At 39.5% G+C, this 60,948-nt stretch overlaps 5 protein-coding genes and 1 pseudogene across 7 annotated transcripts; 5 read left to right on the top strand and 1 right to left on the bottom strand.

The window, feature by feature from the left end:
* The first annotated feature begins 4,406 nt into the window (after positions 1–4,406).
* Positions 4,407–7,769, top strand: LOC146665956 (plasminogen receptor (KT)-like). Of its 2 annotated transcripts, none has more exons than XM_085411251.1 (5): positions 4,407–4,545; positions 4,637–4,733; positions 6,110–6,240; positions 6,357–6,466; positions 7,360–7,769. In XM_085411251.1, the coding sequence occupies exons 2-5, from the start codon at positions 4,653–4,655 to the stop codon at positions 7,485–7,487; spliced, it is 450 nt and encodes a 149-aa protein (XP_085267377.1). In that variant the 5' UTR covers positions 4,407–4,545; positions 4,637–4,652; the 3' UTR covers positions 7,488–7,769. The 2 variants fall into 2 exon arrangements, with proteins under 2 accessions (XP_085267377.1, XP_085267378.1); XM_085411252.1 differs by having other exon boundaries at positions 4,490–4,509.
* A 2,870-nt stretch (positions 7,770–10,639) lies between these two features.
* On the top strand, positions 10,640–13,454 carry LOC146665957 (sterile alpha motif domain-containing protein 3-like; annotated as a pseudogene).
* A 5,538-nt stretch (positions 13,455–18,992) lies between these two features.
* Positions 18,993–22,123, top strand: LOC146665958 (plasminogen receptor (KT)-like). The gene is made up of 4 exons (XM_085411253.1): positions 18,993–19,089; positions 20,464–20,594; positions 20,711–20,820; positions 21,714–22,123. The coding sequence occupies exons 1-4, from the start codon at positions 19,009–19,011 to the stop codon at positions 21,839–21,841; spliced, it is 450 nt and encodes a 149-aa protein (XP_085267379.1). The 5' UTR covers positions 18,993–19,008; the 3' UTR covers positions 21,842–22,123.
* Positions 22,124–25,856: 3,733 nt separating this feature from the next.
* On the top strand, positions 25,857–26,824 carry LOC146665959 (sterile alpha motif domain-containing protein 3-like; the record flags this gene model as incomplete). Its single annotated transcript, XM_085410963.1, has 4 exons — positions 25,857–25,946; positions 26,037–26,201; positions 26,490–26,696; positions 26,819–26,824. Coding segments are annotated over 4 exons (468 nt in total), but the record flags the coding sequence as incomplete, so codon positions are not given.
* Positions 26,825–33,071: 6,247 nt separating this feature from the next.
* Positions 33,072–39,729, bottom strand: LOC146665960 (plasminogen receptor (KT)-like). Of its 2 annotated transcripts, none has more exons than XM_085413764.1 (5): positions 39,635–39,729; positions 39,226–39,322; positions 36,194–36,324; positions 35,968–36,077; positions 33,072–35,028 (listed from the first exon to the last, which is right to left on the bottom strand). In XM_085413764.1, exons 2-5 carry the CDS (start codon positions 39,304–39,306, stop codon positions 34,901–34,903), a joined length of 450 nt encoding a protein of 149 aa, XP_085269890.1. In that variant the 5' UTR covers positions 39,307–39,322; positions 39,635–39,729; the 3' UTR covers positions 33,072–34,900. The 2 variants fall into 2 exon arrangements, with proteins under 2 accessions (XP_085269890.1, XP_085269891.1); XM_085413765.1 differs by lacking the exon at positions 39,635–39,729 and adding an exon at positions 39,414–39,608.
* Positions 39,730–43,814: 4,085 nt separating this feature from the next.
* On the top strand, positions 43,815–52,550 carry LOC146665961 (coxsackievirus and adenovirus receptor homolog). The gene is made up of 10 exons (XM_085413766.1): positions 43,815–43,893; positions 44,778–44,838; positions 45,023–45,279; positions 45,641–45,737; positions 46,009–46,275; positions 47,485–47,595; positions 49,023–49,091; positions 49,240–49,293; positions 49,427–49,553; positions 50,979–52,550. The coding sequence occupies exons 2-10, from the start codon at positions 44,784–44,786 to the stop codon at positions 51,463–51,465; spliced, it is 1,524 nt and encodes a 507-aa protein (XP_085269892.1). The 5' UTR covers positions 43,815–43,893; positions 44,778–44,783; the 3' UTR covers positions 51,466–52,550.
* Positions 52,551–60,948: the final 8,398 nt, after the last annotated feature.

Here is a 60,948-nt window from a genome sequence, read left to right on the forward strand (position 1 = left end):
ATGTTTTTTTACTGGTGCACAAAATGAGCCGTACATGAACATCACCTTGTTCAAAGAACAAAACCAACACAATGCATGAACTTACAACAAATTACATACCTGCAAATCAGTGTGACTTCTGCTGTTGCCTTTGAGAGACCAGTTCAGATATGCGTGGCTTCACCTTGGCAAGTGCCAGTCTCATGTCATTTTCACAGAAAAGTCTGTTCCTTTTCTTCGTTTTTATGTCCAGCATCGTCGAAAAGGATTGCTCGCAAAGATATGTTGTAACAAATGATATAAAAAAATCCAGGGCTTTCTTAGCAATAATTGGATACTTGTCCATTTGTCGACACCAAAACGTTGAGAGTGTTGTTGTTCTGAAGAGTTGCTGTTGAACCTGGCTCTGCTGAATTTCAATGATTTCGTCAAGGTATTCATCATTGACATCTGCTGTCTCAACAGCAAACGTGAACGGCTGTCTCACCCATGCTGGATATGACTCTCTTGTAGGGAAATATCTGTCGAGAGACTTTGCAAGCTCATCTAAGTGCGTTGCAATTGTTTGCTTCAGTTCCGTGGATACAGAAACATCTCCGATTCCAGACACATCTTCGACCTTACTTACACAGTTGTCCAGAAGGGGGAAGTTTGCAAAGTTGTTGTTCTCTGTTCGTCGTTTCCATAACGTTAGCTTTTTTTTGAAAAGCCTTCAGGTGTTCTTCCGCTTCTATGATATTGACTCCACCACCCTGCATCTGCTGATTGAGATGATTGAGAGCTGCGAATATATCAGCCATGTACGCTAAAATGAGAATGAACTCGTCCTTTGAGTGCGCAGTCGCCTTTGTTATATAGCAAGGTATTTAAAATGAATAAATAAATATCCCGTTCATTTCAATGCGCATGATCTGAGCATGCGCGGAATGACACGGAGCTATTCTTTGATCTTCTCAAAGGGGAGACTGTGACGTGACGGTCGACCGCACGTCACAGTCTCCCGTGACGGTTGACGTCACCATCTCTGCCACATGAGTCTATAAATAGAGGTGCTTCAACACAGTTTACCTTTAGGACGGTCGCACGTAGAAAACAATTTTCATTAATCTTGCGCGTGTAGTTAGCAAATATATCTGTAAACATGTCAAACTCCGTTTGGGGCGCGATTTGCACTGTGGGCACTTATGCTCACAAAATTATGAGAAAAACGTTGGGATTTGATGACCAACGTTCACCCACTGCTGACCAAACTGTATGCGAGGCACCTGAAGTTCGCTGTGGTAACCAAATTTTACACGCGGAACATGAGGTACCATTGCCAGATCAGCATATACCTGAACCCCGCTTCAGCAGCTGCAGAGGACAGCATAATCAGAATAGCGGTTTAAACCAAGTGTGTGAAATTCTTCACCCTGAACATATACAGCAGCAGCCTTCTGTGATTCAAAGACATCAGCTATGGGAAAATTCAAATCGAGATGCATCAGACCCTGCTGAATCCACGATCCCAGACCTAAGACCTAGTCCCTTGGAAGGGAGAGAAGAACATAATGGGATTCTTCATAGAGGGGTTTCTATCATCAGGAGAGGAACTGGATTTTTAGGACAATCCATTACCACAGTGTCTAACATGTGCAAGTTAGCAATTGTGGCTATTCATCACATGTTCTGGAAAATGGTCCAAGAGGTCAGACATTATGTGGCACACCTGATGTCACGTGCTGTAGGATGTATTTGCGTTTGCCTTTACATTTTATTGTTCTTGGTCAACAAAATTCGAGCTATATTAATTTATTTACTTTCATTTTTAGCACAATACCTTTAATTTTCCTCTATGGAAATGGAAAAGGTGAAGACAACCTAATGTCAGTGCCAACTTTATTTGGCTCTAACTGGACTATGACGATTTTAATAGGGAAATAACTAATAATTGGGGTATAATGGGGTTAATTAGGCTCTTACCATCTCAGTCATGCAAACAACAGTTGAGAACCCAGCCAGTCACGGCAGAAGGCTGCTCCTTCCTGAGCCTGGTTCTGCTGGAGGTTTCTTCCCAACGGGGAGTTTTTCCTCCCCACAGTTGCCAAGTGCTTGCTCATAGGGGATCATCAGATTGCTGGCCTGTCTCTAATACTGTAGGGACTACCTTACAGTATTAGAGACAGGCAGCTGTTGTTTGCATTCAAAGCCACATAAATAAATTTGAATTCTCAATGAAATGAATGGATTTGATTTGATTCCTTTACCTTCACAGAATCCTTTTACTTCAGTTTTGTCTTCTGCTTCTTGGTAGCAATAATTAAGCTTCTTGCCCCATTCATCCTTATGCTCTCCTGTTTTTTCCTAACTGGCATGTCTGACCCGTGGGAGTGCAGACACCACACAGAGAAAGCCTCAGACTTTAAAGCCGGAAACATTTTCAGTGACGTCACAGAACAACGCACCTGCAGTCCACACAGTAGGTGACGTATCATTTAGTTAATCTTATGATTGCCGATCAGGTATGCTTTTAGACTTGTGCTATGTTTGAAATGATAAATGTTACAAGGTCAACAGTAGTAACATTGCTAGCTCCAGTTTTTTTTAAATGAAAGTGACAGATCTTAATGTGTGAAAAGCTTTAACCTTCCCATTGTGATGAATTGACCTGATTTCAAGTTTTAAAATGTAAAAAGAAAATTGTTAAAAGGACCTTTCTTATACAAAATTTCTGCTTGGATTAAAAAGTGTAACCAGCATATAAAATGAAAATGGTTTGACCTGGCAGCCAAAGTGGAGGCTGAAAGGGTCTAAAACTACATCTGTCTTTGCAACTGTGAGAGATATTTCCCCAACACACACACACACACACACACACACACACACACACACACACGCACACACACACACACACACACACTCCGTATTCTATTGACCTGACGTGTAAAGTGCAAGAACGCAGGTGTTGTGAACTGTCCTGTTCCTGTGGGCAGTAATGGAGTTGATAATAAGATATCAGCAAAGTTTACTGGAAGTTTTTGGGTTCTGACACTTCTGGATGGCTAAACAAACTGACTCAGGGATATCCTTGCTGTACCACAGAAACAACACAACAGGAGGGTTAAAAACTGAGACCACAGTGAAATTAAGCATTCTTTGGTCAACACTGCCACCTACTGGACTCTACATTAAGGCCTAAGATTTTCAACTTTGGTTTAAATCATCTAACCACGCAATGTGAGGAAAAGTTCACTCCAAACACAGTGAGGTTCATTCAAAGGAACTTTTATGTAGATGATGGACTTGTACGTGTTATATCAGAAGCTGAAGCAATAAAACTAGTGAAAGAGGCAAGAGAATTGTGTAGCAAGGGTAAACTAAGATTAGACAAAGTTCATACCAAACTGTGAAAATCTGATAAAGTCACTGTCGGGAGAAGAGAGTGCTGAAAGTATTAAGGACTTAGATCTATTGATGGAAAGACCACTTGGTGTTCAGTGGTGCATTTCTTCTGATGAGTTTTAGTTCAGAGTAACTGTAAAAGAGCGCCCAATGACAAGAAGAGGAATTCTGTGCACAATAGCATCAGTGTACGACCCACTGGGATTTGTGGCACCCTTCATCCTAAGAGGAAAACAAATCCTGCAACAGTTATGCCAAGAGAAAGTAGAATGGGACGAGCCACTCTCAGATCAACACTGTCACTGTGGGAATCCTAGATCTTCAAAACTTGTCAAAGGTGAAAGTTCAAAGACGTGTCTTACCTGCAAACACAGGCAGTGTGAACTACACCATTTTTCAGACGCTGGTGTGACAGGCTACGGAAAATGTAGTAATTTAAGAACAGAACAGAACAAAGAAATCAAGGACTTGACTCGAGGGAAGGACATTCAACTGAAGGATAAGACACACAAGCTCTACAGCCTAAGTCCATTTGTTGATGAGCAGGGAGTACTTAGGGTGGGAGGACAAGAGCAACTCTACACCCATATATCAAACATCCTGCCATTATCCCCAAATCAAGTCATGTTGTGTTTACTTATTAAACAGTACCACGAAAAGGTGCAGCATCAAGGAAGAGGAATAACTGTCACTGAGCTGCGCTCCAATAGAGTATGCATTACAGGATGCAGCAATTCAGTTGCTTCTCACATCTACAATTGATATAGACATAGATATGATTGTTTATATAATGGTAATTATATTTTATGTAAAAAGGATGGGGAGAGGAAGGAAGGGAAGGGGAAAAAGAGGGGAGGGAAAGGGAAAAGGGGAAAAAAGGAAAAAAAAACTGTCAATGTAAATGAGATATATACTTTGTTGCTTGATTTGAATAAAGAAAAGAAAAGAAAAATCCTGAATTGGTGTAAAAGTAAAAAAACAACAACACTTTCCCCTCTTTTTCTCTGGTAAAACCTTTTGGTGGGCTGCAAATACTTCCTCTGTGTAGACAGTAGTCGTGTTGTTATTCGCTAACTTAACGGGAAAGCTTAAAATGAGTTGAGGCTTAAAGCTAAAGCTGAAGTGAAGAGACACTGAAGGACTGAAGAGGTCACTACATGCTGAAACAAATCCAGTTTGAAGCAGGTGGCTTTTCTAAGCCCAACTCTGGAATTTTGTTTGCTGCTGTGATGAGAGCAGAGCAGCATGTTTGAATGACTGCGTGTTTAATTCACAGAAACGCCAACGCAGCCATGGGTGTCCTGCTGTCCAAATCCATGGATGACAATTTAAAAAAGCAACAAGAATTCATGCTAACGAATGCACGGCTGCAGGTGAGTGAAAGTGCACCCACTCGCACATCACCTCTGACCTCTGCTGTGACATCTTTCACCATCTAGTGAAAGATGGGGAACACTCATGATTCATTTGGCATCAGCACAAAAATGAGAGGGAGATGGGCAGAATATTGAAGGAGCAGAGGCAGTGAAAGTGGATGAGTTCAAATAGCATCCAACCATCCAAAGTAACAGTGGGTGGAGACGAGTGTCAGCGGTAATTTGTGATGGATAGTTGCAGACTGAAAGGAAAGGTTTTCAAGATGCTATGATGTGTGGTTTGGAAAACTGGAGGTGACAGAGTTGAAGATGTTAAGATTTTTTTGTTTGGAGTGACCATGAAGGACATGATTAGGAATGAGTACATCAGAGGGCCATTTCAGGTTGAGCGCTTTGGAGACAAACTAACTAATAATGTGAAACTGGTGGCTGAGCAAAGATGTGCAGTGATCTTTACTTATGTTACGTATTTGTGTATATGGGCATATTGAACTGCTTCATTTTTATAAGATGGAGACCCTGCAGCATCTATGTACTTAGATGCTGGAGTGAGTTTCAGGATAGTTTATTCAAATTTAACATCCTCTATCTTCCATTTACTTCCTTTTTTGTGACCCAGATGAAGCCGTCATGAAAGCTGACCTTTCAGCGAACGTGTCACCCCATTTCCCGTTCCTGCAGCTCATACACATGGTGTGGAGGAGCGGGAAATGCTTTCTTTTCATAATTGCATTCTTCACTCATTCACAACATGGGCCGTTAAAGGGGGACACCCTTAAGTGTGCTCAGACTACTCACTAGTTTGTTTCAGCGGATGCTGGCTTTAAAAGAACAAACACTGTCAATTACAGAAGTCATTCCTGTAATTTCCATTGAACCTAAAGAGCGTACAGCCAAGAGTCGATGTCAGGAGTACGAAACACCCAGATTGTGGAGATGAAAAGTTTGTCACTTCCTCCTTCCCTAGAGCGTAGTGTTTGTAGTTGGCATGTTTACAGCAGTGGATTCCAGGGTTTAGTTTCATGACTTAAAAAAAATTCCAAAGAAACTTCTCAAGCATACATAGAAGTTCAGTCTGTGCTCCCAACTAATCACATCTCTGTTCACGTAATGTACACTTCCTACAAGTTTTTAGGGGCTTTTTTTTAAAAAGTACTAAGCCTTTGGTGCTTATGGAGATCTCTTTAAACTGTCTGTACTCTCATAAAACAATTAACTGATGAATCAGATGATTATTACAGCTCTGATCAACAGTAATTGACTGAAATTGATTATAACTGAAAATGAAATCTTACCAAGCAGGGAAAATTTTATTTCATCATTTCTTCTTAATTTATTTTTGTGTGTCTGTGTGCGCGCGTGCATGTGCCCAGATGGAGCGCCAGATTCTGATGCAGAACCAGATGAGAGAGCGGCAGATGGCGATGCAGATCGCCTGGTCCAGAGAGTTTCTGAAATACTTTGGCAGTTTCTTTGCGGTGGCCACAGTGGGACTAACTGCAGGGTGAGATTCTAACACCTCACAAAGATCTGACACAAACACACACAGACTCATCTCTGTGTTGTGCTTTTATCTATGCAGTTAAATATTGTCTTCTGTTTATCATCATTTTTCTTTAGAGCTATTAAAAGAAAGAACCCAGGAATGCTGGCTCCCATCATACCTCTCAGTTTCATATTTGCCTACCAGATGGACAGCGCCTATGGAACGCTTATTAATCGTATGAGAGGTAAAGCTACACACTTACAGGCATCATCATCTTAAGGAAACCTGTTTAACATTTAAAAAGAGGGTGCACAGACGGGTAAATAAATCCTTATCAAGCATTATATAGTGATTCTTTGCTTTGGTTTTAGAGGATTATTTTACTTTGAACAGCAGAACACAGACTCACTATATCCAGAAAACACAGGCTCTAATATACAGTTAGGTCCATATATATATTTGAATACATGAATAGTGTCTGTTTACCAAAACAATTTCCACTTTCCGCTATGATGGGCATCTATATAATGTGTAGACGCCCAGCTTTCATATGAGAAAATCCACATTCAAATCGGATGAAGGTTTTGGAGTTCCGGCCCCTTAACGTGTGCCCCCCGCTTTTTAAAGGGACAAAAAGTAATTGGACATTTGACTGAAAGGCTATTTCATGGGCAGGTGTGGGCACTTCCTTTGTTATGTCATTATCAATTAAGCAGATAGAAGCCCTGGAGTTGATTTGAGGTGTGGCGCTTGCATTAGCACGATTCAAATGAATACATTTTATTTTATTTGTCCAGTTACTTTTGATGTCCTGAAATGATGGGATTGCATTTTAGTTCTCACATTTTTGTGCAATCTTTTTGTTCAACCCACTGAATTAAGGCTGACAGTCGGCAGTTCAACTGGATCTGAGTTAATTATATTTAAAGTTGTTATATTTAAAATTAATTGTGGTAATGAACAGAACCAAAATGCTAAAAAAGAAAAAGTCTCTGTCCAAATGGACCTTACTGTTTACCAAATAATGCATCTAAATGTTTAACAAATATTGTGTTTAGTTATTCATTAATGACATTTTTAAAAAAGATTGCAGTCACTAATTATACCCATTAAATGTGTTTTTCATGATGTCTTTAGGGGAAGCTGAGAATATCATGGAGACTGAAAATGACCGTCTACAGTTACCTCAAGGGACTCCAACCTTTGAGAGCATAGAGAAGGCCCGCCGTGCTAAAAGCAGCCTCAGCGCCTTCTTGGAGAAATAATGTAATTAGTTATTGTCTAACAGCGTGGTTCCAGAGAGGAGCTGCAGCCACTGTACATTTCGTTTTCAACAAACCACAAAGACGGGGAAGTGGCTCACAAAGAAACCTCAGGTTTAGCTGTCCAAAACATACCCACTCCCTAAACGATACACAACTATACTTTATGTAGCATTAAGGTAAAAGCGGCCTCAGCTCCTTCTTGGAGAAATAATGTAATAATTTATAGAACAAACGTCCTCTATCATGGAAAATTTTAAGGCTCTGCTATTTCTCTCTGTCAGGTTGACCTTATTGAACGAAAGGCTCCTGACTCTTTGGGCTTAAATTGTTAGAAGTTAATGTGTAAAGTTATGTCCTCTTTCATATTTTCCACAGCCATTCAGTGGACTGGAGTGGAGCATATTTCACAGTTTGAGTGTGAGAGGATTCCCCAACAGAGAAACAGTGAAACTAGCAGAGCCAGAGCTCAGCAAAGGCCAGAAATATTAAAGATCCTACTTTGTGCATCCTCAAAACACGCTGGCACTCCATCTTCTTGTGAGCCCTTGAGGGTCAGCCTCTGTTTCCTCCCAAAGTTGTGGGGGCCTGCTGCATCCTCCACATAATATCTGTGTGGCAACACTTGATGTCTACCAAGAAGAAGGAGAGGAGGCGGCACAAGCAGGACAAGCCGAAACAGTTGAAGGCACAGGTGCAGACGGGGAGCTTTCAGGAACCTGTGTCTGAGCCAGGCTTGCTGCACAAGTGTCTCCTGAACAGCTACCTGCACGATGTAGTGCTGCAACTGAGACCCGCCGTTTGCCTTTTCTGGTCGGCGAGTGGAGAATCGCACAAGCTGGTCTGCAAAGAGAGCTTTAGGATGCTTCCTCCCACTGTCCACTGCATCGTCCATCCACAGGGTTTGCAGGGCTGGCTCAACCCATGGCTGCCACACCACTAAGATGTTTTCAGAAATATGCAAGCATGCAACAATCATGTTTTACAGTCCTGTGGTCTCAGCCTCAGATGCTTATTAAATCACACAAAGCTCATGTAGAAACAAACGAACAAAATATGTTCTCCTTAATTTCTGTCAACCACACGTTTCCAGCTATCATGGTTGCTAGGCAACCTGGGCAGCGCGACGGAGGCTAGACCGTCCCATTTCACAAGCCTCGCACTTCCGGCCTTAGCGGTCTTTGAGTACACGGCCCTTGAGGACCATTGAGGCTGCGTACTTTAAGGCTGCAGACCCTGAATTGGGATACAGCCATAAAAACCATGAAAAAAAATATTGCCGTAATATGAAGCGATAGACTTTTTCATATCGTCATCCATATGTGTCGTTATATCGAACAGCCCTATTTTGAACTCTCCTCGTCCTTTGAGTGCGCAGTCGCCTTTGTTATATAGCAAGGTATCTAGAATGAATAAATATATATCCCGTTCATTTCAATGCGCATGATCTGAGCATGCGCGGAATGACACGGAGCTATTCTTTGATCCTTTGATCTTCTCAAAAGGGGAGACTGTGACGTGACGGTCGACCGCACGTCACAGTCTCCCGTGACGGTTGACGTCACCATCTCTGCCACATGAGTCCTTAAATAGAGGTGCTTTAACACAGTTTACCTTTAGGACGGCCGCACGTAGAAAACAGTTTTCATTAATCTTGCGCGTGTAGTTAGCAAATATAAATTAATCACGTCTTTCAATCGTACAATACTGCAAGAATTAAGGAAAGCAATAGAGAACTCCTCATCTGTAAACATGTCAAACTCCGTTTGGGGCGCAATTTGCACTGTGGGCACTTATGCTCACAAAATTATGAGAAAAACGTTGGGATTTGATGACCAACGTTCACCCACTGCTGACCAAACTGTATGCGAGGCACCTGAAGTTCGCTGTGGTAACCAAATTTTACACGCGGAACATGAGGTACCATTGCCAGATCAGCATATACCTGAACCCCGCTTCAGCAGCTGCAGAGGACAGCATAATCAGAATAGCGGTTTAAACCAAGTGTGTGAAATTCTTCACCCTGAACATATACAGCAGCAGCCTTCTGTGATTCAAAGACATCAGCTATGGGAAAATTCAAATCGAGATGCAGCAGACCCTGCTGAATCCAGGATCTCAGACCTAAGACCTAGTCAAAGAGTCTCAGAACACCATGATGAAATTGTGAACAGAGACAGGCCTCCTTTGGAAGGGAGAGAAGAACATAATGGGATTCTTCATAGAGGGGTTTCTATCATCAGGAGAGGAACTGGATTTTTAGGACAATCCATTACCACAGTGTCTAACATGTGCAAGTCAGCAATTGTGGCTATTTGTCCCAATAGAGGTACGAGAGAAGAACATTTTTGTACCTATAGGTAAATTTTTTTTTAAATGTTCCCTTAAAAGTACAATACTGGTCTTTAAAAGTCCAGAAATGCCCCTTTAAAGGTTCAATTTGAAATAAAGTACAAATCTGTACCATTTTGACCTGTACTGCAGTGACAGGGGCAGAATGTGGTTATGGGTCAGCATGGGAAAATCTGGATGGGCCTGGTTAATTGTAAAATTCATATGAGATGTGAGTGTGCTCATAAAAGCTACATGTTATAATCAAATCTGTTGGTCCTCTCCTCTGTACGTAAATTATCCTATGATGCAAAGAATATCTGTAACCTACCTTTGTGTAAGTTATGTTAAATTATATTAAAAAACACACACACACAATGACATGCAGGCACAACCAAATGATGTTAAAAAAAACTGGTCCATTTCCATTTTATTAAGTTCCAGTTATAATTTTTTAATGTTTTAAATCTTTCAAAAACGTGAAATCATTTTACTGTTATGTTTGGCCATTTACTTTTGTGCTTTTACTACATCCTAGAATTGTTCATTAATTGTGAGGTTTTTATGGAATTTGCAACATCAAGTTAAACCGAGGTTCTTTGGAAGTTAAAATGTCAAGCAGATTTTTATGTTACGGTGACTACATTTTGTAAGTTACAAATATAGTTCGCCAAGACAGCATAACGGTTTCTAAACAACTGCGCATTAATACCACAATGTTGTATTTTCATGTGTCAAGTTCGCAACGCGCATTAATCCCAAAGGCCGAAAAGGCAGCAGCGATGAGTGCTCCGCCTCCGCGCTGACTAGCGTTGACGCAGAAAATGACTCTCAGGGGGTTATCCACGGAGGAGCTCCTTAAAAGGTTGATGGAAGAAGGCATTGACGTGTCAGACGATGAGGCGCAAAGATTTACAGTAGAGTTAGCAAAAGTCCGAAGAGGTAGATTTAACATGGGCGAAAGCTAGCAGTTAGCGAAGTTTTAAACAAAGAAAGGTACAAATGTGGACTATTTAGACTGTTGGTGGAATGTTCAACGTCTGTCTGCCCGCCGTATTCGAGTGTTTTATCAATAAATAGTGACGAACCCTGTACAACAATGTAAAAAAATCAATAATTTCTCAAAACATGCTAGTATGTAAATATAGCTATTAACAAAATCGTTTTCTAAGCAAAATTTATAGCATCTAACTTGTTTCCCGCTCAAAGGGATTTTAAACAATGGAAGGCACACATTTGTACCATTCCACCTACTTAGTGGGATTTTCGAATATGAGAGCTGTAAGCTCTGCGCAGGGACACTTACTTACATTTTTATATTACCAGTTAATTTATATTAACAATTAATCAAGAGAATTAATTGTAACTTCCTTTTGGGGAATATAGACAGATTCACAATGATAGCTTATTATTATTATTATTATTGACCATAATGTCACTTTAAAACTAAATTTGAAAATGGTTTTATTTTTATTTCATACTGTACTTTATATTTCAGATAACGATGTAGATGGATTGACGGTAGACTGTGGACTCACTGAGACCATGGTTGCATATCTTTTTGACAAGTCTTTCAAAAAGCAGCTGAAGTTCAGAGACTTCACAAACCGCTACAAGGAAGTCATCATCACTTTACAACCGGTCGACCCATTTGAAGGTACAGTTGAAGGTCCAGTGTCCCAAGCAAACCAGAGGTAAGTTGCGATAAATGTCTAAATTTGCATATGCATTTAAGTGCTTGCAAAATGGCTAGTTAATGCTGTTTTCCTACTGTATTGCAGTTCTATACCTTCTTGCCGTAGACTGCCTGCAGTTATTTCCATTCCAAAATTCCCACAAGATGTCCAGAGTCGCTTGGATCTCAAAGAACCAGTCTAGAAAGAACAGAAGTACTGAAACAAAATAATTGGGACTCTTTATGAAATGCTGTCATAGTACACAATGTAAGGGTTCCTTTCTGAATAATTACATTAATTTCTTAATATTAATATTGCTGTTGTAAGAGAGGCAGAGAACAAATGCTTAGCCCATCTGCCTCCCAATCTGGAGACCAGCGTTCGAGTCTGGCGTGACACACGGTTCCAATGAACTGGCAATAGTGGTAAAACCATACATCCTGTGTCTCCAGACCTTGTCTGGACTATGATATCCAAAGTGTTCATTTTCGAATTTGCTCAAGAGTAAATTAATAATTCAGGACTGCAGTCAATTAATTAATGAAGTTTGGGAGAGGTGTGGCTGTTTGTCCACGCCCATTTTTAAAAAATTAAAATCAACTTTAGCTACATTGATTTGACATTGGTCTACAACATACTATTTACGGTAATAACAATATGATTAGAAGAATTGAAGAACAGAAAAGCCCCCAGGAAAGGATAAGAGTAATCAGTGTACTGTCGGTTGTTTTTCTTATGTTTGAAACAGGTACCCAACCCACTCAGACTACATCCAGGTCATCAAAGCCCTGATTGTGAAGTATCCTTTCTTAAGAGATGTACACGGAAATGGTTATGTGAGTACCTCTCCTTTTTTGTTTCTTTTATAGATTATATTAATATAAAGTAAGCATAATTAACTACTTATATACATTTGAAACAACTAGGACACCTGGCACAGCCAACTCAAGAGAAAGTTCAAAGCAGAACGGGCTCCCCTAATCAGCAACGAAGAAGTGAACCGGGTTAAAGAAAAGTTTGTATGCACGCAGAAACATCGGACCACAGAGGAATCGAGCAGCTCCTGTCTGAAGAGACTGAAGCCCTCTCTCGTAAGTCCTCACACCCTCAGCCTCTAAGAGCTAAGGTAACATATAGTCTTATTATGTTCACTGTAAAGCTAAAAGTAAACATTAATTGAAAGAAACATGTTAACAGATAACATTAACATAGAAAAAGGAACTTCACAGTTGATTTAACAAAAGTCAGCTCAACTTGCAATTCCTATTCAACATTTTTGCATTTTTTTCAAAGCATTTGGTGTACAAATTACCGCATTTCGAGTAACATTAACTTATCAGATTTTACTTACGATAATACTGATATCTGCTTTGACAAAGGATTCGTGCTTTGTGGGGGAAGATGCAGCCTCCGTTGATGCTCATATCAAGGTGCTAAATGATCAGCACAAGAAGCTACATCCTGACACAGCACTGGTGAAAGACCGCATGACAAAAAACTTTGCATGGAGACGTCGAGAGGTAGCTGAAGGAATGTGTACTGTGGACCTATTAAAGAGCGATCCATTCCTGGGGACATCTGCAGGGGTAAGAATTGTTAAGATGATTGGGGAAACAGCTAATGATTTTTTTGTCTCTAAATCTGATTATTATTTTCTGTACTAACTGATTAATCAATCTGTTCATTATCTTTAGAATTTTTGTTCAAGGGTTAAAGCACTTTACATTTATCTCCAGTCTGTGTCTTTAAACATGTCAAAAGTTTAAATCCTCAATGTAAAATGTCATTCTTTTGTCTATTCTGCTCTTTTCATTTCCAGTTGTGTGATGAGGTTGATTTAATGCATCCCTGCCAAGACAACATCTGTCGCCGCTTTAGCGAAAACTTCACTGCTGTTCTTCAAAATGTTCTTGCAATAATCATGTTTTACAGTCCTGTGGTCTCAGCCTCAGATGCTTATTAAATCACACAAAGCTCATGTAGAAACAAACAAACGAACAAAATATGTTCTCCTTAATTTCTGTCAACCACACGTTTCCAGCTATCATGGTTGCTAGGCAACCTGGGCAGCGCAACGGAGGCTAGACCGTCCCATTTCACAAGCCTCGCACTTCCGGCCTTAGCGGTCTTTGAGTACACGGCCCTTGAGGACCATTGAGGCTGCGTACTTTAAGGCTGCAGACCCTGAATTGGGATACAGCCATAAAAACCATGAAAAAAAATATTGCCGTAATATGAAGCGATAGACTTTTTCATATCGTCATCCATATGTGTCGTTATATCGAACAGCCCTATTTTGAACTCTCCTCGTCCTTTGAGTGCACAGTCGCCTTTGTTATATAGCAAGGTATCTAGAATGAATAAATATATATCCCGTTCATTTCAATGCGCATGATCTGAGCATGCGCGAAATGACACGGAGCTATTCTTTGATCCTTTGATCTTCTCAAAGGGGATACTGTGACGTGCAGTCTCCCGTGACGGTTGACGTCACCATCTCTGCCACATGAGTCTATAAATAGAGGTGCTTCAACACAGTTTACCTTTAGGACGGTCGCACGTAGAAAACAGTTTTCATTAATCTTGCGCGTGTAGTTAGCAAATATATCTGTAAACATGTCAAACTCCGTTTGGGGCGCGATTTGCACTGTGGGCACTTATGCTCACAAAATTATGAGAAAAACGTTGGGATTTGATGACCAACGTTCACCCACTGCTGACCAAACTGTATGCGAGGCACCTGAAGTTCGCTGTGGTAACCAAATTTTACACGCGGAACATGAGGTACCATTGCCAGATCAGCATATACCTGAACCCCGCTTCAGCAGCTGCAGAGGACAGCATAATCAGAATAGCGGTTTAAACCAAGTGTGTGAAATTCTTCACCCTGAACATATACAGCAGCAGCCTTCTGTGATTCAAAGACATCAGCTATGGGAAAATTCAAATCGAGATGCATCAGACCCTGCTGAATCCACGATCCCAGACCTAAGACCTAGTCCCTTGGAAGGGAGAGAAGAACATAATGGGATTCTTCATAGAGGGGTTTCTATCATCAGGAGAGGAACTGGATTTTTAGGACAATCCATTACCACAGTGTCTAACATGTGCAAGTTAGCAATTGTGGCTATTCATCACATGTTCTGGAAAATGGTCCAAGAGGTCAGAAATTATGTGGCACACCTGATGTCACATGCTGTAGGATGTATTTGCGTTTGCCTTTGCATTTTATTGTTCTTGGTCAACAAAATTCGAGCTATATAAATTTATTTACTTTCATTTTTAGCACAATACCTTTAATTTTCCTCTATGGAAATGGAAAAGGTGAAGACAAACCTAATGTCAGTGCCAACTTTATTTGGCTCTAACTGGACTATGACAATTTTAATAGGGAAATAACTAATAATTGGGGTATAATGGGGTTAATTAGGCTCTTACCATCTCAGTCATGCAAACAACAGTTGAGAACCCAGCCAGTCACGGCAGAAGGCTGCTCCTTCCTGAGCCTGGTTCTGCTGGAGGTTTCTTCCCAACGGGGAGTTTTTCCTCCCCACAGTTGCCAAGTGCTTGCTCATAGGGGATCATCAGATTGCTGGCCTTGTCTCTAATACTGTAGGGACTACCTTACAGTATTAGAGACAGGCAGCTGTTGTTTGCATTCAAAGCCACATAAATAAATTTGAATTGTCAATTAAATGAATGGATTTCATTTGATTCCTTTACCTTCACAGAATCCTTTTACTTCAGTTTTGTCTTCTGCTTCTTGGTAGCAATAATAGTTTTGTCAATTAAGCTTTCTTTCCCCACCTGCAGCATGCACATAGATAGCTATTTTCCACTTTTCCGGATTTGACAGCACTAATTAGAGCATCTGAGTGCTCACCCATCATTTGGTTCAGTCCAAGCCATAGCTAATTGTTTGCTGGTGGTTTGAATTGGTTGTCAGTCCACGCAGGAGTCTGATTGCTCCGTAAGGTGAGAAACATCATTTCATTTTATTTTAAAATTTCATCAAAATACTAAATTCATTAGTTCACTTTGGCAGCCCCCAGTTTTATCCAAACCACAGAAGCCACAGGTGTGCTTAGTCATTGCATTAAGCCTGTACATAATTCAGACAGTTTTAGAATATTGGACCTAGGGCTGGGCGATATATCGAGTTTTTTAAAAATATCGATATATTTTCATACGAGATATAAGATGTGACAATATCGTTTATATCGATATAATCTATGTTACGTTATAATTATACTTGTGGAGCCGCAGGTTTGCCTCTCTTTCGTCCACTTTTGTCTCTACGCAACGTTACTCGGCCTCGCCTCTCCTGCACTGAACACAACTCCCCCATAGCTTCACCTGCAGGCAATGACAAGATGAAAGCGGAAAATCTCCGTTAGCGAGTTACCGTGCGTGGGGCTGGATGGCGTCAACGTGTTAGCGAGTAGTGATGGGATTTCCGGCTCTTTTTAGAGACCCGGCTCTTTCGGTTCGGCTCACTAAAAAGAGCCGGCTCTTTCGGCTCCGAACCGGCTCTTCAGGTTGTTTTGTTGCTTTAATTAATTTATTATTAACAATAATATAAAATTATGCACAAAAGGAATTACTAACGTAAAAACAAGTGGTTTTATTTATATATGTTTATATATAAATATATGCGGTGGCCCCTAGAGACAAAACACGTACAAACTCCAAAACACATTTCTAGCATGAACTGAACTTCCAAAGCAGAGCTACTAGATCACTTAAATTACACAATTGAAAGCATGTGTGTATTGTTTGTGTATTTATACACAGGCACTCATATATATATTCAAATAATTTAAAAAAAAGTTCATTTACCTGTTACTACCACACACCAAATCCGGTCGTTGGTACTTGCTGGCTTGTGTAGCCACAAGATAACAAAGGCTCAACACTGCGCCCAGCATCCTGGAGCACTTCTGTTGTCTTTTGTACGTGTTTTGAGTTTTTATGTGCTTCTGAGTTTTTACGTGCTTCGGAGTTTGTACGTGTTTTTACGTGTTTTGGAGTTTGTACGTGTTTTTACGTGTTTTGGAGTTTGTACATGCTTCAGAGTTCGTACGTGATTTGAAGTTTGTATGTGCTTTGTCTCTAGGGGCCACCGTAAATATACTTTTATTTATTCACTCCACATAAAATGTAATAAATAAATCATATAATACAAAAATCAACTATTCACATTTCAAGTTTTAACTATTTAAATTTTCAGCTTTTTCCTTTCACAAATTTAAAGTGAAAAGAACACAAAACACTGCAAACCACAACACAATTAAATATAAATTATAATATGAAAACAAAAAGAACATGCATATTCTCTGTCATATGGACCTGCATGAATAAACTTTCTCCATCCTTTATCATCTGCAACCGAAAATAGTTGTGGATGATTACTATACCTTTCTAATGTTGTTGTCCCTGCCTCTCTTTCTCTCTCTCTGGCTCTGTTCCTGTGCTACTGAGTGTAACTACCGCCCCTCCCCCCTCTGCCCAGCGTAAAGCACAAGGCTCGCGTGCAGAGTGAAGCGGAAAAAAAGTGCGAGAGAGAGGCTGAGAGAAAGAAAGAAAAAAAAAAAAACCACGTGACGGCTCGCGATAAGGAGCCGGCTCGCATCGTTCACGTCAAAGAGTCGGCTCCAAGAGCCATTTCGTTCGCGAACGACCCATCACTATTAGCGAGCTAACCACGCTAACGACATGCAGCCCAGAGGGGCTGCACGGCCTAAAATCCTTTCCTTTTCTCAAAAATCGACAGTGCGCCTTATGTATGAATTCTGGTTGTGCTTACTGACCGCGAACCGATTTTATGTGGTACACAGCGCTCAGCAATCTGTCAAAAAATGTTTTAATATGACTTTGCTAAGCTACGGAGCTGCACCGCTTGATGGATTGTCGGAGAATTACGGCTACAGAGGAGGAGCCTCGCGGAGTGATACGTACAGTGTGTGTATAAGGACCACAAATGGCACCTGTTCAGAGACGTGGAGCAGCTGTGAAATCTGTCTCTTTGTTATTATGCTCAGCGTCTTTTAGTTTACATTTTGACTGCACAATTGTGAGCTTTTTGTTATGCACAAAAACAACATTATTTTCTTTTATTTATGGACCATGATTATTTAATATATGCTGATAATTTATTTTTGAGTAATATCTACGCTGTATGTAAATAAAAGTGCCCGTGTGACATCTGGGACACAGTGTGACTAAGAACTCTCTTTTTGTTCTTAACTTATGGCTTTAAAAAGAAAAATCGAGATATATATCTTATATCGCCATCCAGCTAAAAAATATCGAGATATGAATTTTGGGTCATATCGCCCAGCCCTAATTGGACCTCCTTTTTAATCATAAATTTAAAAACAAATCCTTCAAAATCTGTCTCATCATAATAAATATACATTCAAGTGAACATTAAATTCTCTTACTTTAGGCTTAATTACGCAGAACGTTTGATCAGGAGGACATCAGGTGTTTTAGGAAAGTGATTTGGAGGTATTCATGCCATTTAGGGTCCAGTAGGTGGCAACATTGACCAAAAATTCTCGTCGCAGTCTCACAATTTTTAATCTCCTTTTCACACATTTTTCACACATATCCTGTTAGTCAGACAGCATCTCTGTATGCATGAAGCTGCACCCATGTATCACCTTCATTTAAAAAAAAAAAGGAGCCAGCTATTTTATTACTGTTGACCTTGTAACATTTATCACTTTAAACATAGCACAAGTCTAAAAGCATACCTGATCGGCAATCATAAGATAAAGCTCGTAAGCACTTACCTGTGGAAGTGCTTCAGTATTTATTGCATTTGGCAGTAACTGTGGTTCTAGCTGAAGCATTTACAGTATTTTTGAAGGAGGCGAATTCATCGTCTTATCTGGCAAACATCAATGCCTTTTCCTGTTATTTGTGACCATTTTGTAAACAAATATGCTTCTTAGAGTTGACATTATTAAAAATCGTGAATTGATATAGACATAGATATGATTGTTTATATAATGGTAATTATATTTTATGTAAAAAGGATGGGGAGAGGAAGGAAGGGAAGGGGAAAAAGAGGGGAGGGAAAGGGAAAAGGGGAAAAAAGGAAAAAAAAACTGTCAATGTAAATGAGATATATACTTTGTTGCTTGATTTGAATAAAGAAAAGAAAAAAAAATCCTGAATTGGTGTAAAAGTAAAAAAACAACAACACTTTCCCCTCTTTTTCTCTGGTAAAACCTTTTGGTGGGCTGCAAATACTTCCTCTGTGTAGACAGTAGTCGTGTTGTTATTCGCTAACTTAACGGGAAAGCTTAAAATGAGTTGAGGCTTAAAGCTAAAGCTGAAGTGAAGAGACACTGAAGGCCTGAAGAGGTCACTACATGCTGAAACAAATCCAGTTTGAAGCAGGTGGCTTTTCTAAGCCCGACTCTGGAATTTTGTTTGCTGCTGTGATGAGAGCAGAGCAGCACGTTTGAATGACTGCGTGTTTAATTCACAGAAACGCCAACGCAGCCATGGGTGTCCTGCTGTCCAAATCCATGGATGACAATTTAAAAAAGCAACAAGAATTCATGCTAACGAATGCACGGCTGCAGGTGAGTGAAAGTGCACCCACTCGCACATCACCTCTGACCTCTGCTGTGACATCTTTCACCATCTAGTGAAAGATGGGGAACACTCATGATTCATTTGGCATCAGCACAAAAATGAGAGGGAGATGGGCAGAATATTGAAGGAGCAGAGGCAGTGAAAGTGGATGAGTTCAAATAGCATCCAACCATCCAAAGTAACAGTGGGTGGAGACGAGTGTCAGCGGTAATTTGTGATGGATAGTTGCAGACTGAAAGGAAAGGTTTTCAAGATGCTATGATGTGTGGTTTGGAAAACTGGAGGTGACAGAGTTGAAGATGTTAAGATTTTTTTGTTTGGAGTGACCATGAAGGACATGATTAGGAATGAGTACATCAGAGGGCCATTTCAGGTTGAGCGCTTTGGAGACAAACTAACTAATAATGTGAAACTGGTGGCTGAGCAAAGATGTGCAGTGATCTTTACTTATGTTACGTATTTGTGTATATGGGCATATTGAACTGCTTCATTTTTATAAGATGGAGACCCTGCAGCATCTATGTACTTAGATGCTGGAGTGAGTTTCAGGATAGTTTATTCAAATTTAACATCCTCTATCTTCCATTTACTTCCTTTTTTGTGACCCAGATGAAGCCGTCATGAAAGCTGACCTTTCAGCGAACGTGTCACCCCATTTCCCGTTCCTGCAGCTCATACACATGGTGTGGAGGAGCGGGAAATGCTTTCTTTTCATAAATGCATTCTTCACTCATTCACAACATGGGCCGTTAAAGGGGGACACCCTTAAGTGTGCTCAGACTACTCACTAGTTTGTTTCAGCGGATGCTGGCTTTAAAAGAACAAACACTGTCAATTACAGAAGTCATTCCTGTAATTTCCATTGAACCTAAAGAGTGTACAGCCAAGAGTCGATGTCAGGAGTACGAAACACCCAGATTGTGGAGATGAAAAGTTTGTCACTTCCTCCTTCCCTAGAGCGTAGTGTTTGTAGTTGGCATGTTTACAGCAGTGGATTCCAGGGTTTAGTTTCATGACTTAAAAAAAATTCCAAAGAAACTTCTCAAGCATACATAGAAGTTCAGTCTGTGCTCCCAACTAATCACATCTCTGTTCACGTAATGTACACTTCCTACAAGTTTTTAGGGGCTTTTTTAAAAAGTACTAAGCCTTTGGTGCTTATGGAGATCTCTTTAAACTGTCTGTACTCTCATAAAACAATTAACTGATGAATCAGATGATTATTACAGCTCTGATCAACAGTAATTGACTGAAATTGATTATAACTGAAAATGAAATCTTACCAGGCAGGGAAAATTTTATTTCATCATTTCTTCTTAATTTATTTTTGTGTGTCTGTGTGCGCGCGTGCATGTGCCCAGATGGAGCGCCAGATTCTGATGCAGAACCAGATGAGAGAGCGGCAGATGGCGATGCAGATCGCCTGGTCCAGAGAGTTTCTGAAATACTTTGGCAGTTTCTTTGCGGTGGCCACAGTGGGACTAACTGCAGGGTGAGATTCTAACACCTCACAAAGATCTGACACAAACACACACAGACTCATCTCTGTGTTGTGCTTTTATCTTTGCAGTTAAATATTGTCTTCTGTTTATCATCATTTTTCTTTAGAGCTATTAAAAGAAAGAACCCAGGCATGCTGGCTCCCATCATACCTCTCAGTTTCATATTTGCCTACCAGATGGACAGCGCCTATGGAACGCTTATTAATCGTATGAGAGGTAAAGCTACACACTTACAGGCATCATCATCTTAAGGAAACCTGTTTAACATTTAAAAAGAGGGTGCACAGACGGGTAAATAAATCCTTATCAAGCATTATATAGTGATTCTTTGCTTTGGTTTTAGAGGATTATTTTACTTTGAACAGCAAAACACAGACTCACTATATCCAGAAAACACAGGCTCTAATATACAGTTAGGTCCATATATATATTTGAATACATGAATAGTGTCTGTTTACCAAAACAATTTCCACTTTCCGCTATGATGGGCATCTATATAATGTGTAGACGCCCAGCTTTCATATGAGAAAATCCACATTCAAATCGGATGAAGGTTTTGGAGTTCCGGCCCCTTAACGTGTGCCCCCCGCTTTTTAAAGGGACAAAAAGTAATTGGACATTTGACTGAAAGGCTATTTCATGGGCAGGTGTGGGCACTTCCTTTGTTATGTCATTATCAATTAAGCAGATAGAAGCCCTGGAGTTGATTTGAGGTGTGGCGCTTGCATTAGCACGATTCAAATGAATACATTTTATTTTATTTGTCCAGTTACTTTTGATGTCCTGAAATGATGGGATTGCATTTTAGTTCTCACATTTTTGTGCAATCTTTTTGTTCAACCCACTGAATTAAGGCTGACAGTCGGCAGTTCAACTGGATCTGAGTTAATTATATTTAAAGTTGTTATATTTAAAATTAATTGTGGTAATGAACAGAACCAAAATGCTAAAAAAGAAAAAGTCTCTGTCCAAATGGACCTTACTGTTTACCAAATAATGCATCTAAATGTTTAACAAATATTGTGTTTAGTTATTCATTAATGACATTTTTAAAAAAGATTGCAGTCACTAATTATACCCATTAAATGTGTTTTTCATGATGTCTTTAGGGGAAGCTGAGAATATCATGGAGACTGAAAATGACCGTCTACAGTTACCTCAAGGGACTCCAACCTTTGAGAGCATAGAGAAGGCCCGCCGTGCTAAAAGCAGCCTCAGCGCCTTCTTGGAGAAATAATGTAATTAGTTATTGTCTAACAGCGTGGTTCCAGAGAGGAGCTGCAGCCACTGTACATTTCGTTTTCAACAAACCACAAAGACGGGGAAGTGGCTCACAAAGAAACCTCAGGTTTAGCTGTCCAAAACATACCCACTCCCTAAACGATACACAACTATACTTTATGTAGCATTAAGGTAAAAGCGGCCTCAGCTCCTTCTTGGAGAAATAATGTAATAATTTATAGAACAAACGTCCTCTATCATGGAAAATTTTAAGGCTCTGCTATTTCTCTCTGTCAGGTTGACCTTATTGAACGAAAGGCTCCTGACTCTTTGGGCTTAAATTGTTAGAAGTTAATGTGTAAAGTTATGTCCTCTTTCATATTTTCCACAGCCATTCAGTGGACTGGAGTGGAGCATATTTCACAGTTTGAGTGTGAGAGGATTCCCCAACAGAGAAACAGTGAAACTAGCAGAGCCAGAGCTCAGCAAAGGCCAGAAATATTAAAGATCCTACTTTGTGCATCCTCAAAACACGCTGGCACTCCATCTTCTTGTGAGCCCTTGAGGGTCAGCCTCTGTTTCCTCCCAAAGTTGTGGGGGCCTGCTGCATCCTCCACATAATATCTGTGTGGCAACACTTGATGTCTACCAAGAAGAAGGAGAGGAGGCGGCACAAGCAGGACAAGCCGAAACAGTTGAAGGCACAGGTGCAGACGGGGAGCTTTCAGGAACCTGTGTCTGAGCCAGGCTTGCTGCACAAGTGTCTCCTGAACAGCTACCTGCACGATGTAGTGCTGCAACTGAGACCCGCCGTTTGCCTTTTCTGGTCGGCGAGTGGAGAATCGCACAAGCTGGTCTGCAAAGAGAGCTTTAGGATGCTTCCTCCCACTGTCCACTGCATCGTCCATCCACAGGGTTTGCAGGGCTGGCTCAACCCATGGCTGCCACACCACTAAGATGTTTTCAGAAATATGCAAGCATGCAACAATCATGTTTTACAGTCCTGTGGTCTCAGCCTCAGATGCTTATTAAATCACACAAAGCTCATGTAGAAACAAACAAACGAACAAAATATGTTCTCCTTAATTTCTGTCAACCACACGTTTCCAGCTATCATGGTTGCTAGGCAACCTGGGCAGCGCGACGGAGGCTAGACCGTCCCAACGTTCACCCACTGCTGACCAAACTGTATGCGAGGCACCTGAAGTTCGCTGTGGTAACCAAATTTTACATGCGGAACATGAGGTACCATTGCCAGATCAGCATATACCTGAACCCCGCTTCAGCAGCTGCAGAGGACAGCATAATCAGAATAGCGGTTTAAACCAAGTGTGTGAAATTCTTCACCCTGAACATATACAGCAGCAGCCTTCTGTGATTCAAAGACATCAGCTATGGGAAAATTCAAATCGAGATGCATCAGACCCTGCTGAATCCACGATCCCAGACCTAAGACCCAGTCCCTTGGAAGGGAGAGAAGAACATAATGGGATTCTTCATAGAGGGGTTTCTATCATCAGGAGAGGAACTGGATTTTTAGGACAATCCATTACCACAGTGTCTAACATGTGCAAGTCAGCAATTGTGGCTATTTGTCCCAATAGAGGTACGAGAGAAGAACATTTTTGTACCTATAGGTAAATTTTTTTTTAAATGTTCCCTTAAAAGTACAATACTGGTCTTTAAAAGTCCAGAAATGCCCCTTTAAAGGTTCAATTTGAAATAAAGTACAAATCTGTACCATTTTGACCTGTACTGCAGTGACAGGGGCAGAATGTGGTAATGGGTCAGCATGGGAAAATCTGGATGGGCCTGGTTAATTGTAAAATTCATATGAGATGTGAGTGTGCTCATAAAAGCTACATGTTATAATCAAATCTGTTGGTCCTCTCCTCTGTACGTAAATTATCCTATGATGCAAAGAATATCTGTAACCTACCTTTGTGTAAGTTATGTTAAATTATATTAAAAAACACACACACACAATGACATGCAGGCACAACCAAATGATGTTAAAAAAAAACTGGTCCATTTCCATTTTATTAAGTTCCAGTTATAATTTTTTAATGTTTTAAATCTTTCAAAAACGTGAAATCATTTTACTGTTATGTTTGGCCATTTACTTTTGTGCTTTTACTACATCCTAGAATTGTTCATTAATTGTGAGGTTTTTATGGAATTTGCAACATCAAGTTAAACCGAGGTTCTTTGGAAGTTAAAATGTCAAGCAGATTTTTATGTTACGGTGACTACATTTTGTAAGTTACAAATATAGTTCGCCAAGACAGCATAACGGTTTCTAAACAACTGCGCATTAATACCACAATGTTGTATTTTCATGTGTCAAGTTCGCAACGCGCATTAATCCCAAAGGCCGAAAAGGCAGCAGCGATGAGTGCTCCGCCTCCGCGCTGACTAGCGTTGACGCAGAAAATGACTCTCAGGGGGTTATCCACGGAGGAGCTCCTTAAAAGGTTGATGGAAGAAGGCATTGACGTGTCAGACGACGAGGCGCAAAGATTTACAGTAGAGTTAGCAAAAGTCCGAAGAGGTAGATTTAACATGGGCGAAAGCTAGCAGTTAGCGAAGTTTTAAACAAAGAAAGGTACAAATGTGGACTATTTAGACTGTTGGTGGAATGTTCAACGTCTGTCTGCCCGCCGTATTCGAGTGTTTTATCAATAAATAGTGACGAACCCTGTACAACAATGTAAAAAAATCAATAATTTCTCAAAACATGCTAGTATGTAAATATAGCTATTAACAAAATCGTTTTCTAAGCAAAATTTATAGCATCTAACTTGTTTCCCGCTCAAAGGGATTTTAAACAATGGAAGGCACACATTTGTACCATTCCACCTACTTAGTGGGATTTTCGAATATGAGAGCTGTAAGCTCTGCGCAGGGACACTTACTTACATTTTTATATTACCAGTTAATTTATATTAACAATTAATCAAGAGAATTAATTGTAACTTCCTTTTGGGGAATATAGACAGATTCACAATGATAGCTTATTATTATTATTATTATTGACCATAATGTCACTTTAAAACTAAATTTGAAAATGGTTTTATTTTTATTTCATACTGTACTTTATATTTCAGATAACGATGTAGATGGATTGACGGTAGACTGTGGACTCACTGAGACCATGGTTGCATATCTTTTTGACAAGTCTTTCAAAAAGCAGCTGAAGTTCAGAGACTTCACAAACCGCTACAAGGAAGTCATCATCACTTTACAACCGGTCGACCCATTTGAAGGTACAGTTGAAGGTCCAGTGTCCCAAGCAAACCAGAGGTAAGTTGCGATAAATGTCTAAATTTGCATATGCATTTAAGTGCTTGCAAAATGGCTAGTTAATGCTGTTTTCCTACTGTATTGCAGTTCTATACCTTCTTGCCGTAGACTGCCTGCAGTTATTTCCATTCCAAAATTCCCACAAGATGTCCAGAGTCGCTTGGATCTCAAAGAACCAGTCTAGAAAGAACAGAAGTACTGAAACAAAATAATTGGGACTCTTTATGAAATGCTGTCATAGTACACAATGTAAGGGTTCCTTTCTGAATAATTACATTAATTTCTTAATATTAATATTGCTGTTGTAAGAGAGGCAGAGAACAAATGCTTAGCCCATCTGCCTCCCAATCTGGAGACCAGCGTTCGAGTCTGGCGTGACACACGGTTCCAATGAACTGGCAATAGTGGTAAAACCATACATCCTGTGTCTCCAGACACTGTCTGGACTATGATATCCAAAGTGTTCATTTTCGAATTTGCTCAAGAGTAAATTAATAATTCAGGACTGCAGTCAATTAATTAATGAAGTTTGGGAGAGGTGTGGCTGTTTGTCCACGCCCATTTTTAAAAAATTAAAATCAACTTTAGCTACATTGATTTGACATTGGTCTACAACATACTATTTACGGTAATAACAATATGATTAGAAGAATTGAAGAACAGAAAAGCCCCCAGGAAAGGATAAGAGTAATCAGTGTACTGTCGGTTGTTTTTCTTATGTTTGAAACAGGTACCCAACCCACTCAGACTACATCCAGGTCATCAAAGCCCTGATTGTGAAGTATCCTTTCTTAAGAGATGTACACGGAAATGGTTATGTGAGTACCTCTCCTTTTTTGTTTCTTTTATAGATTATATTAATATAAAGTAAGCATAATTAACTACTTATATACATTTGAAACAACTAGGACACCTGGCACAGCCAACTCAAGAGAAAGTTCAAAGCAGAACGGGCTCCCCTAATCAGCAACGAAGAAGTGAACCGGGTTAAAGAAAAGTTTGTATGCACGCAGAAACATCGGACCACAGAGGAATCGAGCAGCTCCTGTCTGAAGAGACTGAAGCCCTCTCTCGTAAGTCCTCACACCCTCAGCCTCTAAGAGCTAAGGTAACATATAGTCTTATTATGTTCACTGTAAAGCTAAAAGTAAACATTAATTGAAAGAAACATGTTAACAGATAACATTAACATAGAAAAAGGAACTTCACAGTTGATTTAACAAAAGTCAGCTCAACTTGCAATTCCTATTCAACATTTTTGCATTTTTTTCAAAGCATTTGGTGTACAAATTACCGCATTTCGAGTAACATTAACTTATCAGATTTTACTTATGATAATACTGATATCTGCTTTGACAAAGGATTCGTGCTTTGTGGGGGAAGATGCAGCCTCCGTTGATGCTCATATCAAGGTGCTAAATGATCAGCACAAGAAGCTACATCCTGACACAGCACTGGTGAAAGACCGCATGACAAAAAACTTTGCATGGAGACGTCGAGAGGTAGCTGAAGGAATGTGTACTGTGGACCTATTAAAGAGAGATCCATTCCTGGGGACATCTGCAGGGGTAAGAATTGTTAAGATGATTGGGGAAACAGCTAATGATTTTTTTGTCTCTAAATCTGATTATTATTTTCTGTACTAACTGATTAATCAATCTGTTCATTATCTTTAGAATTTTTGTTCAAGGGTTAAAGCACTTTACATTTATCTCCAGTCTGTGTCTTTAAACATGTCAAAAGTTTAAATCCTCAATGTAAAATGTCATTCTTTTGTCTATTCTGCTCTTTTCATTTCCAGTTGTGTGATGAGGTTGATTTAATGCATCCCTGCCAAGACAACATCTGTCGCCGCTTTAGCGAAAACTTCACTGCTGTTCTTCAAAATGTTCTTGCAATAATCATGTTTTACAGTCCTGTGGTCTCAGCCTCAGATACTTATTAAATCACACAAAGCTCATGTAGAAACAAACAAACGAACAAAATATGTTCTCCTTAATTTCTGTCAACCACACGTTTCCAGCTATCATGGTTGCTAGGCAACCTGGGCAGCGCAACGGAGGCTAGACCGTCCCATTTCACAAGCCTCGCACTTCCGGCCTTAGCGGTCTTTGAGTACACGGCCCTTGAGGACCATTGAGGCTGCGTACTTTAAGGCTGCAGACCCTGAATTGGGATACAGCCATAAAAACCATGAAAAAAATATTGCCGTAATATGAAGCGATAGACTTTTTCATATCGTCATCCATATGTGTCGTTATATCGAACAGCCCTATTTTGAACTCTCCTCGTCCTTTGAGTGCGCAGTCGCCTTTGTTATATAGCAAGGTATCTAGAATGAATAAATATATATCCCGTTCATTTCAATGCGCATGATCTGAGCATGCGCGGAATGACACGGAGCTATTCTTTGATCCTTTGATCTTCTCAAAGGGGAGACTGTGACGTGACGGTCGACCGCACGTCACAGTCTCCCGTGACGGTTGACGTCACCATCTCTGCCACATGAGTCCTTAAATAGAGGTGCTTTAACACAGTTTACCTTTAGGACGGTCGCACGTAGAAAACAGTTTTCATTAATCTTGCGCTTGTAGTTAGCAAATATAAATAAATCACGTCTTTCAATCGTACAATACTGCAAGAATTAAGGAAAGCAATAGAGAACTCGTCATCTGTAAACATGTCAAACTCCGTTTGGGGCGCAATTTGCACTGTGGGCAGTTATGCTCACAAAATTATGAGAAAAACGTTGGGATTTGATGACCAACGTTCACCCACTGCTGACCAAACTGTATGCGAGGCACCTGAAGTTCGCTGTGGTAACCAAATTTTACACGCGGAACATGAGGTACCATTGCCAGATCAGCATATACCTGAACCCCGCTTCAGCAGCTGCAGAGGACAGCATAATCAGAATAGCGGTTTAAACCAAGTGTGTGAAATTCTTCACCCTGAACATATACAGCAGCAGCCTTCTGTGATTCAAAGACATCAGCTATGGGAAAATTCAAATCGAGATGCATCAGACCCTGCTGAATCCACGATCCCAGACCTAAGACCTAGTCAAAGAGTCTCAGAACACCATGATGAAATTGTGAACAGAGACAGGCCTCCTTTGGAAGGGAGAGAAGAACATAATGGGATTCTTCATAGAGGGGTTTCTATCATCAGGAGAGGAACTGGATTTTTAGGACAATCCATTACCACAGTGTCTAACATGTGCAAGTTAGCAATTGTGGCTATTCGTCCCATGTTCTGGAAAATGGTCCAAGAGGTCAGACATTATGTGGCACACATGATGTCACATGCTGTAGGATGTACTTGCGTTTGCCTTTGCATTTTATTGTTCTTGGTCAACAAAATTCAAGCTATATTAATTTATTTACTTTCATTTTTAACACAATACCTTTAATTTTCCTCTATGGAAATGGAAAAGGTGAAGACAAACCTAATGTCAGTGCCAACTTTATTTGGCTCTAACTGGACTATGACGATTTTAATAGGGAAATAACTAATAATTGGGGTATAATGGGGTTAATTAGGCTCTTACCATCTCAGTCATGCAAACAACAGTTGAAAACCCAGCCAGTCACGGCAGAAGGCTGCTCCTTCCTGAGCCTGGTTCTGCTGGAGGTTTCTTCCCAACGGGGAGTTTTCATCAGATTGCTGGCCTTGTCTCTAATACTGTAGGGACTACCTTACAGTATTAGAGACAGGCAGCTGTTGTTTGCATTCAAAGCCACATAAATAAACTTTTTTTTTCATTTAACAAGTATATTTGAGGGACCCTCAGCATGTTCAGCATTTTTTCAGCTGTCCATTTTGCTTTTCCAATTTTTCTGTTTAACTTATTACTATTGTGCTAAATCATACTATTTCTGCTATTTCATAAGATTTGTGCTTAATATAGTATTTTCTGCTTTTTATAGGATTTGTGCTTAATATAGTATTTCTGCTTTTTATAGGATTTGTGCTTAATATAGTATTTCTGGTAAATGTAGTATTTATGCTTAATCATACTATTTCTATATATTTCTGCCAGGTCCCCAGCCAGCCAATCATATCTGAGGTCTTCCGTTTCCTCTCTCGTCATATCTCAGTGACGGTTGTACAAAGAGCAATGAAAATCGCAGTCAAAGTACACCAAAGCTGATTCAGCCAGTACAAAAATTAAGCTTCTAGTCCACCTAGTTTTTGAGTTACACAACATTTTGTAACTCCAAAAAACGGCGTTTTTCGCCTCTCACCGCGATCTAATTCTGACTCCTCATCACCCTGTTTTTCAAAGCGGCTCTTCTCTTTCCCAGTGGCGCAGTTGGTAATGACACAGGTCTGCAAGCCAAAGATCGTGGGTTCGATTCCACCTTGGTCAACATGTTTTTTTCCCTACAAATTAATACACTGTCACAGACCAGTAATTCATATTCATCATTTATTACAATTCTGCAAACTTTTATGATTTTACCAGCTTTTCTAATATGGACCTCACATTCTTGTTAACACTCCATGGCACAAATACTCTTCCCTTTAGGCTCTGTGTATGTGTGTGTGTGTATCAATATTTCTCCCATTTTAAAGTATTACTCCTCCATAATTGTATTTCTGTTAAATCAAAGTACTTTTACTACATCTTAGTACTTCTGCTCAATCATAGTATTTCTGCTAAATCATAGTATTTTTGCCAAATCATGATTTTTGTGCCAAATCATAACATTTGTGTTATGTTAAAGTATTACTACTAATTGGAGGAATTTCTGTCATGTTACATGTTACAGTATTAGAGACAGGCAGCTGTTGTTTGCATTCAAAGCCACATAAATAAACTTGAATTCTCAATGAAATGAATGGATTTGATTTGATTCCTTTAACTTCACAGAATCCTTTTACTTCAGTTTTGTCTTCTGCTTCTTGGTAGCAATAATTAAGCTTCTTGCCCCATTCATATGCTCTCCTGTTTTCTCCTAACTGGCATGTCTGACCCGTGGGAGTGCAGACACCACACAGAGAAAGCCTCAGACTTTAAAGCTGGAAACATTTTCAGTGACGTCACAGAACAACGCACCTGCAGTCCACACAGTAGGTGACGTATCATTTAGTTAATCTTATGATTGCCGATCAGGTATGCTTTTAGACTTGTGCTATGTTTGAAATGATAAATGTTACAAGGTCAACAGTAATAAAATAGCTGGCTCCTTTTTTTTTTTTTAAATGAAGGTGATACATGCGTGCAGCTTCATGCATACAGAGATGCTGTCTGACTAACAGGATATGTGTGAAAAATGTGTGAAAAGGAGATTAAAAATTGTGAGACTGTGACGAGAATTTTTGGTCAATGCTGCCACCTACTGGACCCTAAATGGCATGAATACCTCCAAATCACTTTCCTAAAACACCTGATGTCCTCCTGATCAAACGTTCTGCGTAATTAAGCCTAAAGTAAGAGAATTTAATGTTCACTTGAATGTATATTTATTATGATGAGACAGATTTTGAAGGATTTGTTTTTAAATTTATGATTAAAAAGGAGGTCCAATATTCTAAAACTGTCTGAATTATGTACAGGCTTAATGCAATGACTAAGCACACCTGTGGCTTCTGTGGTTTGGATAAAACTGGGGGCTGCCAAAGTGAACTAATGAATTTAGTATTTTGATGAAATTTTAAAATAAAATGAAATGATGTTTCTCACCTTACGGAGCAATCAGACTCCTGCGTGGACTGACAACCAACTCAAACCACCAGCAAACAATTAGCTATGGCTTGGACTGAACCAAATGATGGGTGAGCACTCAGATGCTCTAATTAGTGCTGTCAAATCCAGAAAAGTGGAAAATAGGTGCATGCTGCAGGGGGGGAAAGAAAGCTTAATTGACAAAACTATTATTGCTACCAAGAATTTCATCATGGTGTTCTGAGACTCTTTGACTAGGTCTTAGGTCTGAGATCCTGGATTCAGCAGGGTCTGCTGCATCTCGATTTGAATTTTCCCATAGCTGATGTCTTTGAATCACAGAAGGCTGCTGCTGTGTATATGTTCAGGGTGAAGAATTTCACACACTTGGTTTAAACCGCTATTCTGATTATGCTGTCCTCTGCAGCTGCTGAAGCGGGGTTCAGGTATATGCTGATCTGGCAATGGTACCTCATGTTCCGCGTGTAAAATTTGGTTACCACAGCGAACTTCAGGTGCCTCGCATACAGTTTGGTCAGCAGTGGGTGAACGTTGGTCATCAAATCCCAACGTTTTTCTCATAATTTTGTGAGCATAAGTGCCCACAGTGCAAATCGCGCCCCAAACGGAGTTTGACATGTTTACAGATGACGAGTTCTCTATTGCTTTCCTTAATTCTTGCAGTATTGTACGATTGAAAGACGTGATTTATTTATATTTGCTAACTACAAGCGCAAGATTAATGAAAACTATTTTCTAGGTGCGGCCGTCCTAAAGGTAAACTGTGTTAAAGCACCTCTATTTATAGACTCATGTGGCAGAGATAGTGACGTCAACCGTCACGGGAGACTGTGACGTGCGGTCGACCGTCACGTCACAGTCTCCCCTTTGAGAAGATCAAAGGATCAAAGAATAGCTCCGTGTCATTTCGCGCATGCTCAGATCATGCGCATTGAAATGAACGGGATATTTATTTATTCATTTTAAATACCTTGCTATATAACAAAGGCGACTGCGCACTCAAAGGACGAGGAGAGTTCAAAATAGGGCTGTTCGATATAACGACACATATGGATGACGATATGAAAAAGTCTATCGCTTCATATTACGGCAATATTTTTTTCATGGTTTTTATGGCTGTATCCCAATTCAGGGTCTGCAGCCTTAAAGTACGCAGCCTCAATGGTCCTCAAGGGCCGTGTACTCAAAGACCGCTAAGGCCGGAAGTGCGAGGCTTGTGAAATGGGACGGTCTAGCCTCCGTCGCGCTGCCCAGGTTGCCTAGCAACCATGATAGCTGGAAACGTGTGGTTGACAGAAATTAAGGAGAACATATTTTGTTCGTTTGTTTCTACATGAGCTTTGTGTGATTTAATAAGTATCTGAGGCTGAGACCACAGGACTGTAAAACATGATTGTTGCATGCTTGCATATTTCTGAAAACATCTTAGTGGTGTGGCAGCCATGGGTTGAGCCAGCCCTGCAAACCCTGTGGATGGACGATGCAGTGGACAGTGGGAGGAAGCATCCTAAAGCTCTCTTTGCAGACCAGCCTGTGCGATTCTCCACTCGCCGACCAGAAAAGGCAAACGGCGGGTCTCAGTTGCAGCACTACATCGTGCAGGTAGCTGTTCAGGAGACACTTGTGCAGCAAGCCTGGCTCAGACACAGGTTCCTGAAAGCTCCCCGTCTGCACCTGTGCCTTCAACTGTTTCGGCTTGTCCTGCTTGTGCCGCCTCCTCTCCTTCTTCTTGGTAGACATCAAGTGTTGCCACACAGATATTATGTGGAGGATGCAGCAGGCCCCCACAACTTTGGGAGGAAACAGAGGCCGACCCTCAAGGGCTCACAAGAAGATGGAGTGCCAGCGTGTTTTGAGGATGCACAAAGTAGGATCTTTAATATTTCTGGCCTTTGCTGAGCTCTGGCTCTGCTAGTTTCACTGTTTCTCTGTTGGGGAATCCTCTCACACTCAAACTGTGAAATATGCTCCACTCCAGTCCACTGAATGGCTGTGGAAAATATGAAAGAGGACATAACTTTACACATTAACTTCTAACAATTTAAGCCCAAAGAGTCATCCTGAGAAATGTCATTTAATATGCAGCATTTCATTATCACGTTAAAAAACAAACAAACCCCACATACTGCTTAAGTTGCTGCTCTTTGAGATTAAAAGATCTCATTACATTAACAGAAACACTGACATCCCTGCTCTACAGCTTTGCATTCAGGGGGTGTCCTTGTCACAAAGATCAATTCAGACACTGAAATCTTTTCAATTTTCTTTTTTTATTAATTTAAAATTTTTGCCAGATGTCAAACACAAAGTATAGATATCAGCACCTTGGAATCTACTGTGATGGCTTAAAAAAGTTGGAGGTCCAACAGCTTTGTATTGAAGCTCCCTCACACCTACAATTAAAATTTTAGTGTTGAAAATAATACATTTTATCTGTCAATACAAATGTCTGAGAATCTTTACCAATAATGCACCATTACATTTTGATCACTTCAGCTGTTGGTTATCGGCAACTGCAAAAGTTACCAGCCTGGCAGAGGGCATTTCATCAAAACAAAGCTTCTTAGAAAGTAACACGTCTATGACCTGGATAGAAAAGAACCACAGACTGAATACAAAGGATGGATTGTAGCCACTGAAATGAGAAAGAAAGGGCAAGCCTTTGCTGTTCCAGGACAGCAGGAGCTGAATGTAAAGGAGAAAAAGTGGAGGGTTTGGATGCTACGTCCATCTTTTGCATACAGTCTATCATCTAAACAGAGAGGCAAGTGACCTGCAACAGTCATCAGTGTTTCAGGAGCTTTTTAAAGGCGACGTATTACACATAAGAGCCAGATAAAATGAGCTGTTATGAAGAGTGTTTAAGAGAATTTCTGCTCTGCACTGGTCTAATTGCAGCTTTGACCAAAGTCAACAATCATTGTCTTACCACTTTGTTCAATCATCATCATTACATTCATGGGGCGATCGTGGCTCAAGAGTTGGGAGTTCGCCTTGTAATCGGAAGGTTGCCGGTTCGAGCCCCGGCTTGGACAGTCTTGGTCGTTGTGTCCTTGGGCAAGACACTTCACCCGTTGCCTACTGGTGGTGGTCAGAGGGCCCGGTGGCGCCAGTGTCCGGCAGCCTCGCCTCTGTCAGTGCGCCCCAGGGTGGCTGTGGCTACAATGTAGCTTGCCATCACCAGTGTGTGAATGTGTGTGTGAATGGGTGGATGACAGGTTGTGTAAAGCGCTTTGGGGTCCTTAGGGACTAGAAAAGCGCTATACAAATACAGGCCATTTACCATGAACCAGGCTTATAGCAGCTGGTATTCTTGTTCATCTAAATACAACAAAACCCCCCAGAGAGATAACATAAACTGATTAATATTACTATCAATTTCCCTTCAAGTCCATCATACATAATCAAAGCAAACCCTGGAAAATAACAACCTAAAGAAAACACTGATGATATAACTGCAATTGTGCAATATTTAGAGACAAGTTATCTGCTGTGGTCACACAATGCTCTCTTAACACTGTAATAAAACTTAACTCATGGATCAACATGTGGCATACACCAATCAGGCATAACATTATGACCATTAGCAAAGTGAGTAACACTGATTCAGACTATTCAACACGGAGGCCACACCTGGCATCTTGGTGCCAGATATCATGTGATGGGTCAGGGCCGCTTTGGCAGCAAAAGGGCGACCAACACAGTGTTAGTTAGGTAGTCATAATGTAATGCCCGATTGGTGTATCTGAAAGACTGAAATGAGACAGAATAAGGAGCCTTTCGTTCAATAAAGGTCAACCTGACAGAGAGAAATAGCAGAGCCTTAAAATTTTCCATGATAGAGGACGTTTGTTCTATAAATTATTACATTATTTCTCCAAGAAGGAGCTGAGGCCGCTTTTACCTTAATGCTACATAAAGTATAGTTGTGTATCGTTTAGGGAGTGGGTATGTTTTGGACAGCTAAACCTGAGGTTTCTTTGTGAGCCACTTCCCCGTCTTTGTGGTTTGTTGAAAACGAAATGTACAGTGGCTGCAGCTCCTCTCTGGAACCACGCTGTTAGACAATAACTAATTACATTATTTCTCCAAGAAGGCGCTGAGGCTGCTTTTAGCACGGCGGGCCTTCTCTATGCTCTCAAAGGTTGGAGTCCCTTGAGGTAACTGTAGACGGTCATTTTCAGTCTCCATGATATTCTCAGCTTCCCCTAAAGACATCATGAAAAACACATTTAATGGGTATAATTAGTGACTGCAATCTTTTTTAAAAATGTCATTAATGAATAACTAAACACAATATTTGTTAAACATTTAGATGCATTATTTGGTAAACAGTAAGGTCCATTTGGACAGAGATTTTTTTTTTTTTTTAGCATTTTGGTTCTGTTCATTACCACAATTAATTTTAAATATAACAACTTTAAATATAATTAGAAGAACAATACTGTGAATGCTTTTCAAGCATTCACACTAATTAACTCAGATCCAGTTGAACTGCCGACTGTCAGCCTTAATTCAGTGGGTTGAACAAAAAGATTGCACAAAAATGTGAGAACTAAAATGCAATCCCATCATTTCAGGACATCAAAAGTAACTGGACAAATAAAATAAAATGTATTCATTTGAATCGTGCTAATGCAAGCGCCACACCTCAAATCAACTCCAGGGCTTCTATCTGCTTAATTGATAATGACATAACAAAGGAAGTGCCCACACCTGCCCATGAAATAGCCTTTCAGTCAAATGTCCAATTACTTTTTGTCCCTTTAAAAAGCGGGGGGCACACGTTAAGGGGCCGGAACTCCAAAACCTTCATCCGATTTGAATGTGGATTTTCTCATATGAAAGCTGGGCGTCTACACATTATATAGATGCCCATCATAGCGGAAAGTGGAAATTGTTTTGGTAAACAGACACTATTCATGTATTTAAATATATATATGGACCTAACTGTATATTAGAGCCTGTGTTTTCTGGATATAGTGAGTCTGTGTTCTGCTGTTCAAAGTAAAATAATCCTCTAAAACCAAAGCAAAGAATCACTATATAATGCTTGATAAGGATTTATTTACCCGTCTGTGCACCCTCTTTTTAAATGTTAAACAGGTTTCCTTAAGATGATGATGCCTGTAAGTGTGTAGCTTTACCTCTCATACGATTAATAAGCGTTCCATAGGCGCTGTCCATCTGGTAGGCAAATATGAAACTGAGAGGTATGATGGGAGCCAGCATGCCTGGGTTCTTTCTTTTAATAGCTCTAAAGAAAAATGATGATAAACAGAAGACAATATTTAACTGCAAAGATAAAAGCACAACACAGAGATGAGTCTGTGTGTGTTTGTGTCAGATCTTTGTGAGGTGTTAGAATCTCACCCTGCAGTTAGTCCCACTGTGGCCACCGCAAAGAAACTGCCAAAGTATTTCAGAAACTCTCTGGACCAGGCGATCTGCATCGCCATCTGCCGCTCTCTCATCTGGTTCTGCATCAGAATCTGGCGCTCCATCTGGGCACATGCACGCGCGCACACAGACACACAAAAATAAATTAAGAAGAAATGATGAAATAAAATTTTCCCTGCTTGGTAAGATTTCATTTTCAGTTATAATCAATTTCAGTCAATTACTGTTGATCAGAGCTGTAATAATCATCTGATTCATCAGTTAATTGTTTTATGAGAGTACAGACAGTTTAAAGAGATCTCCATAAGCACCAAAGGCTTAGTACTTTTTAAAAAAAAGCCCCTAAAAACTTGTAGGAAGTGTACATTACGTGAACAGAGATGTGATTAGTTGGGAGCACAGACTGAACTTCTATGTATGCTTGAGAAGTTTCTTTGGAATTTTTTTTAAGTCATGAAACTAAACCCTGGAATCCACTGCTGTAAACATGCCAACTACAAACACTACGCTCTAGGGAAGGAGGAAGTGACAAACTTTTCATCTCCACAATCTGGGTGTTTCGTACTCCTGACATCGACTCTTGGCTGTACACTCTTTAGGTTCAATGGAAATTACAGGAATGACTTCTGTAATTGACAGTGTTTGTTCTTTTAAAGCCAGCATCCGCTGAAACAAACTAGTGAGTAGTCTGAGCACACTTAAGGGTGTCCCCCTTTAACGGCCCATGTTGTGAATGAGTGAAGAATGCAATTATGAAAAGAAAGCATTTCCCGCTCCTCCACACCATGTGTATGAGCTGCAGGAACGGGAAATGGGGTGACACGTTCGCTGAAAGGTCAGCTTTCATGACGGCTTCATCTGGGTCACAAAAAAGGAAGTAAATGGAAGATAGAGGATGTTAAATTTGAATAAACTATCCTGAAACTCACTCCAGCATCTAAGTACATAGATGCTGCAGGGTCTCCATCTTATAAAAATGAAGCAGTTCAATATGCCCATATACACAAATACGTAACATAAGTAAAGATCACTGCACATCTTTGCTCAGCCACCAGTTTCACATTATTAGTTAGTTTGTCTCCAAAGCGCTCAACCTGAAATGGCCCTCTGATGTACTCATTCCTAATCATGTCCTTCATGGTCACTCCAAACAAAAAAATCTTAACATCTTCAACTCTGTCACCTCCAGTTTTCCAAACCACACATCATAGCATCTTAAAAACCTTTCCTTTCAGTCTGCAACTATCCATCACAAATTACCGCTGACACTCGTCTCCACCCACTGTTACTTTGGATGGTTGGATGCTATTTAAACTCATCCACTTTCACTGCCTCTGCTCCTTCAATATTCTGCCCATCTCCCTCTCATTTTTGTGCTGATGCCAAATGACTCATGAGTGTTTATAACAATGAACACTTATAACAACAATAATAATGATAATGTGTCATCTACATTAAAGACTTCAGGGTCTTTGTATAACATTCTTTACCATTTTCTGTTTCTACAGGCTGTTTGTATGGGATAGCTACGAACCCATAAGTGATAAATTAGCCCTATTAGTGTAGATGTGCAATTCAAAACTAGACAAACATATCTGCTGGTGGGAATATCAAAAGGAAAAGATTTGGTTTTGGCAAGCTCAGACAAGCAGCAGACTGTGACTCTGGGACAGGACTGGAAAAAGCAGAAATGAACCAACGCAGTCTGAGGGTGACATTTGTGAAGGGTGCAAGTATGAACACAAAGCGGGACACTAACTTGAAAACAGATGCACACAAATCATCATGATCTACACATTGGAAGAAGGAAAAGAAACAGATGTAACATGTGAGAAAGAAAAGCAGAGCAAATACATGCGGAAAATATGTGCAGCAGGTATTCCTGATGAATACAAAATATTTCATGTTAGGGTTTTTTTTTTTGTGGATTAAGGTTTTTTTTTTTTTTGCATGTTTGCAAACTTTGACTTTTGGGCACTCTGTATGCTCTCATGCTTTTAAAAATGATTTGTCCAAAATTGGATATGGAGTAATGTTCCTAAATGTACTAGTAAATCCACAAAGAAAGGACTCAAGGAGAAGACCTGAGGCGCCTAACCAATGCTAAGATTTCAATTCTATTGAAATATTGCCAGGGGATTGAAAATAGGCATTTAAAAAAGCATCTTACAGTTACAGTAATTTGGAAAGATTTCAGAAAGCTTTGACCCTCTTTGACTCCATCTTTCCAAAGAAAGTTCCTCCTGCTTAAGACAGCAATATGAACATCTGAGCCCAGTGGCGTATTTCCACAGAAGAATTTCTTTTTGTGACTAAAAATTGAGGAAGAGTGAGGTTAAAGCTGAGTGTATGCTCACCCCAGTCCAGAAGCCATAGCATGATCTTCACCAGGGTAACAAACTTTTTTTCTACCTGTGCAAGTTTCCTCTTTAAGTAGAATCACAGTGGTACCTGCTGTGAAATCACTTTGGGCTGGTTTTTGACTTTGGTGTGTAGTAATACTTAAACACTAAAAGAAAGATGGTATGCGTGTCGTCATTAGGACAGGGGTTTGTGTCAGTGTGTGGGACAAAGGAAGTAACGCACAGTGATCACACTACTCAGACAATGAGCAGTGTAGTTAATTACCTCCTCCAGAGAGTAGTGGGAAAGTAGTGGGTCTAAATGGATTTGGTTGTAGTCATAGAGATTAAAAATGTTTGCAGACCTACAGTTGCTGTGGATGTCTCCTGTACTCATGGAGCTGATACAAAAATAATGCAAATAAACAAGTGCACAATTTAAACTTAGTCCGACATCATTTCAGCATCTGCAACTAGTACAATTTCAAAGTATGAAGGTAAAACCTTTTGGTGGGAAGGTTTGGGGCAATTTTATGTGTTAAAAAATAATTAAAAATCTGCTTTTTTTTTTTTTTTGCTTTTTCACTTTCACCATCTTTCACTAGTGAAAGATGTCACAGCAGAGGTCAGAGGTGATGTGCGAGTGGGTGCACTTTCACTCACCTGCAGCCGTGCATTCGTTAGCATGAATTCTTGTTGCTTTTTTAAATTGTCATCCATGGATTTGGACAGCAGGACACCCATGGCTGCGTTGGCGTTTCTGTGAATTAAACACGCAGTCATTCAAACGTGCTGCTCTGCTCTCATCACAACAGCAAACAAAATTCCAGAGTCGGGCTTAGAAAAGCCACCTGCTTCAAACTGGATTTGTTTCAGCATGTAGTGACCTCTTCAGTCCTTCAGTGTCTCTTCACTTCAGCTTTAGCTTTAAGCCTCAACTCATTTTAAGCTTTCCCGTTAAGTTAGCGAATAACAACACGACTACTGTCTTTAACCTAAATGAAACTGTTGTCCGTATAAACTTTTATATTTCATGACAAGTTGGCGAACTTAAAATAAAAGCTTTACATACCCCAAACACTTTGAAGACTGTAAGCTAAATGCTGGGGAAAGGACTCCGGAGTGGATCGTCAAAATAAAAGCCACGCGCACTGCCTTTTTAGCGGAAGGAAATGACGTCTTACTTCCGGCTAAACTAACTGTTTTTTTTTTGTTTTATTCATTCATTTATTTGCATTCGAAATATAAAGAGTAAGTTGAACGAAATGAAAATAATAAATAATAAAACATAAATAATAGAAAACAACAACAACAAAGACTGTAATACAATTAAAACACACAGGAAATAGTTTTTATAGCTTTTCATTTCAGTTTTAATTTTAGTCACATTTGTAAAACACTTATTTTAAAACAAACACAAAAGCAAGTTGACAAGATCAACCAAAACAAAACAAATCTATGATGATTTTGTCAAAGTATAGGAAGGGACAGAATGATTACTTGAAGGCTAAAGTGACTTAGATGGTGTAGTTTGGCTCCCTCTATTGGTTCTCATGGGTCACTTAAATAGTAGCGTTACACGTTGACTCGTTGAATGAATGGCTTGATTTAAGATACGTAAACTCCGGGTGGTGGAGAGTTTTTATTAAAGCAATAATAATAATAATAATAATAATAATAATAATAATAATAATAATAATAATAATAATAATAATAATAATATAGCAGCCTAGTAGTCTCTTAAAACCTTTGGATTGAATGGTAACTGGGTTAATTATACAAGGGTTTTACTTCAGATAGCTTTGTTTTAATCATTGACAGTATAGTTTTAATCTTGAATGATCATCAATGGAAGATCATTCAAGATTCAATGAAAATTATACATATATTAATGCATATGACACCAATTTGTAAGCTAAATATTTAACAGTGTGGATGGTGGATACATGACCAGCAGAGAGAGGGACTGACTTTCAAAATGAATTCCTGTCAGTTTTATTTATTCTTGTATTTGAATAACGGAGTAGCATTAATTTAGCACTAGTAGTGATATAGTTTGAGATATACTCGGAGCTGCGGTGGACTTTGATGAATTCTGAAACTTCTTCTCTCCTGAAAGTGAAACAGAAGTTAAACTGCCAGATGAAATTTCATCTAGTCACGGCTGGAGTTTTTGGACTTTGAACCACCTGAGCCATCAGGTGTGACATGATCCTACCATGAATTTGCGGGAAAAATAGCATCCCATGCTTGTTCTTCTTCAGTTTTCCCCTCTGAATTCATGAATCAAAAGCAAAATGAACTGGACTTATGTGATAGTTTCATGCTGCAGTGACTCATATCAAGCCAAGCTATCATGTACCATCAGTGAATTACAACGGCAGTGGGAACTTCTCATCTGTCACCTTCCTGGCAACTTCACATGACAAATGCTAACTTAAATAAACCGTGTAGAGATATGTCACACAGAGAAGTCACAGTGTTAAGTACATGTGTGAACGGTCGTCACTGCGGACAAAACTTCTCCATATTACATCTGTTTATTTTTCTTTTTGAATACAATAATTTACTTATTAATAATTTTAATTAATTACATTTAAAGGAAAAATAAATAAAAGATGTCATGTCAGTGTTTCAGATATCCTTGCCTCGCCAACACCGTGTCTTTGTCATAGTACCTTTTACAGACAGACAGCTATTTTACCTGTTTTCCGTAAGTGAAAAAGACTGTGAAAATAAAGCTTCTCGTCACATTAGCTGATATTCCTGATTCAGCCAAGAGGTAAGCACATGGGAAACCCAGAAATGTTTTATGGTTCGATGTTATGCAGGTTGGCACAGGATAATGTCTGGATGACACCCTGCTGTATATTCCACATGAGGGATGACTTGACATGCAGGTAAAAATTCCCTCAGATAAGGTTATTTCATTCAACTCCAGCTTTCCAGCTTTCAGCACATGACTTGTTAAGTGTTGTGTAAACATCTTGGTTTTGCGCGTGTGTTGATTTAAACGGTACTTTTTTACAAATACATTTACATGCCAAATGAAAATTCCACAGTATTGACTGCTCTGGGGTATTGAGTCAAATACATGTGGCTTAAACTCATTGGGCAAAATTCTGCTTTGTTTAAATTTACTTGTTAATATTGCACTATGGCTTTTGTGTTTATATGCAATACTTCTCATCAGAGTAGCTGTTATGTTAGGGTGGCATAGTGCTGTCATGGTTAGGACTGTCCCCTCACAGCAAGAAGGTCCTGGGTTTGGGTCCTGCGTGGACTTTGAATGTTCTCCCCATATCTCCCCGTGTGTGGGTCTACACCGGGTATTCCTGCTTCCTCTCACAGTCGGGTGGATGGATGGATAAGAAATGCTGAGGCAGCAGTACTTTCAGAGCTCATTTAACAGCTTCACAACCAAAGGTGGACTCAGCACCCACCTATAGCTCTTCTCATGGTCTTAATGCATGATCACTACACAACTTCATCAGTCAATCGGTCTGTTGGTTGACTTTGAATGATCCCCTTAAAACTAATACGTTGGCTTTGCTATATGAATTTTGCAACCCAACCTAATTTAGATCAAGTAGTTATGTATTTTATCTTATTCTTTTTCTTTCTGGATATTGTTTATTGTTGCCGTCATTAGTAATACTGAAAAAGTAAAACTTTAGTAGAGAAGCTTTGGTGGGATCCAACTTCTTCCAGGAATGTGCCTGATTTACTGCCAGCACAAGAACCAAGCTCTAACTGGAACTGAAACAATGAGCAACACCCTGGTGGAGTCAAATGTCTTCTCCAAGCCCACAAAACACATATAGACTGTAAACGTGTAGACACATAGCCACCTAGGTGAGGGGTTTTTAGGCATGTCCTGCTGGGAAGAAGACATGGGGGAGACCCAGGACACACTGGCCTGGTGGCCTAGGAGGGGATATGTCTCTGCTTAGACTTCAACTCTGATGACCCAGATCCAGAAAAGAAGATCGATAGATGGATAGATTCTGAGTTAAAAACTTAATCAAAGAGTTACAGAGACACTATTAATAACTGTAGTTTTTAGAGGTGTTACGTGATAATAAACTATACTAAACACGTTTAAGGGGAATGAGTATGGCAAACACTGAGCTGAGGTTAATAAGATCATGTCTTGCTCATTACTTACCATCAACAGCGTATTACTATGATGTAGTAGAGGGGAAAACCTTAGGTACTGGCCCTGCTGGTGTTAAGTATGGAAAGGAAGGATAAAGCATTAATAAGTTACTAATAAAGTGATACTGTGCTATTAATAAGCAATTTGTAAATGATAAATATTTAACTTAGCATACTGAAATTAAAATAGTTACATGCAGTTTAAAAAGAACATCTATGAAGACAATGAACAAAAATTACAAAGTATTATAGTATAGTATTTAATTTTTGGTGCTTCAACCCTGAGTCAAAGTATAAAAAAAAGCCAACGACATCATTGATTGATTGATCTTAACCACAACCCATGGTAGTAGTTAATTAGTTTTCTCAAGTCTTGATAACCAGAGAAATGTAACCATTAGCCATTATAAGTGGTACATTAAATAAATAAATAAATACATTTTCTAAGAAAAAAGTCCTTCTTGATTCTTTCCCCCAAGTTATAGAGTTAGGATTATGACCTTAGACCGAGAGTTCAGGTGCTGCTGCTGGAATTTTACTTATTATTTACACTAAAATATTTACACAGCCTATTTTCTTTAAGTAGAGGATATCTTTGCTAACTCTTTCATCACTAATGATGATATTGTTATGAGTTTTACCTGGATTAATATTTACAGTAAGTGGTCAAACTGGGTGATACTAAGGTAGTATAAAAAATTCCCGATAAAGGACGCCATAGTTTGGGAGTCCTGACCACATAGACAGAAACAAGTGCGTTAAAAAAAACCCACAAAAAACTAACCAGTATTAGTTTCGGACACAAGCTACAGGACTCGAATGTTGCTCAATATGTGTTTGCTGATCATTAATGTTTGAGCCACTATATTTGGAGGAGTTTACTGTCGGGAACATTTTGATCGCTTCTTTATCGGTGTGTTACAGTAATCACAAGTCAGCTTCCGTGTGAGCAGCGGAGAGTTAATTTCGAGCCGTCTAAGCTTTCCACGAAAAAACACGCCGTAATTTCATAAAGAAGTTGAGCTGAGTACAGTAAAGGAAGGAGGCGTGGCCACTTCTCCTGCCTTAACTGTTCGAAGGGACTGACGGAGGGAGTTCAGATCACATTTAGAGCTCAAGGAAGAAGGAAATAACTAATGAGAACACAGCTGGCTGTTTTTGAATGACCTACAGGTAAGAGGACATATTATTTATTTAGGACAACTCAAAAATTTATATATATATATACACATATATATTTTTAACACTAGAGCAACACCATCAATAATAACAATATTAATAATGATAAAAATAATAATGTAAAGATATTCTATGTTCTGTATCTTTTTGCATGTACAAATGAGCCATGTACATTTTTTCTGTTTTTACACAGGCCATCTATTTTTGACGTTAACATTTATTTTTGTCTTTGGATTCTGTTTCGACTCATCTGATTTATCTGTGTATGCATACACGTACTCTAAAACTCCCTTACTATCACGTATCAGATAAGACTATGGTTAACCAAACAGATGACAGATCTTAACAATCAGAGTTCTGCAGAACTGTAGTTGTCTTTCCACTTGGGGAGGAAATCCCGGAGAAAATGTCTATTTATATCCTACTTACTCACCTATCAAAGTTGCTTACTGTGTAAGCAAACAAAGATGCTCTTGTACACATTTGCAGTTGCTGTTAAGTTATATTTTTTCCATAGAAGCCTGGTACAGCTACACTTCCAGATATAATGGTGTGGTGGAAAGATGTTTTATGTAGAGAGGTGGGCTGTTATGTGAGGATGGTGCGGTTGAAGTGTGCTGGCATGGCTTCAGTGTCAAAACAAAAACTTCCCTGTGTTATTTTTTCCTGTTATAAAAGATAAAGAAGAGGGAAGTACTTCTTTGGAGCTGAGTCATGCTAGATTGGGATTACCATGTGATATAGTGTCACACAGCTTTTTGCCAAATTAAGAGGCAAACAAGGTCACACTGCACATCTGGTTTTCTTCGGTAAAGTGACTCATGTTTCATCACTAAAGAATCTCAGCATCTGGTAATAATCCCTTTTTTCATCCTCAGATCTCAATGGACTGGGCCCTTATTATAGTTTTACAAGTGTTATTTCAGCCCTCTCTCTCAGGTGGGTGGTAAATACATTTTTTGGATATGTAGAAGCAAAGTCAGAACAATAACTACATATTTGACACGTGAGGCACTTACAGCTGCAGAGTGAGATTATGTAAAAAGTATAAGATGCTTGTAAACATTTTAAGACTGGAGTGTTTACCTTCATCTTGGCATTATTTTGTGTCATTTCCGTGCAGTCTTATTCACTGTTGAGGCAGAGCAAAGCATGTATACGTCAGAGTTTGGAGAAAGTGTCGTGATGGGCTGCAAGTTCAACCCTAAACCCTCCTATCCTCATCCTGACCTGAACGTGACCTGGCACTGGATCAACTCTGACTCCGTTCAGGACGTGATCCGGCTGGATAATGGCGTGCCGCGCTCGGAATCTCCAAAGTATCGGGGACGAGTGCAGCTTCTGACCGAGGAGCTGGCGGAAGGCTGGGCTAAGCTGAAGGTAATTCCTGGCACTGAGCTACTCAGACTTACATAACACATGTTGGACGGCTTACCACTTAATTCCTACTAACTTTACTCCGAGCATTAAGCTTGTTTAAACTTGCCAGCTCTTCTTCATCTTTTTAAAAATTACTCTCAACAGGTTTAAATTCCCTAGAAAGTGCCACAGGATAACTTTACTGGAACTTTACAGGGGTGTATACTCATAAAATGACTAAGTCTGTTTAATTTTTTATATTATAGTACAGAATAAAACCCTAATAAGAGAGGCAGAGGGAGGGATAGAGCTGAAAAGTTTTCCATTTTGGTTTCTTTAAGAGGGCATAACAGAGGACTCTTGTTCTTTTGTCACTTTACAGATGTCCAGTCTTAGAATCAGTGACGCCGGGAAGTACCAGTGTGTGGTTCATTCAGCGGATGGAGCCGACTATAAAACTATAGCCTTGTCTGTTGAAGGTGAGAAGTACATGTGTTGCAGTGTAGGCCTGTTACTTTTCTTTTCTGAAGATTTCACAAGCATTGTTCTGGGAATGGTCTCGTAACTGCCAAAGCGCATGGTCATTTCTGGCCAGTTAAAGTTTCACTCAAACTGAAAATGAAATAAAGACCACTATTAGTCAATTTTGTAAAAAAAAAAGAGAAAAGAAAAAAGAAAACAATCTTTGACAAACTCAGCACATGCTGTTATCAATCTTGCGTTACAATAGAACGTCATTTTCTTCCCTAGCATCTTATAAATCAGTGACCAAACACATTGAGAGGGCAGCAACAGGTGATGAGGTCCTGATAACCTGCCAGTCTGAGGGATACCCTAAGTCAACGGTTGAATGGCAGAATGGAAACCTGAAGACACTCAATCCCAACACCACTGCTGAATCAACACCAGACCAGATTTTTAGAATCACCAGCCAGATAAAAGTCAGCTCATCAGAAAAAAACAACTACACCTGTAAATTTACAAAAGACGGCAGCTCTGCAACAATTTATATTCCAGGTAAGCGTTCGTTTCCAGTCTTGAAATGGTACATGGTATTTACATGTCCTCCTGCGTGTGCATGAGAGTTAGATGCAGCTTATAGCTGTGCCTTTGAGATCAAAAGGAGGGCTTCCTTTCAGGAAGGCGTTGCAGAAGTGGATTTCTTCCAAAACAATACTCACAATATTTAACAGGAAGGGGGATGTAACATAATCCCAGCTTTTCCAGGTGGGAATCATCCAGCTGTACTGTGTGCCTCCTTTAAAAAAAAGGAGAGAAAAGGCTCCAACATTACATACTGTGCCTGTTTAACTGATCAGAAAGTGAAATAGATTTTTTTTAAACAGTCCCCAAAAGAGCAGACGACACTAAAGTTTAAGTGAAGCTCTAAATGTTCAAAGCTACCACAGGAAATATGTTCTCATAACCTGTGTTCCTGTCATCACCAACTTCCTGTTATGATTAGAATTTTGATTTGTACATGTTGGCTTTTATCCCCACCCTACATCAAACTGCAGAGACTTAGATATGTAGATATGATTCCCCCACTTTTTCCACCGCTTTCCTGGAATTCAAAGACCCTCCCATGTGTTTCTGTGAAGCCGGTGGGTGGTGTGTGTCTGGTGTGTGGATGTAGGTGCGTAGCAAATCTTCAAATGTGAGACTTTTCCGTGTCTGCATGTAGGGTGCTCATTGTTTTCACACCAATATGGAAAAAATATATATTTAATCATAACACGTATCGAAACCGTTTCACTTTTAATTTGCTTTGCGTGTGTCATATTTATTTCTTTGATGAAAAACTAGCCACATTTTCCCATGCGGTATTTCCCACAGGAAGCTTTATTGTAAGTCATATTGTAATGATAAACACAAAAGGGTTTAATGATGATCCTGTTGAGGGAAATGAGAAATATATTTTAATTCATTTCTTATACATATAAAATGTTCAATGCTAGAGTAAGAGAAATGTATTTTTAATACAAGAACAAATAAATAAATACATAAAATATGTGAAAGAAGACATTTTTATGTGATCATATCTGCCATTGCACCAGCATAACGAGGCACTATAGCTGCCATAAGGTTTTGTCCTTGACCAGCAAAGGGGAAGTTTGTGGTTATATGCCTTTGGTATGTTTGGTTATTTCCAGAGCGGCTAAAATTGCTAAAGCATAGATATTACCATGAAATACTAATCCCACAATGTTTTGACTCTTTTCACAGATGAAATACCACTTAGTCCTGCAAAAAGTGATGCTGTCATCATTATACTGTGCATAGCAGTGATAGTGGCATTCGTCTCTGTCGGAGTGGTCACCTATCGACGACGAAAAGGTAACCAATCAGTCCCTCAGTTCAGCACAGACAGGAATGCTTACATATCCTGTGTCGTGCTGCAGACAGAAATGTTGGTTTCAAACAAAATGATGGGTAACAATTTAGTGAGGTGTTAAAATACCACAGATAGCAGCAGTTATCTTGAATAATGGGCTTAGATAAAAACAGTTATCTCAAACAATGGATACTTTGCAAGATATTTAAGAAACAAATTCAAAATGAAAGCCAGTCATCTTGCAAAACCTGTAATACAACATGTAGGTGATCTTAATGCAAACCTGCATTTCCCTTTGCCACAAAAACAGACAAAGTATTTAACACCTCGCTGCAAATGCTCGCTCTGGTTTCATTTTAAACATTCAGTAAAACTGCATAAAATGTGCAACGACAGAGCTGACATCGGCTAAATGATTTTAACTTTAATGCCCAAGAAAAACCAAAACTTTGTTGTTGGTCTTGTGCCAAACAGCTCACAGACAATCTGAATTCATTACTCAGCACTGCAAAACGTATCTTTCCTGTGTCAAAGGCTGCGCAGCTCTGACTGGGAAAAAAAGAAAAGAAAACAACACATGCATACTCCCGGGAACACTGGTGACACTGTAGGTCATGTAAAAGAGGAAGCATCTGTGAACGTTTCAGGAGGTTCTTGTCCGATTTGTTCTATAATGCTTGTGATTTGAACAAAACTTTGCTGGAAATTCTTTAGCATGTGACCTGCAGTGTTTTTTTTTTTCTTTTTCGTGTGACCATGACTTAGCTTTTTACATTCTACTGCGTTTCGCAACTATCAGACCAGACCGGCTAGATTGTGGGAAACACCCAGTGTGGTTTTGGTTTATCTACAAGGGGAATTCAAAGCTAATTGTAAACGCATGGGTGATTTTTTTCAGCACGAGTTTATATTATTGTTCACACACCTCACTCAAGTTCACTGGAAAACTTATTAAACATATTTTCACATATGAATGTGTAAAAATGACGTTTTACTTACAGATAGATCAGGAAACTGTCACACAGTTATCAGGAAGGCATGGATCTTTATTGTGGTGCTTTCAAGAGCATATGATAATATTGGACATTTTGAGGAATAATTGAAACTTCAAAGCCAAAATATTAGAATCAGAATCACAGAGACTTTATTAATCCCAGAGGGAAATTGAGTGATCATATCTGCCATTGCACCAAGCACTGATTTAAAATAAAGTGTAGAAACAGACATATCGATACAAAAATATAGAGAAATACAGAGATATAGGTATAAATATACGTACCTATTTTAGCAAATATAAGATCAATTAAAGAATGTATAATTCAAAACAAACCAAACCCAACAACCTCCATACATTCAGTGTATCAGTGCTTAAAGACTACATCACCTGCTGTACCAGTACGTTGCATTAAAGTGCACTTTTTTGTTACAGGGTCCCACAATCACAGCACTCACAGCACCAGGAACCTCCTGGAAAGACCTGCTCCTACCGCTGCTTCCCGTGAGTTCAGTGGTTATGTTTTTATTGCTGTTTTGCTGTTGAATTTCTACACTGGTTATAAATAAAACTGAGTTCTTCAGTGTTTTTCTTTTTATCTTACTGTCCTCCGTGTTGTCATATTTCTAACAATGCTGTTCCGTCCTGTCAGGTCTGAGAAGTTATGACGACAACTATGAGAACGAGATAGCTCCTTGTAATGAAGGTAGGTAGCTTATCAAGTTGAGAAATATAGTTTACAGGATTTATGTGCCACTGAAAGATTATCTGAAAAGAAAGACCTGCAGGATATTTCACATCTTCAGCAAATGACTGACTGGACTTCTTTTTGTCTCCAGGCGACGTTGAGGAAAATCTGGGGTTGAATGTGAAAACGCATTACTCAGAAAGCTTTCTCAGTGCAGAGCGAAGGAATCAATGCACCACTTTCAGTGCGGAGGAGCTGCCTTGCAGACTGCAAAACAAGTGAGTCATAAATACATGCGTCCAAAATGATTGGGAAATAGACGACTATGCATTTATCCGATATCATTTCCCGTACACGCAGCCTTAAAAAAAAATTGTTCTTCTTTCCAGAAAATCGCATACAATGAATCCTCTTTTCGTTTACTTGCAACCACCCAGCATTGTGCAGAGCTGTGTGTGGCGTGCTACATGAAGTCATCTCAATTAGTGTTCTATTAGGTAGTGGTCCTTGTTAGCAGTAACACCATCCTCTATGAATCTACAGTAATGGATATCACATTTAAAAAATAATGAGGTTATTGGATTTTTAGGGGTTATTAATCAGAATCAGAATACTTTATTGATCCCTGGGGGAAATTATTTTTTGTTACAGTGCTCCATTATAAACCAACATTAAGACAAGACAGACAATACACTAACTAAGAATAGTACAATATATACGTATGTGAGAGATACACATATCGACGGGGCCGGGTTATGTTAAAAAGTATAAATGGTTATACTTTGTTCATTGGTTCAAAGGTACCCCACACTTCTTTTTTGGTTGCTTGTTTGTTCTGGTATATTTTTCATTTGAACTGTTATTCTGCCAGAGTACTCATATTAACCAGATGGCATTGAACGCCCCATTGGTGTGTTAGGAAAACTCTTTTGTACATATGTTCCTTGAAGGGGTTTTGGAGTGGTTCTTTTTCCACCGCAGAAAAGGGCTAGGAGTCGGAGAGGAGCTGCTGTATGTTTTTGTTATGATCGGATTGTGAAATAAAGCAGATACAGTGAGAAAGCAACTCCAGGAGTCATCCCTGCCTTAAAGCTGCAACACGTATATATACATACATAAGTCACTCATAAAGACAAGTTTATGGTCACAATTAATTTATTGTGTGGACTTCAACTAAATTTGTGTTGTATATTCAGCCACAGCCTTCGATTACTTACAGATTTAACTTAATGAAATGCTGGGTTTAAACACAGTTCCTGTGACAGCTAAAAACTTTTTATAATACACAAAAGGGAATGACCATGGCATGGCAAGGCTTTTGTTTTCTTTTTTTTGTTCCTACATTTGTGTTTGCGAACAGTACTTCTGCCTATTTAATGCTAATTTATGATAGTTGACTGACATTGTCATGGCTATCGGTTTATCCAAGGCAGCAGTTGCGAAATCAGTGAGCGAGCTTGTGAAGCTCAGCTCAAGAACATTTTTTGAATGCACTGATAGCTACAGTACATGACGATGTATCGCAGTAAAGTTTTTAAATGCAAACGTTGTTATGCAGAAGTCACTGTGAGGTAAAGTAAAAGTAATCTGTAATAAGCCCAGGATCTCGAAAAAGAACTTAAACCTCACAGCCACACCATGCTCTAAATTTGTTTGGGGTTTTGTTGACTTCACAATCTCGACTTTGCTTTTTTTATTTTCAGTGAAGGCCACCCTGTGAATCTTCCTGCTTTACTCCCGGGTCCTGGTGAGACATTTTTCCTTGAGGGACTTCCCGGAAGCGGGAAAACAACTGTAGCCCACATCCTGATCTCATCCTGGACTGAATGGCCCACAGATTCCCTTTCCAACTTCCTCGACCTCAGCGCACTTCATCTTCTCTTATATGTTGACTGCAGCTCCGTGAAAGACGACTTGTTTCAGGAGATAACAACTCAGCTTTCACTCACCAAAAATATATCAACAGAAAAGTTGAGAACTCTTTTAATCACATCTGGCAAGGCTCTGCTTTTGTTGGACAGCTACAAAGAAGGAAACCAATATTTCGACGACTCATTAAGGAAGTTTCTAAGTGAACGAACAGGTTGCAGGGTGCTGGTCACGGCCAGCCCAGGACACTGCCCCGTGCTCAGGCAAACGGTTGGGAATGAAGGAGTTCGAAAGCTTCAAGTACAACCTGCAAAGTACTGAGTTTAAAAATAATATTGTGACCAAAAAAAAAACACTGTACATGAGTTAGATTTTTAACAAATGAGGCAAGAGTTTTGTGTGTGTGTGTGTGTGTGTGTGTGTGTGTGTGTGTGTGTGTGTGTGTGTGTGTGTGAGAGAGAGAGAGAGAGAGAGAGAGAGAGATAGGCATTTAGATTTTTTATAAGCCCAGATATGCTGCAGAATGTATGTACTGCATGATGATGTGTATTCAAAGTGATGCTTGGGAAGTTATAGACGTGCAACAAATTATAATTTTGTATTCTTTGTTGTCTTGTTTGTCACTTTCATTACTGTGCAATATGTTTTTTCAAAATTCTTTTAGAGAAAGTACATCATTGTTACTGGAAAAGCTGCATAGTGAAAGCAGTGATAAGAAACTGGTGTTTGCAGAATCTATGAACGCGGCAATTAAAATCGCCTTTTTCAATACATGTAACAGTTCAGATACAGCAGTGGTTTCTGTTTTAGCTCAGTGTGTGTGCATGAAAAAGAGAAAGGTCATAGTTAAGGCATCAGCTAGACTGCAATCAAAGCAGCAACAGCTTCTCTCTGGTGTCAAGAGTAAGAGGAAGTGACACTTTGAGTGTTCCTGACAAGAGATCATTTATGCCAGTAACATTTAATTTAAAAAAAAGAAAGGGTCTTTTTTTAAATTCTTTTTTTAAAATTTTTGTAGGTTCTTCATTTTGTGGAAAAGCTAGCATGTTTACAAAATTTCAAATGGCATCGAGCCAGTAACTTCTCTCAGCCCTGATCTGTTGCACTGGTCGACATCATCTTTTACTAAACTCGATTGTGCGCTTTTTCGCTACGGCTGGTGACTTTACATGATCTCAAAAAGTCCTGAGTCAGCAGTAAACAGCATGTTGTTGTTTCGTTTATCAAATGCACAAAAAGCGATGAACGTTTGTGTGGTAAATAGAGAAGTGAAAGAAAACATGCTTTAAATAAGAGAATGATATCCAAATAATGTGGCTTACTGTAGTTTACAGTCACACACGTGATGTGCGATTAACACTGCAACAAAACAGACGGGGAAATATTCCACCAAAGTAGTTTGTTGTCTTTAAGCTAATACACAACTAAAATGTGATTTTAAAAAAGGAAACTCAGCAGAGATGGGTTTGTAGAAAGCTAAAACAAGACCAAATCCCTAAAGACTCATCACATAATTTTACATGTAGGGAAGAAGGGCCTGAATCAGGGAAGCATCCAAGCAATTTGTCATTTAGCAGCCATAGTAGTTAAACCCAGTAAAAAAAAGAAATTTAAATTGTTGTCACAAAAAGACCTCATATGTTTGCTTTATTTCCCCATTTGGCAGTTGATTGGCTCGGTTTCCTGACAGATTTTTTTGAGAGTCCAGGATGTACAAGAAGTGTCTAAAAGATCATTACAAGTGGGATAGAAGAAGGAGAACCATCTCAACAGCACTTTATTACTTGTTGTTTTTTTTCTAAGCCAAGATGGCTAATAGCACTCCAATGCTAAGGCACGGTGGAGGCTGCATCATGTTATGGGGCCGTTTCTCAGTAGAAGGAACTGTTGTAATGGTCAGAAATGAGAAAGAGCGCATGCAACCTAGTCAGCCATCTACTTCTCTTTCAGCACAAGACCTTTACCCCAGACAGCATCTGTTTAAAAAAAAGACTTACCCAACTCCAGGCTTTGCCCTTGTGCACTTTGACTTCAATTCTTCACCATTTTTTAAAAATACAAACTTCTGTCAGATCTGTGTGGAAAATCACACACAACTCTGGGAATACCCAGCTGTCTAACTCCTGGAGTTTATAAAAAAATTCTTCTATATAACTCCCTCTTTATATCCAGTAGAATTGATTAACTGATTATTTTTGAAACAATCTGTGACTTCATGGTTTTTACTGGTCAGAATATCATCCCCTCTTTAGATGATATGCTTTTATGACAATACAACCACTGCTAAAGATGAAAAAGTGTTTTTATGTGTGTGTGTTTTTGCATATTCTTAACGCAAACAAACTTTTTCTTTGAGAAAATGTCTCCTTTTTCATTAAGCTCACCTCACATCTCTATCATTTTTCAAACTAAGCAGTTCCACAGTAGTTTACAGTTGATTTCTAAAGCCAATTAATTTGTATACAAATTTGTTTGTGAAAAAAAAACAACTTTTTTTATACATTAAAATGGAAGATTATTGGATGTTTTTGAAATTTTAAAAGAAAAGGCTTAAATTAGATCAGCAAATAAGGGGGAACCAAAAAGCAACAATCCTGGAAACCTTTGCCGATGACCTGTAAAAAAATATCGATGTGGACTAATTTATTTCAATAATGCAAACCAACAAGAGCACTGTAAATTAGATGATCACAGTCCTCATTAGGCAAACATAACAAGCATAAAACAGTATTTTTTTTTTTTTTAATTTTATGCATGTGTTTCACTTTCACAGACAGCTCAAGTAAAGGCAGATAACAGATAATCTATACACTGTGATGTAAGGGCAAACCTTCTGTAAGAAGCTGAGGTGGGGCTGGGTGGGATCTTAGAGGCTGCTGTTCCCTGGAAAAATCTGGCACACAATCTGGAGCGCAGGCATTATCCAAGAAAACCTGCTTTAATGCAAAACCAGGGTGCAGTGTAAACTGGAAACTGGTACGTCATCAAAACACAGATCATTACTTCCAATCAGACCCTAAGAAATCCTTAAGTTGGTGAAGTCATGACTACTATGCCATGGTATCATCCTCATCATTTTCCCCCCACATGTGAGGCTGCAGATATTTAAGTCAAAGGGAAGAATCTGACTCAGAGTCATCTGAGAACAACAATTTCTGCAAAATCTGAACAGCTGAATAAGTCTAAATCTTACAATTTGCTGGTCTGCTAACTCAGCTCTGTCTCAGTCACGATACAATCTTGAAAAACATTCAAGCATGAATAAAGGGGAGGAAAAATAAAAGCCAAATGTATTTAAGAATACATTTGTAATGTTTGCAGAGCTCTGTGTGCAAACTCAGCAGTTTGCACACAGAGCTCTGCAAACGTTTTGGTTCTTCTTCCAGCTTTCATTATTGACTGATCTCTGTGTAAAACTGAGACTAAAACCGGACGCACCCTGACACACTCAACACGCTCAATGTAAAGAGCAACTTGGCAGCCTGCATGTGTCGTACTGGGTACGTTTATGATTCACTTAAATATTTTCCTCCCAAAATTTAGTGATGTGAAAGGGAAAACACGACATACGCAATAAATCTGTTTACGTGCCTTTCAGTCACAAACTTGTTCATGAACTTCTTCGGCAAAGCCAGACAGCAGACAGTAAGGTGGTTTTGTGGGCTGCAGATAGGAAAACGCAACATCCAGAACGCAGGAGGGAGAGAACTCGAATAAAACTCTCGCTTTAATTGGCGATTAAATAAATTCAAAAACACAAAGTCCAAAAACCTCCGATATAATCAAACACTACGAGTCAGACAAGGTAATTCTGTACAACAGAAATGGACCCAAAGCAGATGACATGTCGAAGAAGAAAGGGAGGACTGTTTTATTTATAGCCTATACTTACAACTCGATGGGAACAAGAAACAATCCGACAATCAGAAGGTCAGAAATGAAACAAGGCACCAGTGAAAACTTTTATAAAACAAAACAGGAAGCAATCCAAAATATATCGACTAAACACACAGACAACAGAAAGGAAACAAACTAATCGAGTGGGAAGGTAAGTAAGTAAGTAAAATTTATTTATATAGCACATTTCACACTGGAACTCTTTCCCATGTTGCTTGTCTGTGTTTATTGTGCTATGGTGTGTTGATATCTGTGCATTCCTGTATTATCCTTTTGTGTTACACATTTCAATGTTTTTTTTCCCCCTAGCCTGACCTGTCTCCCCAATGTGATGTTTGTGTATTGTATGTACGGTCGGCAAGGTCTGTCATCTCGGTTGTGGGCAAAAGACCTGCAACTGACAAATAAAGGCTATCTCTCTCTCTCTCACACACATATAAAAATCACAAAGTGCTTCACAATAAAATCAGAAATACAAATAAAATAATATAAAACAGTGAAAAAATTAATTAAAAGCTTGTTTGTTTATAAATGTCTTCAGCTGCTTTTTAAAGGAGTCAATGGAGTCTAGACAGTGTAAAGACAACAGCAGGGAGTTCCACAGCCTCTGTGCCAGTGCCTGAAAAGTCCGACCCCCACGTGTTTTAAACCTAGTACGCAGGACCACCAGTAACCTCTGACCCGACGACTCGTGCTCGAATTCCTGTACAAACAGTGGATGGTGAGATGCAGCAGTGCTCGGGATGAAGCATGAGGTTTCAGCAGGTCAGAGACATACTGGGGAGCTTCACCGTGCAGAGCTCTAAAAGTTACAACTAAAATCTTAAAATGAACCCTAAAATTTACAGGCAACCAATGAAGAGAAGCCAAAACTGGAGTAATGTGTGACCTCTTGTTTGTGCCAGTTAAAAGTCTTGCTGCGGCATCCTGTACAGACTGAAGGCGATCCAGAGCTGATTTGTTAAGACAAGTAAAAAGACCGTTACAATAATCCAAACGAGAAGAGATAAAAGCATGAATAATCATCTCAAGTTCTGCCTTTGACACCAGTAGTCTGAGTTTAGAAATGTTTCTTAGATGATAAAAAACAGTTCAAGTTGTTTAGAGTGTTTCTCAAGAGACATTGAACTATCAAATATAACACCTACGTTTCTGAGACTCGACTGAAATGAAGGGTCTAAAAAACTGATATGCTGCTTAATTTCTGAGAGCATGTGATCAGGTGCAATAATCAAGGTCTCTGTTTTATCTGCATTTAACTGGAGGAAATTGTCATTTAACCATTGTTTGATTTCTGACAGACAATTATTTAAACACGACAATTTATAAAACAGAAGTTTTGAAAGAACAGTATAATATAATATAATAAGAAATAAAGTCAAAACAGAAAGCGAAATGTTATACAAGACTGAGTCTCAAATGATAAAGCCAAAAGCAGGAAGTTATAATGACCAAAAAAAACAACAACACAGCACTAAAGAAACAGAAACCAACCTTACCATAAACCACAAAAATAACAAATCCCAGGGACCATCACAGACAGGAGGCTTTTTCTTTAAAGCCAAAAGAGGGTTTTACCCTGGCAGTGAGCAACAGAAAATCTGCCCTGAAAGGAGAAATATCAGTCCCTCGTAACCACGAACACAAATCCAAATAAATGCCACATTTACTTGAGATCAGAGAAATAGATAAGAAAGGCAATAAATATGACTAGACTGAACAGCAAAGCCACCCACGATTATTATACAGATTTTATTGCCTTGTTCTGATCAGCAGCTGCCTGTAAATGATCTAAAACAACTTCCCCCAAACTCTAAATTGCTAAAGCAGAATCTGCTTATTCGGGGTTTTTTGGTAAGCCTCGGATTTTCTGCTCTTCGCAGCAAATTCAAAAATGGATCATTTTTTAGTTTAATCATTGCGCCTTTACTTTGTTCACTGGAACTGCTGGAAATTTCATTACATTTGTCTCTGACAGGGCTTCATCATTTGGGATTGAGTGAAGAGGAGGGAAAAACACTTACTGCCATGAAAGAGTCAGGAGCTGAAATAACCTTTTTTTTCTGAATCATTACATTTTAGTGTACACACACACACACACACACACACACACACACACACACACACACACACACACACACACACACAAAACACACACACACACACACACACACACATCAAAAAAATCCATCAATCCTCATTCTTCTACATTAGACACATAACAGACCGCATAATCGAAGCAGTTTGACCACATTTTCAGAAACATCAGGACTCAGCTTCATTTAGTCAAAAATGCCTCTTCCATAGCTTCCACATTTTAGTATCTTCTTATTCTTAGGAAAACCCAAATTTACGGGAAGCACCAAATGTGTTGCGATATTTTGGAGATGGTTACAGACAGAAGAGAAGTGGTTAATGATGCAAGAGGGGCTTCTTCTTTGTGTTAACATAATTTCACCACCCTCAGCTCTCACCAGAAAACCATTTGCCAAAGAAACAAAAACTGAGCTCATACGTGCTCTCTCTCAGCTACAAGCCTGCGCCTACATCAGAAGCCTCATGTATTTCATGGCTTTAAGTCTGGGTGACGTCTGGGTTTATAAAGCTAAACGGTGAGTGTAAACCAAAGCTAAGTACTTACTGGGAATTTACTTTTCAGAGATTTCTGTTCATTTAATCGGTGTTTACAAGCATGTTGGTCCAGCCATTAAAGCCTACTTACTGTGGGATCCATCGTTGCCTGCTGTGGTTATAAAAAGTCATTAAAATGTTTGTAAAAAATGTAAAAAAAAAAAAAAAAGAAAAGAAAAAAGAAACCAAGATAAATCATTTCAGAACTTTTTCCACATTCAATGTGTCCTATAAGCTATACAGTCCTGTTATAAAACAAACCAACATCTCTTAGTTTACTTTCCAGTAGGAGTTTCCAGACGTTAACTTAGTTGCAGCAAAATCCATCATCTGCGTAAGCATCAAAGAGATCAGTTGGAACACAAAAGAATTTCCAAGACATGAGATGGGTCACGGAAAACAAAGACGACGGTCATCAGTAAGTGAAGAAAACAGGGACAATATGGCACATTACATAAAAACTGGAAAGCCCCTCCAAAACTGGTGAAAAGAAAAGAAGAAAGCTGGTGAGGGAGGCTTCCAAGAGGCCTGCAGCAACATTAGAGAAGTAGCAGGGTCATGTACTATATGTGACAACAAGCTCCATATTCTGTATATACATTAGCCTGGGGGAGTTGGGTTGCAAGATGGAAGCTTTTTCTTATAGAGGAAAAACATCCATTTAGGCTCAATTTTGCAGCAAGTCACTAAAAAGCGTGTGATCTGATGAGCCCAAACATCTGCTGAACAAGGTAGTGACTATTCTTCTTTAGCTAGAACAGAGGCATCTGCTAGAAAGCTGAAATAGAAGATAAATTTCACCTTTCAGCACACCACCACTACACATGCACCCACGGAAAAACAAAAATGGCTGAACCAGAAGATGATTAAAGCTTTGGAGTGGACCGGTGAGAGCCCAGACCCGAACCCAGCAGAACATCTGTGTGGGGTCCTGGAGAGAGCTGTGGACAGGAGATGCCCTCACAATCCGAAGCACTTCCACAAGGAAGACAGTGCAAATATTACAAAGTTAAGATGTGCCACGATGAAAGAAACTTTCCCTAAAACAAGTGAATGCTGTGTTAAAACCAAAAATGTGTTTCCACAAAGAATTAGTTTAACCTCCTAGGACCTGATGTCCACATATGTGGACATCACATTTTGGATTGTCTCAACCAAAATACTAAATTTTGCTCTACAAGGGCCTGATATCCACTTACAAGGACATTATGCTCCCACTGTTTTATCAAAATTTAAAACAAATGTCCTCATATGTGGATCTCACTTTTGTCAAAAACAAAAATCTGGTAATTCTTTGTTTTTACATTCATCAGGTCCCAATCAGAACAAATACCAAAGAGAAATTAAAAATGCATGCCGTGAAAGAGTTCAGGTCTTAGGAGGTTAAGGGTGTCCGTATTTATTTACCAACCAGGTAAAGGATTTCAGTTTTCAGCTGTATTAAGTTACAGGTCACGATAAAGGTGGAAAAAGTTCTGAACTTACTGATCTTGGTCTCACTTTTTATGCACACACACAAAAACAGACACTTTCTTTAGCCACTGTACACGAGGGTCCCACTAGATGGTGCAATTGCACTTCTCATGCAGGCTCACAGTGAGAGCTGTGGACTTGGTCTGCTACTCAATCCATGAAATTTGATTTACTTGTGTGGCTAATCTGGATTTCAAAAAAAGAAAACATGAACAAAAGCAAGCAATATTTGCTGTGATTCTCTCATTGGGAAGGATTTTATAGCTTCCTTTCTTCTGTCTTATCTTCAAAGTGATTTATCCCCTAAGAAACCCTGATGTCTGCCAAAAACCTGCCTAAACTGAATCAATTAAAGTCACTGATCAAACTGTTGTCACTGTAAATGTAATGGTCCTGTACTGAACTTCATTTAACAAGGAAAAGAGTACATAAAATATCAAAACAGTGGCCAAAAGAGCGCATAAATATTACAGTACAACTATTAGACATCTGGTTTTATGCCTTTTTGTTCTAATTGAAAAAAACTTTCTTTGAAATCAACGTAAATCTATTGATAAGCGATCAATCACTCGCCAGTAACAGTAAAGATCCACTTTGTCCAGTTGTCCCAGAAAATTCTCATCACCCATTCAAAAAAACCCAAACCTTGCCCTGAAACCAAACTCAGCCGCTCTACGCTCCACATCACAACAGACCCACAAGTCGCACACACGCAAAACGAGAGTTAACCCCCATCAAAAAGAACGATCTCCTTCATGTGTGCCCCCCTCCCGCACTTCCTCCCTCAGTGTCAACCTCTCAGACCGACAAAGCTTCATCATTTGGTAATTAATATTCTAGGAAAGAGGGGAGCATCAGGAAACAATTATTCAATAATGTATGAATGTAAATGCACACTCCCTCCACACAAAAACACACACATATGCACAAGGGCATATACATCACTGTGATCGACTCTTCCTCTATTCCAAGATCAGATTACCTTCATACATTAATACAACTGGAGTGAAAGCAATGAATGTGCTGGCTTGCACACAAACACTCAGAGATTCAGCTGTGATGGGTGTTCTCGTGCAAAAATCCAACGCGGAGCACCGCGGTTTTAGCTCTCGCAAGCTGATCGGCTTTGTTTGCGAACGTGCATCTTCGTTTATCACATTAAAGCACCAGAAAATGAAAAAAAGTCAGTGTACTCCGAGGTCAGCACGGTGCGTTCACTCAGACTGAGTATTTTAAATATCAATGCAAACACTGTGAGGAGGTTATAGAATCAAAATCTCCTTTAAAAGTTTCTCGTGACAATATATTACATGCATGCAGCTTATGAAAGGAATTGATATGAAACACCCCCACGACAGCACATAGCAGCAAGTTATGGGAACGCACAATACACTACTACAGCTTATGCAAGGTTCTGGACAGCAGGGAAGACCAAAGAGCAGATACAAAAAATGTATTGAAAACAAATAATTTAGAAATTGTCTTGAAGTGGTTTGACGCTGCATTTTATCACAAAAACATATCTCTTTTAAATAGTAGATTCAGTAAAAGATGAGCTTGGAGAACAGTGAAAGGGGTCAACCAGGACACCAGAGCTCAAGTATCAAATTTCTTGGCAGTTAAATTGGCACTGTGGGTTCAGTCTCATTGCAAATAGGTCACAGGTTTGATCGAGATGTCAGATTTTAAGCCCTGGACGGTTAACCTAAATGTACAAGGTCACTTGAGGGATTATTTTTTGCTTAGATTACAGTAGTGGACAGTGTTAGGAACGATGGAGCCACGTGCCCCTCTTTGATGTGC

This window comes from Rhamphochromis longiceps, linkage group LG7 (genome assembly GCF_057381845.1).
Source record: "Rhamphochromis longiceps isolate RC_006_pf linkage group LG7, R_longiceps_female_GT1.1, whole genome shotgun sequence".
In the NCBI taxonomy this organism is placed as follows: Eukaryota; Metazoa; Chordata; class Actinopteri; order Cichliformes; family Cichlidae; genus Rhamphochromis; species Rhamphochromis longiceps.

Bases quoted from the DNA above. Each gene is read 5' to 3' on its own strand.
- LOC146665956 (XM_085411251.1), top strand. From the start codon at position 4,653: ATGGGTGTCCTGCTGTCCAAATCCATGGATGACAATTTAAAAAAGCAA. The intron at 4,734-6,109 runs GTGAGTGAAAGT...GCATGTGCCCAG, and splicing joins TAACGAATGCACGGCTGCAG to ATGGAGCGCCAGATTCTGAT. The intron at 6,467-7,359 runs GTAAAGCTACAC...TGATGTCTTTAG, and splicing joins GCTTATTAATCGTATGAGAG to GGGAAGCTGAGAATATCATG.
- LOC146665958 (XM_085411253.1), top strand. From the start codon at position 19,009: ATGGGTGTCCTGCTGTCCAAATCCATGGATGACAATTTAAAAAAGCAA. The intron at 19,090-20,463 runs GTGAGTGAAAGT...GCATGTGCCCAG, and splicing joins TAACGAATGCACGGCTGCAG to ATGGAGCGCCAGATTCTGAT. The intron at 20,821-21,713 runs GTAAAGCTACAC...TGATGTCTTTAG, and splicing joins GCTTATTAATCGTATGAGAG to GGGAAGCTGAGAATATCATG.
- LOC146665960 (XM_085413764.1), bottom strand. From the start codon at position 39,306: ATGGGTGTCCTGCTGTCCAAATCCATGGATGACAATTTAAAAAAGCAA. The intron at 36,325-39,225 runs GTGAGTGAAAGT...GCATGTGCCCAG, and splicing joins TAACGAATGCACGGCTGCAG to ATGGAGCGCCAGATTCTGAT. The intron at 36,078-36,193 runs GTGAGATTCTAA...ATTTTTCTTTAG, and splicing joins ACAGTGGGACTAACTGCAGG to AGCTATTAAAAGAAAGAACC.
- LOC146665961 (XM_085413766.1), top strand. From the start codon at position 44,784: ATGGACTGGGCCCTTATTATAGTTTTACAAGTGTTATTTCAGCCCTCT. The intron at 45,738-46,008 runs GTGAGAAGTACA...TTTCTTCCCTAG, and splicing joins TATAGCCTTGTCTGTTGAAG to CATCTTATAAATCAGTGACC. The intron at 49,294-49,426 runs GTAGGTAGCTTA...TTTTGTCTCCAG, and splicing joins GATAGCTCCTTGTAATGAAG to GCGACGTTGAGGAAAATCTG.